We start from the raw sequence: 72089 nt of genomic DNA on the forward strand, positions 1-72089 counted from the left end.
CTCACACGTAAAGTTGAGTACTGCCATGTGAATTAATACCATCCAATGAAATCCTATTTGTATTACTAGGAAACACAAACACCCCAGTGTTCAATCTGCAGGTCCTTCTACTAGACAATAAAATCTAATCTTGTAGAAGATAGGGTTCCATATTATTAAGGTCTCCTTCACCTTTGGCTGGAGACCACAGAGAGGTTTACCTACCAGTAGTGGAGTTTTGCTTTCCTGGTCTTTAATAATATCTAAAAATAGAGAGAGCAAACTGTCTACCAGCCAAATAGAGCAAGCAGTTTTATTAAGCCCCTTTATTGTTTCACATGCTACACCTACTGGAATAAAAAGAAGACAGAGACAAATAAGGGCCTCCTAGGATACCTATAGAAAACTTTTTATTAAATTTTTGGAATGTGATAAGAGGCAAAGCAGAAGTGGAGGATATCATTGTAGATTTAAAGGATTAACTTTCTTAAAGTGAACCAGCCACCACCATGTGTCCAATGGAGCCTCTTCATGAATCACCGACTGCATCTGTCCCACCACGAGATGATTCTTACCTGGGAAAGCAGAAAGTAAAGCGATTGCTGCTTGTGGCTGGGGATAATATTAAGTATTCAAATCTCACCTATTCGTTCCCAGGTATTTGTGACTCAGCAGAGGAGGATATGCCTTGGATGCTCTTGCAGAATACTGGGCCTGTCCCAACACAAATAAACAGGTACATCAGGTTCATCAGAACACATGCTTGCACACTCACAGTAGTTCCAGGAGTGTCTATTCCCCAGGCTACTGACCAATCTCAGCCAGAGAAAGATGTGTTGGATGTTATACAGGAGATGATCTGAGGAGTCTGAGGAATAAAATCCCTGAAATCTGTCTGGTGACAGTACTGCTTACAGGAAGATGGGTTCCCTGGACTTCAGGATAAGCTGCTTGGACGTCTTGTACTGGTTGCTCTGTCTCCAGTTTTTCAGTATGGGGTTGGTGGCTCCTCAGACGTGTGAGTTAGTCACTGACTCTGGAGTGCTAAAATTTGATGAATTGGAAAATAATAATATTTCTATGGTGACGCAAGATTCTGGTGGACTGGCCCCACTCTATAGAATGCAAAAGTTATTTCTGAATGCAGTCCAGCCAAACCCCTTCCCAAAAGGTAGGACAAGAGAAAAGATGTTTGATTTATATAGATGGACAAAGTTTACAATACATGTACTGTATGTAGGGCCGATTTGAGGGTGTGGAAAACTGGGCAATTGCCCAAGGCCCCCTTTTCCTAGGGTACCCACAGTGGGCTGTAAAATTCTGTTCCACTGTCAGTTCCAACAGAAATGTGCTGCACAATACCAAGATCTAGACTGCTATAAAACGCTGTGTTCTCCCCTGCAGAGATCTGTATGATGGTGAGTGGGGGAGCACTATTTCTCGATGTTCAGGGCCCCACTTTTTAATAAAACCAGCAATCCATGTATGGGTAATCTTTTTTCTTTGATATGTTTCCCTACTATGGAAGATTAATAAAGTAGTATTTGGGGATGACATGCAATATCGTCCGTACCAAGAGGAAAATGTGTGTAGTGGGATATAGTGCTTGGCTGGCGGAAAATGAGGGACTCAAAGAAAGTGCGGTAATGTACAGTACTTGATGTGAGATCTATGCAGTGCAACGAAGTGTAAAACCTTGAGTAAAGTTGATTTTAATTGAATAGACAATGGAATAGACAACCTTGGGGATATTTTAGATCAGTTAGCATTACATTTTGAGAAAGTTGACTATAATGAGATGTAACATAACATTTTGATTAAAAATGTATGACATGGGATATGGAAGATGAGTACAATAAGATATTAAACCTTAAGGAAGCTTAGGAAATGGAAAAAGAATTGCCCACCTTCTATAAAACCAATAGTGCAGTGCTGTGGCTTGCTAGAATGGAGGTGCATACAGTGTAAAACAAGACCTCCGGCATACAGATGTATTCGAGATTTGTGTTGGACTAATCCATGATACGGAGCTGACAGCCGGCTATGGGCTCATACTGTACCGCCATGCTTTTAAGGTGAAATACGGTGCCTCAAGACCCACCATATGTCAAAACAATATAAGTCCCTTATACCAAGCTAAACACACTTCCATATGGTGCCTTGCTGACATATAGGCTATCAGAGTTTCGTATCACATAGGAATAAGGGTTAAAATATTATTGCAATCAGATTAATGTTAAGTCTTGGAATTTATACAGACCATTATTGAACATTTCTCGAGGTAAAAGAAAAATACTGAACTGTGAGCCTCTGGAGCACTGCAGATAGTATTTTATAGTGTCTTGCCTGGGGATAGATGAATGAAGTTAATTATACAATGCCCTGTGGGCTAGGATCATATACTCGTAATTATTGTATTAGACTTTTGTCAGTTTTAATGCAGATAAATAAAATTATGCACTATTTTTGCCTTCAGATTACATGAATGCAATGAGATAGACCATCGTCAAGTATTAGGATCCCCAATAAAACAAAAGATCAACCCTATAGGCAGAAAAGCTATCTTATTATATGTACTACTATCTTACTATACAAATCAATACTTTATTTCATTTTTATTTTTATTATCATCATTATTGTTTTTAACCCCAGTTTATATTTTTTCCTTTTCCTTTTTCCCTTCTTCCTTCCCTTTCCCTTTCCTTCGCTTTTTCCCACCATATAATGTACCATATAATGAATTGGAAAAAAAAAATCAAGTCTTTTTGTGGGGAGGAATGGAAAAAAAATAGCAATTTGTTGCGGTAAAAATTACAGATTAACTTTATTTTGTGGGTCATTATCGTTACGGCAATAAAACATTTATTTTTTAAGTTTTACTTTTTCATAATAAAACCAATTTTCTAAAAAAAAATTGTTTTGTGTCACCATATTCTGAGAACCATAATTTTTTTCATGTTTCTGTGGAATAGGGGCTTGTTTTTTGAGAGGCAAACTGTAGTTCTTAAATGGGTTTCCCTCTCAGGGATATTTACAGTATGGCATAGCCACAGAATATGCCATAAATGTCAGATAGATGCGGGTCCCAACTCTGGGACCCGAACCTATCTCTAGAACCGTTCCCTCTAAACCCCATTCTACCTCTCTGTGCTCCGTCTGATGTGTGTGGTTTCCAACCATGAAGAAAGAAAACAGCATAGCTCGCATGCTGCATTGTTTCCATAACTACCATTCACTACTATGGGAGTTACGGAAACAGTATAGCTCAGCAAGCTGCGCTGGTTTATTTTTCATGGTCAGAAATCACATGCTTCAGCCGCAATACAGAGTACTAGAACGGGGTTTAGGGGGCCCTGTTTTAGAAATAGGTGCGGATGGGTCCCAGAGGTGGGACCCGCATCTATCTGACATTTATGACATATCCCGTGGATATGTCATAAATGTCCCTGATGGTAAAACCCCTTTAAGTTTACATTTTTGGGTACATACGACATTTTAATCCATTTTTATTTAATGTTTATGGAAGGCAAGGTGACCAAAAATAAGAATTTTTGACTTTTTAAAATTTATTTATTTTACAGTATTTACCGAGCAGGATAAATAGCGTTGTATTTTAATAGTTCAGATCCTTATGGATGCGGCGATATCAATTATGTTTATGTTTTATTGTGTACATCATGTTATGGAAAAAATGAGAAAGGTTATATATATTCTTATTAAAATCTTTTTTCATTATTTTTTCAGTCCCACTAGGAAACTTGAAAATGCTATCGCTGGATCGCTTGTACTTATGTATTGCAGTGTAATGTGTATTTAGCATTCTAGGATAGCCAAGATGGCAGACCAAGGGGCCTTCATTAGGGCTCCCAGCTGCCATTGGCAACTCGCGATCGCATCGCAGGAGGTCAGATGGGATGACAGAGGGAGCGCCCCCTCTGTCCAATGGCTTAGATGCTGCGGTCACTATTCATTGCGGCGTCTGAGTGGTTAAACTGCCAAGATCCAAGTTTTCTACAATCCTGGGTGACACCCAATTCGTATAGAGCGGGTTCATCTCCTGAGCCCGCTCAATACTTCCGCTTCCGACTTTCGCCAAACAAGTATGGCTGATGTCAGCAAGGGGTTAAGCACTGTGGCTTTGGAGCTTTAATATACAATTCTAATTTCAAAAGAGGAATGATTGGTATACTATCGTGAGCTTTAAGGGAAAAAATAAAAGTGTAAAATTTGCACAAAATTGCATTAACCAATTCATAGGGGGATCGCACCTCGACCTCCCGCCGACACTCTCACCAGTGACTGACGGGCTGCAGTGTAGGTCGACTGTAATCCTTATTAGGTTTCGTAAGCCAAACAGAAAAATATATTTTTGTGCCGTTTGGGCTAATAGGAGAGGGGGCCTGTCCTCACACTATGCTGCTTTAAAACAACTAAAGACAAGTAGATTTACCTGCAATTCTATGGAAAACTTTGTATAAACACATCATGACAAACTCCGTTCTGCTATATACTGCGTATATATAAAATGTATTGCAATTTATTTGGAAAGTTATCATTTTAATTTATGTATTTGAATTATATTTGTTGTGTTTTATATTCTAGAATTACTGCGTTTACTTTTCCGAAATTCTTCAACTTTAGAAACTTCCCAGGTGAGTAAAATATTGTAAGGGGAAAAAAAACGTCTCCTTTCTCAGGATTAAAAGGCATTTATGAAGATTAGCGAACTACTCAGAACTAGTCAATCCTTTGATTGAATGTTTGATAAAACAAGGCCACGTACCATTACATATTAAAAAGTTGTTTGTGTCGGGAAAAGTGACGGGGGACCTTCATACATCTGTGCCATTGCTTTCAATGCGGTAATAAATTACCTTCATTGTTGAAAAAATGTATTAAAATTAGTGCAGGAAAAAAGTAAAGTAGTTGCCATAGCAACTAATCAAATTCACATAACAGTGAGCGTTACAGGGATATTTTGTGGGCGTTCCCAGGGTGGCTCAAGGACTGGGCTTAAAAGGGTCCCACAAATAGAGGTGCAAATGTGGGAGGTATGCTTTGCCTATGGGGGACACTTTGTTGTCACTTTTTACAGGGATCATTCTGTTGGCACTTTGGCTGTCAGTATACAGGTGTGTTATTTGTGTACTGTATAGCAGCATTATTTTTGCTTACTGTACAGTGGCATTAGTTAGGCTATGCTAACGGGAAACAATAGAATATAATGGGCTTGACGTGTGCCAAAAAAAGTGTCCTTTTGGCATACGTTTGGGTGGCATTTGTCAACATTCATTTTGTAACTCTGTTTTTAATTACAGGGGATCCCGCAAAAATAAAACCATATACAACACTCGTTTTTATAATGGGGTTTAATGGGAAATTTATACAACTTTATGACCTACATCAAGTGCCTGTGCACAGGGGCGTAACTAGGTAAGACTGGGCCCCATAGCAAACTTTTGACTGGGCCCCCCTCCCCTGGGTGCCACACACTGCCCCCCTTGTAGATAGTGCCTCCCTGTAGATTCTGCCACACAGCCCCCCTGTAGATTGTGCCATACAGCCCCCTCCTGTAGATAGCGCCATACGGCCGCCTCCTGTATATAGCGCCATATAGCCCCCCTGTAGATAGCGCCATACAGCCCCCGTCCTGTAGATAGTGCCATACAGCCCCCTCCTGTAGATAGCACCATACAGCCTCCTTCCTGTAGATAGAGCCATACAGCCAAACTCCCCCCCCCCCAAAAAAAAACGGCCTGTAGTCTATTTAAAGGGGTTGTCGCACAAAACACATGTAGCCTCTATCCACAGGATAGGGGATACATGTGTGATCGCTGGGCGTCAGACCGCTGGGACCCCCAGTGATTAGGAGAACGGGGAACTGAAAGTCCCCCGAAGTGCTCCATGAGAAGCATGGGACTTCCGGGCTCTGTGTCCGGCCTGTGTGTCCGGAAACTGCATAGAAATGAATCGAGCGCCAGCCACGCATGCGCACAAGCCCCCTATTGATGATTCCACACAGACCCCCTGTAGATGATGCCACACACACTCTCTGTAGAGGATGCAACAAACCCCCCTGTAGATTATGCCACACCCCCTGTAGATGATGCCACACACACACACCCTGTACATAGTGCCACAAAGCCCGCGGTAGATAGTGCCTCACACAGCCCCCTGTAGATAGCGCTACACACCTCCCTGTAGATAGTGCCACATACTCCCCCTGTATATAGTGCCATACTCCCTCTGTATATAGTGCCACATACTCCCCCTATATATAGTGCCCCATACTCCACCCTGTATATAGTGTTACATACTCCCCCTGTATATAGTGCCACATACTCCCCTTGTATATAGTGCCACACACCTCCCTGTAGATAGTGCCAAATACTCCCCTGTATATAGTGCCACATACTCCCCCTGTATATAGTGCCACATACTTCCCCTATAGATAGTGCCACATACTCCCTCTGTAGATAGCCCCCACCTCCCTCCCTGTCCCTGTAGATAGAGCCATTGCGGCTCCCTCTATGTGCGGAATCCCTGGCCAGGCGTCGGAAATATTCTGGCGATCCAGGAGGAGCCCCTGACTTCATTGTCCATACAGATGTAGCCCTCTTTACCTTGACTTTTAACGCATTAAATAAACAAAGACTAGATCCCTTATCTTGGCTTTTTCAATGACTTTTCAATGACTTTTGTTGTGTGATATCACGCTGCAGCAAGTTATCAGAATCAAGTTCAAGAGGATACATCCATATATGGACAGTGACGTCATCAGTGGCTCCCTCTTTGAGCGCAATCCCCGGCCAGGCATCAGCAATGCTCTAGCCGGTAAATCCGACGCAGGAGGTGCCCCAGACATCATTGCCCTTATATGGACAGTGAAGTCATGGGCTACTCCTGGAGCACCGGAATTCCCGGCCAAAGCGTTGCTGACGCCCTGACCGGGAATTCCGCTCATAGAGAGAGCCCTAACATCACTTTCCATATAAGGGCAGTGACGTCAGTGGCACTTCCTGCAGCGGAATCCTGTGGATAGGGGATACATGTGTTTTGTGGGACAACCCCTTTAATGGCTGCAGTAGGATGCAGATACTATTGAATGTTGCGTGCCTACCGCTGTAGTAGCTGTAGCGGTTGCTAGCGGCGCCACCGGGCATTGGGGGGCAGTGACTGAGGGTGGCTCGGGCCCCCTCATGCCGCGGGCCCCGTAGGAGCCGCTGTGGCTGCTTCAGCTGTAGTTACGCCACAGCCTGTGCATCTATTTGTATGTGTGTGTGTGTGTGTGTGTTGCATATGCATTACTATGCCCATGAATCCCCTTGACAATTCTTCTATGATCACTTAATGTCAAAATACCTGCCGCTACACCACTTCTAGTCCCTCCATAAGCTTCCCCTCTACACGTGAAGTTCTCAATGCAGGGCCTGCTGGCCACCCTATTATGTACCTGTAGTAGAGCCCGCCAGCTCCTGCAGATCCCCTCCCTTGCTCCTTTCATCACCTATTATGTAGATATATTGTATATACTGACAATAACAATCACGCTTCAATCAGTCACTTCCTGGAACTAGGAAGCAGCAATTGGTTACAGTGGGCTCATATCAACAAGTGCCATACCCTGGAACCTACTATATTATCAGACGATCAAACACAGACTCCAATTAGATCATTGATTTTTTTCTGTTAATCCATAATTAGCCCCACCTAAAGACTATATCTGCAAGACATCTACACCATGCCAACATGATGGTGATGCACAACTGCTGCCAATCGAATGTTAGTGCACCCATACTGTTCATAAGGATGTCCTGAAAGGACATTAGAGAATGAAAGGAAAATATTCATTTATAAATGGTAGAATCTGATCATCAATATTGTTTGGGGTAATCTATGTATCCAACTCCAAATGTCAGGAGAGGATTGTAGAAAGGATTACACAACCATGAGCAGCTTGTAATGTTGACACCCCACATGATGGCTGCATGGACTAATGTTTGCTTGTGTTCATTTCTAATCATTGCATCAACAGGGTGTTGAAAGAAACATAAATTATCCCAGCAGCTAACATTTATCCAGTCCTCAGCTAACCATATTATATATTTAATCTAATTTAGTCCAAAATTCTTATGCTGATTAATTTATCAGAGCTATATCTTTATAGTGGTCAGAGCTCTGTTTTTACGGTACAGAGCTCCAAACTTCCTGCTTTCCTTCACATAGCCATAGAGCTTAATGATAACATTTTAGCAGCCTGCCGTGACCACTAGGGGGAGTTTATTGAAGTCAGATTTATTATTAAAGGGGTTGTCCCAAGATTGAATGTTTCCCCTTTAACCACAGGATAGGTGATTATATGCTGATCAGTGGGAGTCCGACCACTGGGACCCCCACCGATCATGAGGACAGGGATTCCCGTTCCTCCGAATGAATGGAGCGGCAGGTCATGCATGCCCCCTGCTGCTCCATTCATTCTCTATGGCACTACTGGAGATAGCCGAGCGCTGTACTCGGCTATCTCTGGCAATCTTATAGACAGTGAATGGAGCAGCAGGACTCCGCTCTTCAGAGGAACTGCATTGTTAGAAGGTGAGGAATTGGCCAAAGGTTCATGGAAAAGGAAACAAACAGCAAACCCGTCTGTACTGGGTGGCAAATCCTAGCGCAATAAGGAGGGCCAATTAGAATTTTGCTTTTGAGCCCCCTCTCAACACTGAGCCCAGGTTACATACTAATACATTTTTTTTATTCCAGTATATAGCTTGTTGTGGGGTTTAGTTCTTCGATATCGCCAATATATTGATTTGTGAAACTTTTCTCATTGCAGGTTGTGAAGTATGAAGCGGGTTATGTGACCTGTGCTGTGATTATGATCCTTTTCTTCATTTTCATGCTGGCGTTTGGATTAACCTTCTGCATATTCCAGTATCAGACACGAACAGTCCTCCCGTGTGAAGGGGGTGTCTGCCAGCCAACCCCTATATTCGTACTCCTGCTGTGTACTTTCTGCTTTTTGTTGTAAGTTATTGTCATAGACAAGTGTACGGATACAGTATATACAGTATGTAGTGACATATGAGGAAAACCAGACCAACTTAAGATGCATGATATCATGATATCACAATGTTGTAGCTGTGGTTTTTCCTTAGGACTAGAGCTAAACATATTTATACACCACAAAATTGAAACAGTGAAAGGGGTTATAAAACTTCTGAAATAATAAATAAATAAAAATAATAACAGCAGCAAATGTTCTAAAAAACAAAACAAAAAACAATACATCTCCAAACTCCGCCAATCCGACGCAGACGGTCCTGCGGTCCCCCTTGTCTTTGGTAACAAGTGTCTGGCATGTGACCACTGTGGCCCATTGTTAGCAAAGACCGGGTGGACTGCCATTCGTGCTGGATCAGCAGGAGATTGAAGAAGTGAATTTTTTTTTTGTTATTTTTTAACATTTCCTGCTGTTATTAATTTATTTTCCTTTAGAAGTTGGATCACCCCTTTAAATTACTCATTCAGCTCTAATGCATCTGTAGATATGGCACCATCCAACTAAAATGTCCCCACAACAAACACTAGTTCCTTACAGTGACCATGCAGTAAATGTCACATATGTTGCCATAACATCCATATGAAAATAGCTGCGTTACCCCTCAAAGCTTCACCTGTATGACATCCCTTTTCTATATTGTCACCTAGAATCACCATCATGTATTCTGTCTGCCTGGAATCAATAAATCTAATCTAAAAAAGATTTTGGTGGAAAATCCATTAAGCCACAAAGGATGTAAAAAATATTTTACCAGTCCTCCTGTTCACAGACGAGCCATAGGGATCCTCAGTATGTGACATGCACCCACTGCTAGTGATGGCCCTACTATTATGCAATCAGGTCATCACTGCGGCATTAGATTGTAAACTCTGGGGAATTACAGACTTTATAATATTACAGTATTGACGCTGTATAACACTAGAACTCCTTACCACAATATTATTCAGCAAATCTCTAATTCTGTGTGGTGAGGACTAACTCATTGAGCTGCCTTGCAGTAAGACTCGCAAACATCAATTTACAATTTCCCTTGATGAATGTAAATAATACCCAGTAGTTTGCTACAGTATTACATTGACAGTTGCCATTTACCGCAGCAGATCTCCCACTCATTTTTCATCATCTCTTCCTCCTGGCGTTATACTCCACCTTGGCTGTTACCCTTCTTTAGATGTGTCCTCACAGAGTGCACATTCTGTACAGGGGGGCACCTAGGGGGCAGTTCCTAGTACCTGGAAAACACACTCTGATTAGTTCAGGGGGGAAAAAAAACTCTGCACTGAGCTCCGCATAGTGGTAGCAGCAGGAAGGCAGAATTTTAACATGTTCCACTATGAATGTGTGAAGGGATCCAGGGATTTTGAAGTCCCAACTTTCATACGAATTCTGGACCTATTTATTAAATACAATTAAATAAAAGGTACACTTTCCTGCCCCAGACCACCACTAACCCCTTCACATCCTAAAGAATATAATTAGGCCTCATGCACACATCCTTTTTCCGTCGTATGGCCGCCAATAACGGATCTGTGAAACACGGACCGCACATGGATGGCTTTCGTGTGCAGTCCGTTGTTTCAGCGGACCAAATGAACGAAAAGGCCGAGACTGTTCCGTCAAAAACGGACAGGAGTAGGACCTGTCCTATTTTTGTTAGAACAGCCACACGGTTCGGTTAAAACAATAGAAATAAATGTTTTAGGCTGCTATTAATTAAAAAAAACGGATAGCACCCTGAAGAAAAGCACTGAAGTGGGCATGAGGCCTTACTATAAATGGTAAACGGTAACCACTAAAGCACCATAGACCTCCAGGGATATAAAATAATATCCCCTAACCACCATGTATAATGTATATCAATATTAACCCCTTCTTCACAATAGACCACCAGAGATATTAGGTATTAACTGCAAAACCACCATGAGTAAGACAGGAATATGATCAATATCCCTTAGAATACCCCATGTAAAAGTGCATGATGCAATTAATGTATAAAGATGGCAAAGTCCATATAGTTGGGTAGTTGGGGGCATTTGTAAAAACCCTACTTTAAAATTCCTGGTTTGCCCCTGCTGTATTTGGGAGCATCCTCTAAATCAGTGATCCCCAACCACCGAGCCGTGGACCAATCCCGGGCCACGGATCATTTGGTATCAGGCCGCGGTATCTGGTATCCGCCCCAGTGGCCTCAGAGAACTTCGGGCGAAAACCCGCACCAAACCGTGGTGCAGTTTTTCGCCTGGAACATTCGCTGCGGAAAACTGCTAAGCAGTCCTCCTGGGATAACGTTTCATCCCAGGAGACCGCTGCAGCCTGTGATTGGCTGCAGCGGCAATCACATTGGATGAAACGTCATCCCAGGAGGCCTCCTTGGATAATGTTTTATCCGATGTGACCGCTGCTGGGCCCAGTTCCAACTGCATCTGCATCCTTAGGATGCATACAGTTGAATTGAATGCTGGAGCATAAAATTCTGCACCGCAGGTCCATTTCTGAGCGTTTTTTCTGCTCAGTATTTATGCAGCGTGTGGATGAGACTTGTTTTATCTCATCCACTTCGCTGCTACTATATTATGCTGCGTATTTTCTGCAGCATAATACAGGTATTATAATACAGGTATACGCCATATTTACGCAATGTGTGAACTAACTCTAACACCTGCAACCCACCACGCCGGTCCCTGTAAAAAAATGTTTGCATCAGACTGGTCCTCTGTGCAAAAAAGGTAAGTGACCACTGCTCTAAATTCTAGGCATTATATAAGTATTATAAAATATACCCGGCTGCTGTCACGCAGGCAGAGGCTGAAAGGCTAGACTCACATGAGCGTCCGCAAAAAATGCAGTTTTTCGTTCATTGCAGTTCCATGTGCCATCAGTGTTCTGTGTGACATCAGTTTTTTATGTCAGTGTTGGTGCAAATTTTTTAGTTATTTATCTTTTTCTCAGCCGTTCTTTAGCAACTGTTGCGTGAAACACAGACAGCACACGGGTGACGTCCATGTGCTGTCTGTGATATTCAGGCACCCATAGACTTCAATTGGCAGGTGGTCCGCAAATACGGACTAGAATAGGACATACAGTGAGTTTCACGCAGCGGAAATGCGCTGCGTGAAAAAACACGCATGTCTTAATAGCCCCATTAATTTCATAGGTCTGTATGCTATCCATTGTTTTGAAAAACAGCACACGGACGTATACAACGTTCGTCTGAATAAGGCCTGACATAAACATAAGCTTATGGTTACAACAGCACCCACTGATCGGTCCCTATAAATCTTGATAGGGGGGCTGTAGGCATGCTAAAATTAACGATTCCTTCTCTGATAGATCTACAGAGGGGTGGGATCCGGCTGGCCCGCCCTGATTCTCCCGAACCGGTTGTTAAAATTACAGCCGGTTCGCAGAACCGGGGTGAAATGGGAAGCCGGAACCGGTCCCCTGCACTCAATTGTATTCACGTCCTTAGGACGCGTATACAATTGAGTTGACTAGCGCTGCCCTGGCGAGGCAGATGATGCCTCGCCCTTTGGCACTTTAGTGATGATAGAGTCGGAGCAATGACGTCATCACACCGCTGCGTCGTTCCGCTGGAGGAGGACTAGCGTCTCTGGAGGATGGCGAAGCAATGGGACAGGTAAGCATATGTTTGTTTTTTTCCTTTTACTGTGGGCAGTGTTGGGGGCCCTAACTATAGGGGACAATAACTACAGGGAGGACTATATACTGGACAATAACTACAGGGAGGACTATGTAGGGGACAATAACTACAGGGGAGGACTATATAGTGGCGCTAACTACAGGAGAGGACTATATAGGGGGCACTAACTACAGGGGAGGACTATATAGAGGCACTAACTAAAGGGAGGACTATATAGGGGGCATTAACTACTGGGAGGACTATATAGGGGACAATAACTACAGGGGAGGAGTATATATGGGCACTAACTACAGGGGAGGACTATATAGGAGGCACTAACTAAAGGGAGGACTATATAGGGGGCATTAACTACTGGGAGGACTATATAGGGGACAATAACTACAGGGGAGGAGTATATATGGGCACTAACTACAGGGGAGGACTATATAGGAGGCACTAACTACAGGGGAGGACAATATAGAGGCCAATAACTACAGGGGAGGACTATATAGGGGGCACTAACTACAGGAGAGGACTATAAAGGGGGCACTAACTACAGAGGAGGACTACATAGTGTGCACTAACTACTGGGGAGGACTATATAGGGGGCACTAACTACTGGGGAGGGCTATATGGGGGCATTAACTACAGGGGATTACTAATATTACATATAACAGACTATAAAATAAATATAACGATATGACCAGCAAATGATCGAGTCTTTGCTGGTGCATCTGCTGGTCGTATCGTTTTAAAAAAGTAAAATATTATCATTGTCGGCACAACATCTCCCGGTGTAAACAGGAGCTCTATATATGTACTGAGCTTAGCTCTGGTCTATATTTATATGCTGAGCTTGGTTCTGGTGCTGTATCCATGTATGAGATTTGTTCTGGGGCTGTATATATGTACTTAGCTTGGTTTTGGGGCTGTATATATGTGCTAAGCTTGGTTCTGGTGCTGTATATATGTACTGAGCTTTGTTCTGGTGTTGTATATATGTACTGAGCTTGGTTCTGGGGCTGTATATATGTACTGAGCTTGGTTCTGGTGCAGTATATATGTACTAAACTTTGTTCTGGGGCTGTATTTATGTACTGAGCTTGGTTCTGGTGTTGTATATATTTATGAGCTTGGTTCTGGTGTTGTTTTTATGTACTGAACTTTGTTCTGGTGCTGTATATATGTAATGAGCTTTGTTCTGGTGCTGTATATATGTACTGAGCTTGGTTCTGGTGCTGTATTTATATTCTGAGCTTTGTTCTGGTGCACTTTATATGTACTGAGCTTGGTTCTGGTGTTGTATATATGTACTGCGCTTGGTTCTGGTGTTGTATATATATACTGAGCATGGTTCTGGTGTTGTATATATGTACTGAGCTTGGTTCTAGTGATTATATATGTACTGAGCTTGGTTCTGGTACTGTATTTATGTGCTGAGCTTGGTTCTGGTATTGTATGTATATACTGCGCTTTGTTGTGGTGCTGTATATATGTACTGAGCTTGGTTCTGGAGCTGTATATATGTACTGAGCTTTGTTCTGGTGCTGTATAGATGTACTGAGCTTTGTTCTGGTGTTGTATTTATGTACTGAGCTTTGTTCTTGTGCTGTATATATGTACTGAGCTTAGTTCTGGTCCTGTATTTATATGCTGAGCTTGGTTCCCGTACTGTATAGATCTACTGAGCTTGGTTCTGGGGCTGTATTTATGTACTGAGCTTTGTTCTGGTGTTGTATTTAAGTACTGAGCTATGTTCTAGTGCTGTATATATGTACTGAGCTTGGTTCTGGTGTTGTATTTATGTACTGAGCTTTGATCTGGTGCTGTATATAGGTACTGAGCTTGGTTCTGGAGCTGTATATATGTACTAACTTCGGTTCTGAAGCTTATATATGTACTAAGCTTGGTTCTGGTGCTGTGTATATGTACTGAGCTTGGTTCTGTGGTTGTATATATGTACAGAGCTTAGTTCTGGTGCTGTATATATTTACTGAGCTTGGTTCTGGTGTTGTATATATGTACTGAAAATTTGTTGTGGTGCTGTATATATGTACTGAGCTTAGTTCTGGTGCTGTATTTATATGCTGATCTTGTTTCTGGTACTGTATATATGTGCTGAGCTTGGTTCTGGGGCTGTATTTATATGCTGAGCTTGGTTCTGGTGCACTATATATGTACTGAGCTTGGTTCTGGTGTTGTATATATGTACTGAGCTTGGTTCTGGTGTTGTATATATGTACTGAGATTTGTTCTGGTGAGTATATATGTACTGAGCTTGGTTCTGGTGCTGTATTTATGTACTGAGCTTGGTTCTGGTGTTGCATTTATGTACTGAGCTTGGTTCTGGAACTGTATATGTGTACTGAGCTTTGTTCTGGTACTGTATTTATGTACTGAGCTTTGTTCTGGTGCTGCATATATGTACTGAGCTTTGTTATGTGCTATATTTATGTACTGAGCTTTGTTTTGGTGCAGTATATATGTATTGAGCTTTGTTCTGGTGTTGCATTTATGTACTTTGCTTTGTTCTGGTGCTGAATATATGTACTGAGCTTGGTTCTGGAACTGTATATGTGTACTGAGCTTGGTTCTGGTACTGTATTTATGTTCTGAGCTTGGTTCTGGTGCTGTATATATGTACTGAGCTTTGTTATGTGCTTTATTTATATACTGAGCTTGGTTTTGGTGCAGTATATATGTATTGAGCTTGGTTCTGGTGTTGCATTTATGTACTTTGCTTTGTTCTGGTGCTGAATATATGTACTGAGCTTGGTTCTGGAACTGTATATGTGTACTGAGCTTGGTTCTGGTACTGTATTTATGTTCTGAGCTTGGTTCTGGTGCTGTATATATGTACTGAGCTTTGTTATGTGCTTTATTTATATACTGAGCTTGGTTTTGGTGCAGTATATATGTATTGAGCTTGGTTCTGGTGTTGCATTTATGTACTTTGCTTTGTTCTGGTGCTGTATGTATGTATGTACTGAGCTTGCTCCTGGCACAGTATCTATGCATTAGGCGGGAGGGTTGTCGCGTCTTACTGCACTCGCGGCACTGTCCCCCACCCTTCTCACAGTCCACAGCCTAACTAAATGGGCTGAGCACGCTTAGGATATTGAATGTGAACATATAGGCCTATACGTAATGGGTGAGTTTAATATAATGAGTGTCGATAGGTAGGTAGATATGTATGCTTATGTAATTATATACATAGTGTGGTAGGTAGGTATGTATGCTTATGTAATTATATACATAGTGTGGAAATCCACACTAAAACATTCTGTTTTGTTGTTGTTTTTGTTGTTATTTGTTTTAAGGATTATGGTTGATAGGAGGGCATCTCTCTCCCCAGCAGGGGAACTGACGGTCGGCTCATTAAACATTAAAGGGTTGAATAGCCCGGGAAAAAAAAAAGATGCTCCCGAATTACTTATGGAGAAAAAAAATACAGGTAGCTTTTATTCAGGAAACACATTTTGTCAGGTCACCACAACATAGATTGTGGAACAGGCAATACCCTGATAGCTATCACAGTTTCTCGTTGGACTCTCGATCAAAGGGGACAAGCATTTTGATCTCAGGACATGTCCTATGGAACAATGTGGATCAGAGCATTGATGCAGAGGGAAGAGCAATATTTGTGAAAGGGAAGATCGGGGAGCAGATATATATGTTTGCTTCATTGTATCTCCCAAACCTAAAACAATTACAGACTCTGGAAACACAACTGGAAAGATTAGATAAGTTTAAAGAGGCTTTGTCACCACGTTATAAGTGGCCTATATTGTACATGATGTGATCGGCGCTGTAATGTAGATTACAGCAGTGATTTTTACTTAGAAAAACGATCATTTTTGAGGGAGTTATCACCTATATTAGCTTTATGCTAATGAGTTTCTCAATGGACAACTGGGCGTGTTTTACTTTTTGACCAAGTACTTGCCCAGAATTCTGTTTCTTGGTCTGGGCTGGCCTCCTAGGATGAGGTTTCACCCCATGTGACCGCTGCAGCCAATCACAGGCCAATCACAGACTGCAGCAGTTATATGGGATAAAATGACATCCCAGGGCTGCACTGTAGCGATGCTGTGTAGCACTATATACAAGGGGGGAGCGCTGTGTGGCACTATATATAAGGAAGGGAGCACTGTATGGCACTATATACAAGAGGGAGTGCTGTGTGGCTCTATCTATAGGGGGCTGTGTGGCTCTATCTATAGGGGGCTGTGTGGCTCTATCCATAGGGGGCTGTGTGATGCTGTGTGACGCTCTCTACAGGGGGTTGTGTGTGTGGCGCTATCTACAGGGTGTTGTGTGTGTGGCGCTATCTACAGGGGGGTGTGTGGTGCTATCTACAGGTGTGCGTGTAACGTTATCTACAGGGGGTTGTGTGTGTGGCGCTCTCTACAGGGGCTTGTATGTGTGGCGCTATCTACAGGGGGTTGTGTGTGTGACCCTATCTACAGGGGGTTGTGTGTGTGGCGCTATCTACAGGTGTGTGTGTGTGTGTGTGTGTGTGTGTGTGGCGCTATCTACAGGGGGGTGTGTGGTGCTATCTACAGGTGTGTGTGTGTGGCGCTATCTACAGGTAGGTGGGTGTGTGTGTGTGGTGCTATCTACAGGGGGTGTGAGTGTGGCGCTATCTACAGGGGGTGCGTGTGTGGCACTATCTATAGGGGGAGTGTGTGGCGCTATCTACAGGGGGCACTGTGTATGTGGTGCTTTACTTTACTGTGTGTGACACAATTATATTCAGGGGCGCAGTGCATGGTGATATTATATTTAAGGGCTGCAGAAATGGGTCATGGCCAGGAGAAGTCATCATGAGCTCTGGACCGGATGGAGAAGAAAAGAGGAAAAAAAACTACTAGCATCTGAGACGTCGTCACCTGTGAGTCACTGGATTTGTAGAGAATCTGTCCCCTCTCCTGACATGTTTATTATAGGAAATCCTTGTATTCCACATAACGTCTTTGTGCAGTCCAGAACTGATAGAAAAATTGATGTTACCAATCCCCTTGTCAGGAGGATGTGTCCCTGCACAGTGTGATACTGTTAGTATGTAGGGACACAGCCCTGTGAAAGGGGAATCGTAACACCCATTTGTTAATGCTTGCACAAAAAGGTAGTGTTAACAATAGTTACGCGCGGCAGGGCGGCGGTGGAGAAGGGGGGCCCAAGTTTGAGTAACAGCCCAGGGCCCATGGTCTTCTTAATCCGCCACTGGATGGGAGGGGTTGCTGCCGAGATCGCAGAACTATTCCCTGCTGAAGAAGCACCCACAGGAGTTGTTAAAACGTATTTTTCTAATGTATGCTTTATTACAGATGCTACACATGGAATTTGTTCTGAAATGTCTCTCTAGCCCAGGGTTCACCAACCTTCGGCACTCCAGCTATTGTGAAACTACAATTCCCAGCATGCCCTGCATGCCTTTGGCTGGAATAAGAAAGCATTTGTCTATTAAGGCATGCTGGGAGTTGTATTTTGACAACAGCGTGAGTGTTTAATGTTGCTGACCCCTGCTCTAGCCCCTGTATAGATGTTATAGAGGTTCAGGGTCATGAAATGTGATGACAGGTTCCCTTTAAAAAGATTTTCCAATCATAGACATTTATGATATATAAATAAGATATGCCATAAATTCCTGATTGTTGGGGGTCCAACTGCTGTAAGCCCTATTGATCCTGAGAACAGGGGTGCTCGGGTCTCCTTTTACTAATGGGGAGCTAGCAGTAGGGGTGTGCATTATATAGTCACCTTGAAGTTCATGACTAAAAGTCTCTGAGTTCTTGCACTTTATTTTCCCACAGAACTCCTAGTTGATTTCCAATATTCATATAATATAATGTACAGTAGAGAGTCCATTATATTTCGCGGCATGAAAAGTCAAATCTGGAGGAAAAAAGTATTTACAGGGACATGGGCACTACAGGTGTCATCATCAACGTGCCAGTTTCTAGTAGTGGAATAATAATGTACAAAACGTGTGTAGCAAGCAGAGGAGAGAGGGCCTTCACTTATAATTATCCCCTCATAAAGGTTCTGATGAAGTGAGTGTGGCAGGCAGGGCTGTCATTTCACTGTCACTTGACCCCATTTCAGAACTGCTGTCATTTCACTTTACCTCTAAAGAGCCTGGGAGCCGCTTAGAGAGCTTGTTAATGCACCTGAAACACAGAAGAGCCAGCGGTGCCTCCGGATGGCTGGTAGCTTAACCCCCCTCATGCAGGCTGCCAGCATTGCAGGAGTTAAATATAAATTTCACATTGTGGGTACCAACAGTCTCTGTTGTCACATGGAGATGACAATAGATATGACGTCTATGTCAGATCAGTGAGGGTCCGACTGATGGAATTCCCTACTGATGCTTAGTACAATGGGACCATAGCTCTTAGTAAAGCAGTGATTCCTTCAGCTTTTAAAAAAAATTAAAAATAAAAAACAGCACCACACGCTACCTGGTGCTGTTTTGGACTTGTCTGCCCCCTCCCATGCCTGCTGATTATGTGGCTCCCGCTGGGATCTGTATAATCAGATAATTGACAGGGGGCCTTCCATACAGGTAGACGTTGTCAAGTTTGAGCGCCTCATCTGACGAGAGCAGGTTATAGACATAAGAAAGCTGTCTGCCCGTTCTCTTGACTCCACCATAAGCATGCTTCTTCAGCTCAGTCGAAATCCAACGTGCCTAATCTCTCCCAGTTGGGAGCTACCCATACACATGAAATCGCCTGCCGAAATTAGCAGGTTCAGACAACTTTTATCTTATGTGTGACCAGTTTTTAGGCCCCTTAACCACCACCATGTCGTTATAATTGGTGGTAATAGTATTACAAAGATGCCCCGCTATAATCTGAGGCATAAAATGAACTTATAACATTGTGCACGCTTCATGTAAATGATCATAGTCATCTGGGCGGTGCCGCTGTCCTGAAGAGTCATGCAGTCTGGTCGACTAAACACACCGTCCCTGGTTGATTCATGTCCCAAGGACTATGATATGTATTTACAAGCCATCTCATGTGGAAGGAAGGGTATGTTTACGGACCGGACTGCATGACTCTTTAGCAAAATGGCACCGCCCAGATGACTCTTGAACAGTAATTTATAGTCAGTGTGCGTAATTTTATAATTTAATTTTCTACATCATGCAGCATTGGTAAGATTATACAGGAGCATCTTAATAATATTATTATCGTTCAGTATAAATGCATGGTGGCAGTTTAGGGGCCTAAAAACTTGTGACACTAGACATAATCATTCAGGGAATGCCTGCCCACCCTTCAGTCTACCTGTATAGCATGTACAGGGATATCAAATAACATAGTTTGGCTAAATTTTTTGTCTCAGTCTGACCCTGTATTACAGATTATTACAAATGCTTGAGTGATGTCTCCACATTACATATTTTATTAATGCCTCTATAGTCTTTGATGCTTTTATATGGAAATACCAAACCAACAACATTGACCCAGTGGCAAATATCAAAGACGATGCCTGTATAGAATCCCTGATACATATGGACAGCAGATGGTTATGACGCATGATAAACGTGATCTCTTCTCACGTCCTGTAAATCTAAATAGCTAAAATAGCTCTTGAGTTTCACCTGTATTATTCTGGTACGTTCTCATTTGGCAATATACAAAGAAAAGTAATTTGATTAGTCTCGGCAACGAGGTGTGTTATGTGATCTACCAGAGTATGCAAATGGATGGTCTAATTCACACGGCTTACATTCCTGTTATTGTGTCATCTTTCACCTAGCACAGCTCCGGGGGCCCCAATGCAAAATCGGTAACAAGTTCCCCACGTACCACATGCCATTTAATATACTGGTGTCTTCAGATGTGACGGAGGAGCCTTGGAGCCTTCTAAGTACTGCATCCCCTATAGCTACTCCCCTGCAGATAAAGACAAAAAGGAATTCTGCTAAATAGCAAAAATTTTTTTGATTTGTTTTGTTTCAATTAATTTCATTAATTGTAGGGACATCTGTCGATAAAGCTTTTATAAGATGCCCTACTAGAGAGTAGTTGGCGCTATCTTCACATAATGCACTGCATCTTATTGAGTGGGGTCACCTAGACCTATTTGAAGTACTGTATTTACTGTAATCCCTGGGGGTGAGAGCAAAAAAGGTATTTTTTTCCAGAAACAGCGCCACATTTGTCAATGGGCTGTGTTTGGTATTGCAATTCAGTCCCATTTATTAGAATACCTGAAATAATTTTCAAAGTTCTCCATGTGTTGTACATCATCCTTGGTTTTAGCGCATCTTTGAGTTTGTATCTTTAAAAAGTAAGTTGAGCTACAATATATTAAAATGAGAAACTTAAACTGAAATGTTGGTGTTTACAAATTCTCTCTCTTTTCCTTTATTCCAGTGCTGGAATAGTCTGTACTTTCTACTTGAACCAGAAGACACATGAAAAGGTTGGCACTGGAGTGCAGGACTTGACTAGGACCTTACAGAACTTTCGTTCTTCTGTAAGCAGCATTCCACAGGTACGAGAAACAGAAATATCTGTACTTTTATAGGCTCTTTCATTAAAGGAGCACTCCCACAACATTTTTTTTATTCTCTAACCCATTGGAAAGGCACATTAAGTAAATTGTGATGAAGGTAATCTTCTTATCGGTGGCTGTATTTGCAAGTTAGGGTCTGTTCACATGACCGTTCGCTTTCCGTTCCGTCAGAGGTTTCCGTCGGGTGTACCTCGCAACGGAAAGTGATACCACAGCGTCCGTTTCAGTCACCATTGATATCAATGGTGACGGTAACATCGCTAATGGTTTCCGTTCGTCACCATTCCGGCAGGTTTCTGGTTTTCCGACGGAATCAATAGCGTAGTCGACTCCGCTATTGATTCCGTCGGAAAAGCGGAAACCTTCCAGAATGGTGACAAATGGAAACCATTAGCGATGTTTCCGTCACCATTCCGGCAGGTTTCCGCTTTAATGACGGAATCAATAGCGCAGTCGACTATAAAATAAAGGGATGTTCAAAAAACGATGCAAACATAAAGTAGACATATGGAAAATGTTAACTAGTAACTATATTGTGTGGTATTACTATTTGTTTTACAAGCAGATACATGTAAATTTATAAAAATGCAAATTTGTGCAAATTTTCTCCAAATGTTGGTGTTTTTCACAAATAAACACTGAATGTATCGACCAAATGTAACCACTATCTTAAAGTCCAATGTGTTACGAGAAAATAATCTCAAAATCACTTGAAAAAATAAAAGCATTCCAGAGTTATTACCAGTTAAATTCACCCATGTCAGATTTGAAAAAATGGCCTGGTCCATGAGGCCAAAACAGGCTCAGTCATTAAAGGGTTAAGGCCGAAAATAGTCTGGTCACTACAGGGTTAAATATAGCACTCCACCCTAAAAGATCTGCATTATTTCCCATTAACATAAGCTTTATACATGATAACTGACACTTTTTAAATGATCCTTTTCTTCTGTGTGTTAATTCATAACTCAAGGAGGGGCTGTGCTTGTGCGGCCTTCAACCCTTAACTTTATCCGATTCTCCCTGATGAGATCAAAAAGAGATGATCGTAAAGAACTCAAATGATTGACAGGTATTTCCGGATGCCAATATCAGCTCCCGTTTCCTAATGTTTCCTGGCAACATTATAATTAATGTTGAAAGGAAGCAACGTCTTAGCAGTAGATTGTAAGTCATCACTAAAACATCTAAGTAGCATCTTTTTTTTACCCTAAAAACCACGACGACTATATTTATTTAATAGAGATAAGATTTGAAGCACATTAAATATCAGCAAGGATAAGAGCATTGTAAGTGGGGAACATTGCTCCAGATTCGAGAACTGGCTTCATATGCTCCATTGATAATAGGGTGAGACAGCTGAAAACCCATGGGAAAAAGGTAAGAAATCAGAGCATGGACTATCTGCAAATAGGAAAAGTAGAGAGAGAAGGAGGTCAGAGCCGTGTCACAGTATGACAGAGGGTCACAGAAAATGTGGGGCATGCCAGTGGGCCACATCGATCCTGAGGCTTTACTGTAGGCCACGGCTGCAAAATCTCTCTGACCCTTTTATTCCTACAGTTTGCTGTGCCCACTACCCCTCAAGTATAACCTCGGGATCAGTGTGACTTTGAGGGTGTCAATGTCGTAGGAGCCAGCAGAGAGCCTTAATAAGACCAATGCATGACATGATAATTTATAGAAATAATAGTCACCGCATGGGAAAAATAAAAATATACAGTAAACGGCAATCATATTTCATATTGAAGCCATTAAAATATTATGTTGTCTGCTTTGGAAAACCCATTTATAAATATCCTATCAGGCAACTATGAATTAATACGGGGAAAGGGGAAGGGGAGGTCCTCCATTTGGGTTCTTCATGTATTAGACAGAGCAGAGAACAGCTACAAAGAGTGTCTCTCGCTCTGGAAGACCCAGCATGTCTGTGTATTACATGGACAGCTCTTTAATTTCAATTAAAACTGCATAATGCATAATTTCCCCTGTGGTGGCGCTGCAGGGAAATTGAACACTTGCAATCTGGTATATCTAGATTATACAGCAGATTGCTGGGGAAACCAGCAGTAGAGCAACCTGTGATTGGCTTATTGTTAGGAAAGCCTTCTAAAGGGGGTTTACACTGGGCGATTATCGTGTAGACGATCTGCGCTGACGACAACGATAATATTTTCATCTGCTGATCGTATCGTCTTAAAAAATTAAAAGATTATTGTTGTCGGAAGCACATCTTCCTGTGTAAACAGGGAGACGCGCTGCCGACACGATAATAATGTATGGGCACGAGCGATCGGAGTAACGACCGCTCGTCCCCATCCATAGCTCCGTGTGCTAGAAGCAAACGAGCGCTGATCGACGATGTCTCGTTGATCGACGCTCGCTGCAGCGGCCGAATGTTGCCCTGTGTAAAAGGGCCTTAACAAACAAAGATTGGCCAAAGTGGACACCCCTTTAAATTAAATTTAAAAAGGCTAAATGTCCTAGTCATGCTTGAATTTACTCAAATCCGGTGTACTCCTCTAGGGAACCATTGCTACATCGAAGCTCTTATTTTTCTTTATGTCTGATTTTTCCCATATGTCTTATCCGTACATGCTGTCTGTGGAGAGGATATGCACGTTGCATGTATGTACAATATGTTTATATCCAGCCTCTATGGATAATGCTAAGTAAGCAAACAATGCCCTTCTGCAGACACATTTCCCAAAAGAAACCCAATTCTGTCAGTCTGGATAAGACTATGTTCACACCTGTATCGTGCGTTTCCGTTGTTCTACTCCGTCAGAGGAGCAGAAAAAGGGAAAACCGGAGGTGACGGTTCCGTTGCACCATGGAGGCCGACAGAACTTTAATGGATTCGAGGTGTCCGTGGTTTTACCGGAAACAATATCGCAGCTAATCTCAGGCAGGATCTGTGATAGAGCCTCCAAAACAAATGTGAACCAGGCCTTAGAATGTGTAATAACTACATTGATTCTTTTCTTTTAGCCTTTTTTTTGCAGATATAGCAGAGCTGAATTTGTCATTTGACTCCATGGGACAATTTACCAACAGTGCTATGTAAAAGCACTAAAAAGACAGATTGATGCATTATAACTCCACACTCAGCTCTGCTACATGTGATAAACTCAAAACTAATCTAGCTGTATTCATTCCCACAGAATAATTTACTGTTTATCGTGTACTAGTATATTGCCATATATGACTGATATAAGGGAAGAACTTATCTCTAACTAGTTATATATAATGTACACTGTTGAGCTTATTTCTCTGCTAAAGATAACGTTTTTCTCTAGGTTACATTATTTAGAGGCAATGGATTGTGGGTGGAAAATGCTTCAAATGCAGGATTATGTTGGCTTCTGTATTCATATGTATGAGTATGGCCTTTATATTACTGGATATGCATCTTTAACAAAAACCTCTTTCTGAGCACTGATAAATTGAGGTCACTCTCCTTTAAACACTAAAATGTGGTTTCTGCTGCCTATGAAAGAATGTAGAGATAATACTTTAATTATGACAAATCTGTCTGGGAATGACGGGCGAAACGACTGAACAATAGAAGATGGTCATGAACACAACCATTTTTACATTTACAGATTAACCTCATAAGATTAAGGAAACACAGTGATTCTTATCCAATATTATATAGGACTGCACTCGCCCCAATGTCAAAAGCATTGCATCACTTGTTACACCCTTCATTGTCCGCTGGTTAAAAAGAGACACAGGTGTTTGGAGTACAACCTTCAATGTTAACAAATTCCGGGAGAGTTAGGTTCTATGCACACGACCTCGCCCGTAATTACGACCTCTAACTACGGGCAAGAATGGCCGCGGGCAGCGGGCTGTTTTTACTGGCCGTGTTCTCATTATAAAGTATAGGAGCACGGTCCGTAAAATAAGAAATTAGGACATGTCCTATTTTTTTCCGCCGGTTTCTACGGCACGGACACCCTCCCGTAGACATACGGGAAGGTGTCCGTCGGCCATAGAAATGAATGGGCCAGTAATTACAGGTGATTTTATGGTCGTGTGCATGGGGCCTTATCCTGAATGTTCTATTTCTGAAGTCAAATACCCAAATTTTTGGTGCATAGGTCATCAGTTGTCCGGTAGTAGAAAACCTTTTGATCCCCCTTAGGCTCCACACCCCGTGTGCAACTGCTACCCCTGAACTCCTTACAGCTAAGCCCCTGTCTTGTGGAATTCATTATCAGATCATTTCTAGATATTAATAGTCCCCAATGGGAAACATTACTAGTCTCCTGTATGAAATGTAATAAATCAGATCAGGAGTGGTCAATCTTTTTCAATATGGGATCTATTGTTTTGTGGAGCAGCATTGGGTGATCTACCAGGGGACCAGGGACAAGTACAGTATACGTGGCGCATGGAGGATGCTGCTGTAATTTTTTACGAATGACCCTTGGTCCACATCAATGTCTTCTTCTCATTCTTCTTCTCTGCCCAGCTCTGGGCTAGAGCATATATCAGCTGTCACAGAGTGTGGGACCCAACAGCAGCTTATAGTACTAGTTGAGGTTCATCTATGAGCATATCACTAGAAAAGGCTGGATGTAGACACACTGAAACGCAACCCCATAAGGAGTTCATTTTCCCCTTTGTGTGTTGAAACCAGTAGGAAAATAGCCTGGAGGCCTAAGGACTACTACCTAACTACTGCTCCCCGCTGTAAGGTCTACTGGTGGATCACAAACTACTATTTGGCCACCACTGAACTTGATGTTTTTGCTTTTACTTTTTTTGTTTGTTAGTGTAGACATCTATAATATGTCTCAAGTATTATGAGGAGTTATTAAACATTCCTAAGAAATACTACTTTGCTAAAACGTTAAATAAGTAAAACGAATGGGCTTCTTTGTCTTCACTCATGTCAGATGCAGTGAGTATTATTACGTTTCCACAGTGAAGATAAAAAAATGCTCTATTAAGGACCATAAAAAAACTTATTGGCACATTAGATGTTGTTTTGTGGTTTATTGTATTAGTAAGTGTGCATCATCCACACACCCTAGCTAATGGATTTCCAAGTTCTAATAAGCATGCCAGGCCATTCTTGTAAGGTGTATCAATTCAATTAGATCTGCCTGGCAACCTCAAGGTACCATTACCTGTATGACTGTCAGATGGCACGAGAAAGAAGGAAATTTGTTTCTTTCCAGGAAAGAGTGCTATTAAATGCTGTTGTGTATCATAATGGCGGTGGATTTTCCGTAGATTGAAGATAATACGAAGCATACAGTAGGCGGTGGATTTGCCGTAGATTGAAGATAATAGGAAGCATACAGTAGGCGGTGGATTTGCCGTAGATTGAAGATAATAGGAAGCATACAGTAGGCGGTGGATTTGCCGTGGATTGAAGATAATAGGAAGCATACAGTAGGCGGTGGATTTGCCATAGATTGAAGATAATAGGAAGTATACAGTAGGCGGTGGATTTGCCGTAGATTGAAGATAATAGGAAGTATACAGTAGGCGGTGGATTTGCCATAGATTGAAGATAATAGGAAGTATACAGTACGGTACGTATTAAAATAGGAAATTATAAACATCATGTAAATGTTTCTCTTTATTTCAGGCCATTGATAAACTGGTTTCAGAATATTCAATCCCAAAATCAAGAGTGTTTGCTGATTTAAAGAGTAAGTAAAAAAAAAATTATCTATAAAATACATGTAAACTAATAATAATGACCACTCCACACACACCAACACATACACGCCACCGCCACCGCCACCACCACCAAAATGTCATTATATCCGAAATGCAATTATATTCACAAACATACATAGAAGATAGAAGCCCACAGTAAAGTGAAAATGAGGCCCAACCACATGGAATTGGTTTGCTCACAAGATTCATGGTCTTGCGTTGTGTTACACAGCCTACCACAGTATTTGTGGCTCTGAGTTGGCCTGGTAATAAAACACCACATCTGAAGAGACAACAACACTTAGAAAAAGGGTAATCCAGCAGATAAGCCCCATTCCCCATGGGCCCCTTACCAGCTCTTTGGAAGCTTCCTTTGGTCATGCACCACCCCTTATGCCCTGCACTACACCTAACACAGTTTATCAGTTCTGCCCTGAATGTTCCTTTAAAGGGAATCTGTCAACACATTCATGCTGCCCTAATCTCTGCTTGATTGACAGTTTTTTCCCCGATATACAAATAGCTGAGCAGCAGCGCTTTGTAGTAAAACATGGTTTAGTATAATCAGGGGACCTGTCACTATATCATGCTGCTGCCTCAGGTTAGGGCAGCATGAACGCGCAGTCAGGTTCCTTTTATGTAATCGTACCACTAAGCATTGAAGTGCCCAGGGAATCAGCCTCTTTTTCTTGACCCTATCCCCTGCCTTTTTTTTTTCTTAAATTAGATAAACGTCGTGGGGTCCCCCCACATTTTCATAACTAGCCAGATACAACATAGCAGCAGCAGGCTAGCATTACCAGGGTGGGAAGGGCTACTGTTTTTGGCCTTTCCCAGCCTAAAAATACCTGCCTGCGACCGCCCTAGTACCCGGCCGTCATTACAGATGGTCGGGCACTGGATCATACTCGGCTCTTCCTGGTACCTCTGGTGACAGTGGGTATCGGGTTAACAATGGGGGTTAGTGTTAGCTTTTTCACTGGCTAACACCAAGCCTCGCCTTAGTAATGGGTGTTGTCAATCAGCCTGTGGTCATTACTAAGACGGTAGTAATAAAGTTTAAAAAATACAAGGACATAGACAAAATATTTTATTGAAATAAAAAACCCACACACAACCCTCATTAACCATTTTATTGAGAATAAAAAAGCAGTAATGGAAGTAGTCCTCGAATCCGACGTAGTCCAACGGCCGAACCTGTAAAAAAACACAAATACACCCAAAAAATTAGTAACACATACAAAAGCAAAGCAATTCTTATACTTACGTTTCCTGGATCCAGCGCTGGAGCCGCAATATCAGGGAGCTGGGCCCTATATCTAATCCTATCATGTGTGATACTGTCTACTGAGCCACTGTATCTAATCCTATCCATAGCTATAGGGTCGTAGTGCTATAAATATTCTGTCTCAAATATATATATATATATATATATATATATATATATACACACACACACACGCACATGCATACACGCACACACATATATATCTAAGTCTATCATGTGTGATACTGTCTGCTGGACCATGTATCTAAGCCTATCATGTGTGAGACTGTCTGCTGGGGCCATGTATCTAAGCCTATCATGTATGATACAGTCTGCTGAGACAAGGTGGGTATGTGGGACTACCTACAGGGGATTGCATGGCACTGTCTACAAGGGGGTTGTATGTCAAGGGGACTGTGTATGGAACCATATAGGGGGTGCGTGACACTATATACAGGGGGCATTGTGTGGGGAACCCTCTTCAGGTGTCTTTGATTAGAGCCCCGAGACATACCGGTAACTTTGCTTGGGGCCCCAGAAATCCAAAATTTGCCCCTGAGGGCTAGTACAAGGATACTTACTTCAGGGGTCCTGTGTCTAAGGCTACATTCACACGAGTGTGACAGATTTACGTGCGTAAATCTGCCTGTGTGCGTTGCGTTTTGCATCCGTGTGCTTTGCGCGTAGCATGTGTTTTTCACGGACTTGCAAGCACTTTTTGTTTTCAGTGTAATTGATGCGTGAAACACAGACAGCACTCGGATGTTGTCCGTGTGCTGTCCGTGGTATTCACGCACACATTGACTTCAGTGGCCGACTAGGTGCGTGAAATACACTAATATAGGACATGCAGTGAGTTTTAGGCAACGGACACTTGCTGCGTGAAAACTCACGCATGTGTGAATAGCCCCTTTGAAATTAATGGGTCCGTGTGCTGTGCGTTATTTCAACGCACAGCCCACGGACGAGATTCACACTCATCTGAATGATCCCTAAGTCTATCATGTGTGATACTGTCTGCTGGGGCCATGTATCTAAGCCTATCATGTGTGATACTGTCTGCTGGGGCCATGTATCTAAGCCTATCATGTGTGATACTGTCTGCTGGGGCCATGTATCTAAGCCTATCATGTGTGATACTGTCTGCTGGGGCCATGTATCTAAGCCTATCATGTGTGATACTGTCTGCTGGGGCCATGTATCTAAGCCTATCATGTGTGATACTGTCTGCTGAGACAATGCATCCAATTCTATTCAGCGGTGCAGTTATAGAAGACTTAGTCTTAGGGTATGTTCACACGGCTTAGCAAAATACGTCTAAAATTACGGAGCTGTTTTCGCCTGGAAAAAGCTCCTGATTTTCAGATGTTTTTTAACAACTCACGTTTTTCACGGCGCATTTTACGGACGTTATTGGAGCTGTTTTTCAATGGAGTCAATGAAAAACGCCTCCAAAAACGTCCCAAGTGTCCTGCACTTCTTTTGACGAGCTGTCATTTTATGCGCCGTATTTTGACAGCGACGAGTAAACTTAAGGCTTGTGGGGACAGAACACCGTAAAACCCATTGAAAGCAATAGGCAGGTGTTTGTAGGCGTATTAGGGGCGATTTTTTCAGGCGTAATTTGAGGCGTAAAACGTCCGAATTACGTCTGAAAACACTGCGTGTGAACATACCCTTATAGATATGCTATCTCCGATATATAAGTAAAAAAATATATATTTTTCCGGGGGGGGGGGGGGGGGGTAAATACATGTCTCAGAGCTTGTGCCCCTGATCTTTTAAGACCCTAGCAACGCCCCTGGATACAACATCATTCAATTCAGCGAGCACATGAGACTTGTGACACATCCAAGGAAAATAAATATAAAAAATACTCACACATCACATAATGAAGCCAAAAGAGAACAATCAAAGTATTTAGGAGAAGCAGTAAGTAAAAGTTGCAGAGCAGGATACATATGTCAGTATATTAAAGAGCATTTCCATCTAAAATATAAATCACAATATCTGCAAGCCCTTGGGTCGTCCTCTACTGTCAAGTTGTTAAAATTCTATTCAGCCTTTTATTTTAGTTATGTGTTTCTTCCCGTGTTGGCTGAAAGAAGCCATTAACGTTCCCATAGGGGTTGTCAACCATCTTTCTGAGACTCCTCAAGGGCATATCTGCCTAGGTACGCAGTGCTACATCCCCTGACCCCTCATTTTTGGGATTACAGCAGCCTGTATTCTGTTGACAAGTTCTACAGGGCAAGTTTCTTGAATTCGAATTCCTCGCAATCCTGAGGGTTATTAAAAGATCGCTCCTGATTAGAATGTGAGCAATTCCAATTACAATACTGTGTTAGGGAATTGCTCATTGTTTTAAACGTCACTGCTATTAAAGAACTGATATACACATACAGGGCAGGCCTTAGGTTGAATGGTGTCCTGTGCAGTCATTTTTATTGAAGCTCAGTCTTCTGGTGCATCATGTAGCGTCCGTAACATACAATTATACCAGTGGCGTAACTTAAATGGATTCGGTCCGCCATTTTGTTCCCCCAAACTGCTGACAGAGCTAGATAGGTGATGTGTAAACTAGTCTAAACATATCTACAATATATTGATGTTCATAGTAGAAGTAAAACCAAGAAAAATAAGGTATTAGTCTGTCACGCACTGTGATGCCAAGTGTCTGCTGGGTGTTCCTTAACCAGTTTAATGCCCTGAGCTATCTGCAGTCAACCCTCCCAAGCCTCTACCCTCTGCTCTTGAGTGCCGGCTGTAGTGGTCCCCTGAATAGCAACTCATATGACGCTGGGGACTAGCACAGCCGTCGCTCAAGGCCCAGGACACTTCATTGGTTAAGGAATGCCCAGGGGACACTTGACATCACGGCGCGTTTGTTATAAAAACTTATTTTTCTCGGTTATGCTACTACTATGTAAATCTACATACTGTAGCTGTAGGTATGCTTAAACTGGTTTCTACGTCACCTATCTAGCACTGTTAACAGTTTGGGGGTAGGGGTTCAAAACTGCTGACAGACTCCCTTTAAGGATCCTGGATCCCAATGCAAAATATCTAATAGGGCCTCCCAAATACCATTTATAATAGTAGTGTGGCAGGGGGACTTAAGCATCCGTTTAACGTATTTATCACCCATAGACTACAATGGTATCCGTTTAAAGTATACGTTATGAATTCTATTAAAAAGCCCATGACGTATACGTTAAACATATGCCTGTGACATATGCCATACAGTGGTATACGACGCGGTATATGTTTTTTTTTACGGGATTTCATTGTATTCAATAGTGTAGTCTACTACGCCATTTAATTCCTTTAAAAAAACCGGGAGCTTTCCTGACCGTACACGCTACACGTAGGGTAAGAACGTGTAAAAAAAATGAATAAACCAGTCAATAAACTAGGGACTGCAGCCGCATACTGTGCAGTGGCCTTTCAGTGGGTTTGGGTATGAAGTGTGGAATTGGGAGCGAGAGCATAAGGGCCAGCGGGACCAATGATGCGCTGGACGCACACACCTAAGGCTGACCCTGAATACATCAATCCCATGCACTAGGAGATTGCAGGTAGTTGTTAGCACACTCTTTATACAACGGACTAGACTGGCATTGTTGAGTTGCATGCACCTTAGAGGTTGTCCAGAATTAGAAAAAAAAGGTCTGCTTCTTTTCTAGAAACAGCGCCACCCTTGTCTATAGACTTTGTCTGATATTGCAGCTCATCCTTATTCAAGTGAATTGTGCTGATCTGCAGTACCAGACAAAGACCATGGACAAGAGTGGTGCTGTTTCTGAAAAAAATAAGGAGTTGATCCATTTTACTTCATTGTGGGAACACCTTTATTTGCCCAATTGGCTAGTTGGTTGATATGACATACGCTACACGGCTTTTTTTTACATGCCTAATTCATTTTCAGGTAAGCCAATATTAGTAAGTAAGCTACTTATTGATGTTCGTAATTTATTTTAGTGCAGCTTTTTCATTCTTCGGAGGTTCCTTGCTCCAGTGTTCATTTGAAGCAAGCTATTGAATGAAGTGTTCAGTATTTTGTGAGCTTCTAACAGCTCTGCGCTTTGTAAAGAACAATTGTTCCAATAAATGGAATCACCCGCTATAAATGTTTTACTTATCTCTAGTTCTGATGCAGCAATTACCCACTTGTAAGCGGGATCACAGACGCTGATCTGTATGGTTTTCAAGTCTCCAACTCATGATATATGTTAGACCAGAACGGGTGAGATCTGAATATGTTCTTCTCTTACATTGTGTCTTCATAGGCTTCAGTCCAGCTGTGAATAACACTGTGAATGCCAAGCTGAATAATGAGATTCGCCCTCTCCTTGAAGAGGCGTTTAAGACGGCAAGAGGTAAATGCACCATGCACCCACCATTCATCACTTCATAGTAATGGTATGTACTACGTACATGCCAGAGGTAGGCAAATAATTGGTCATATTGAGACTGTGGCACATCATGGGTGTAAGAGACCCACTAAATCTAGAAGATATATAGACAATAAAGGGATTGTACAGGATTTAAAAAAATGGACTCCTTTTTTTTTATATAGAAACAGCACCACTCCTGTTCTGAGCTGCGACACCGGACTCAGCCCATGAACAAGAGTGGCGCTGTTTTGGGAATAAAAAGCAGAGACGTTTTTCCATTAATGTCTAAGTTTAAATCTATGAAAATGTTACAGATTTTTTTCAAATGTGAGGCATTTTACAAAATAAGGCCTAGATAGAAATGTGGACACGTGTAGATAAAGACATGGTACCGCACAGTCTCCTTTACTCTTCACCCCCCAGCTCAGGGCCGATGCCTTTTACTGGTGGCCTGAGTAACCTAAGACAGACTGGTTACTATGGAACTGCTCCCTGACAGCCCTATATAAAAGCTTGTTAACCGGTAGTGTCCTTAAAAAACGTACAGATGTAGCACATCTAGTCCAGATCTAACAGAGAAGAATATTAATTGTATCACAGGAAAGTGTGTTTTTTACAAGATTTGTTTACTTTACATGCTGGGACAGATTTCACCAGGGGTGTTACCGGGTTGGCATGTGGATGTTACGAAATGTAAATTATAAGAATAGGAACAGTGAGTATTAAATAACTTGACTGGGTTGTCAGAATGATCAGGCACTATACCTGAGACTTGCCCAAATATTTGCCTGCTTACTTTTAGCACCAAGACTTGGATCGACATTGTGACTTGAATGCTCAGTCATGTTTATGGATATCTAAAACATTACTAAGGCTCATAGCCATGGAGAAAGCAATTTGTTTCCAACATTACAGTTGCTGCTATAGAGTATGAATATTGTATCAGATATATCTAACAATTCTAATACAGTCCTTAAATTCAAGGTAATCCGTTTAATAACAGACATGTTTAAAGTTTTTGCTCTCGTGTATTCTACTCAGACCTGGAAATGGCAGCTCAAATAGTGGTGGATGTCAACGTGACTCTGATGGACCTGCAGAGAAAAGAAGTGGATCTTATAGCGGCACTCAGTAGTCACAGAGATACTCTACTCAAAGTGTTATCGGACCCAAACTGTGAAAACTGCAAAGATGCTGCCGATATTGTACAAAGTGTGCAGCTGGACCCGAACCAAAGCCAGGTGTGAACATCTTGTTATCTAGAAGCTTCTGTCAGATAGAAGATAGATAGATAGATAGATAGATAGATAGATAGATAGATAGATAGATAGATAGATAGATAGATAGATAGATAGATAGATAGATAGATAGATAGATAGATAGATAGATAGATTTTATTTCTACTGATATGTGTTTTATATTTTAGATTCCTTCTATCGGCGAATTTGTGGATAAATTAGTCAATGTGAGAAAAATAAACCTAACTGGGATTTTCCAGAAGGTAATTCTATTTTTTTTAACATACCATAGTAACATTCTAAATTCCAGATCATTACAGGGGTTGTCTAATTTGGACAATCCCTGTTTGCTAGAAGGGTCACCTGACCATAATCAATCAACTGAAAATTGTGGGGGATCTCGGCAACAAGATTTCAGTTAGCCTGCAGCGCCATCACAGAGGAAATTAAGCATTACACAGTGTCCATTGAAATCAATGGGCTGTCCATTTAATGTGCAGATGTGTTGGGTCCTCCAGAGCAGGAGGCTCTTTGTAGTCGCTTCCACGCTAACTAATAGATGAGAGTGCAGAATCGGGGATCTCTTTCTATGAAACTCAATGTTCCCCAATATTGTTTTTGAAAATTAGTTTTCAGACAACCCCTTCAGGACATATTAGCTGTGTAATTTGTGGGCAATGGGTCCATAAGTTAATCAGGCTATGTTCACACTTGCGTCGGAGCCTTCATCACTAATTCCGGCATGTATGCAGCACTTTTCTTACCATCAAAACAGACACCAAATACAGAACCGATTCTAAGTCAATGTGGTCCATCAAGCACTATTGGTATCTGTCAGATAATGGATCCGGCACTGCGTGGTGGCTTGCTTTATACAGTAAATGGAAGTCCTGACGCAGATGTGAACAGAGTCTTACTAGTACATACAATAGATCCTTTTTTAATGTAAAAGTTCTTGCCACCTTGTGGACTTTACTAGACCTTAGTAAATACCTTGCTAATGCTTTTACCACATATTGAGCTGGTTTTCATCTATATTCACTTACAACCTTCTCATTGGATTTTATACTTCATTATTGGTTGAGTAGTAAGATTTCCAATGTGTTAATGGATTAAACTCCCATACTGCTGGCATCTACATTAACCAAGAAGTGTTCTTCTATGTCTAATTGCATTTCTTAAAATAAGCGACTTGTGTATTTTGTGTTCTTCATAAAACAAACCCATCCAGGCCCGTAACAGCAAATGATTTCTTCAAAATGTGTGTATTCAATATTTTTTCGCTTTTTATTTTATCCCTGTGGTGTCTTCCTATGAAGTTGTGCCTCTACTGTTCTTCACATTGCAGTCTTATGAGCCTTCTATTTTCGTTCTTCTTGCTGCTTGTGTCATTTTGTCATTCCAGTTCTTTCATCTTCCTCCCAGGCCCTGACTGCTTTCCTCATCCCTCCTCCTCACTGACTTTGTCATTAGTTCCTATTCTTTTATCCTCTCAGGCACTTCAAGCACTCAATGATCTGCCAAAACTCGTGAGCAAGCAGACTTCCAAAAGTATTAGTGGTGAGTTGTAAACCCAAAGGGCTTAAAGGAGCCTCGTGTTTTTATGTATAGTATAATGTCCTAAACACCCCATTGCTGCTTCTTCTCTAATTCCAGATATTACATTTGCCTTGAATAAGACAGAACAAGAAATTATATCCTATGCAGGCAAAATTCCCATTCTCCAATATATCAAACCTATAGATAAAGCAGTTCTTAACTTTGAAGAAAAGACCAGCGTCTATGGTCATGAAGTGGAACGCTATGAGTATTACAGGTAAATATAAATGGTACATAGATGTAAAGACCAGTCACCTACATTGAGGGGGTTACATTATTCATAAGATGACATAACTGCTGGGGTCCCCACCCCACCAATTCAACGAAGGGTTATGACATGTGTGATCACTCTCCATTGAAGTGACTTGGTGAGTTATAGTACATTTCAGAGCCCTCATTTTAATGGGATGTGAAGGCCCCTGTATATCCACTTCTCCATATATACCTAAAATGGCGAAAAGAACATTTGCATTTTTTAAGATTACTGTGGGGAGCCAGCTGCTGTACCTTATTCAGATGTCTTAAAAGTATTTTTTTGAGTTTACTCCAGGTACTCTTGTCTCACACCAAAAACAAAAACAAAAACATCCCAATTGGTCTGTTGAATTCCTATGAAATGCGCCCCTAGACCCTCCAACTTGCCAATTACCATAAATACTGCAGAGAAAAGAACTTTTACTATTTATCAAATAGATGTAGGATGGAATAATGTAAGTAGGAGAGAGAAAGGTAAATATACTCAAATGTAACCCTCTTTTATGGTAGATCAGATTGCCCGCTGTATAGCTATAGGGGGCACAAAGGCCTCTCTGCCGCATAAGAGCACATACTGTAGTGCTGTACATGGTGACTTCATAGTTAGGGGGAGACCCTGGCATTTTCTGACAAACTAATTTTCCCATGAGCGTCAATTGTTCTAATTTGATACCTGAATTTTGGGGATTTAAATTGAACCCTCAGCAAATATAGTAATAACTTGTTGGAAGCCTAATCAGATTGGGACATCATAAAATTATCCTTGTTTGACATTAATTTATGTCTACCTGGAAGCAAGAGAATAAAAACGTTTTGCCTTCAGTAAACTTGAAATAGTTTTTATAAATTAGCCCCTAATATCCAACGACCGATACCATATCCTGTCCATGTATTGAACTAACATCTTAAAAGAACAGTTTGTGTGAAAATACTACACTGTGTTATACATAGTGCAGGACTTGAGGGGGCGGTGCATGACACAGGGATTCTCTCAGGGCTGTTCTTAAAATCTGTGTCATTCACCGCCCCTCATTGATTTAATATATAAAACACGAAATGTGCAAATCTAATGTGTGGAAGTTTTCTGCTGACATAACTTGAAATGTATCGTAACCTCCATCAGTTCACCGCTGGGTGTATGATTCCACCATATTATACATTTCCACCATTTCTGAATCTACAGGTGGGTAGTAGGAGTTGTTCTGTGCTGCGTCCTTCTCCTGATATGTCTCTCCACTGTGCTGGGGCTACTTTTTGGAGTTTGGGGCCTCTACCTATTGCGAGATCCTGTGAACAGCAGACAGAGGAGAAGGGATGGAGTTGGATTCCTCTTAATGTAAGTCATTTAGGATGGTAGATTATAAAACTGAAGCTGCAAATGTCATTCACACAAATGTATGTAAATCTTCCTGGAGTTTCAGAAGATGGAGATATATGACTTAAAGTAATGGTCCTGGGGACAGACATATTTTTGGTCTTCTGATCAGTAATGACTTTGAAGAACACTACAGAGTACCACTCCACAGCCTTTGATGACTATTGACAGGGAACAATAGACAACGTTGATTTATAGGGGTCTCCACCACTCTGAATACCTACCCTGATGTCACTGCACAAACTTTGGTATTAGTTGGGCACGGTGTGGCACTCTTACGTGTTCACTGTATTGTGGTAAATTTAGGTACATAGTTATTGTTTTATTTGGCCAGTATTACTATCTAATGGGAGGGGGGCATAAACATATTTGCCCAGGAGTGTCTACAGGACTTGATCTAAAGGTCCTATTACACCGGCTGATAATCGGCCGATGCAGTGATCGCTGATCAACGAGACATCGTTGATCGGCGCTCGTTTGCTCCTGTCACACGGAGCTATGGATGGGTATGAGCAGTCGTTACTCCGATCGCTCATCCCCATACGTTATTATCATGTCGGCAGCACACCCTGATTACACAGGGAAATGTGCTGCCGACAACGATAATATCTAACTTTTTTAAATGATACGATCAGCAGATGATCGAGCGTTTGCTCGTTCATCTGCTGATCTCTGCCCTATTTACACAAGGCAATTATTGGCAACGAGCGTTCTATGAATGCTTGTCTGCCTGATAATCACCCAGTGTAAACCCCCCTTAACGCTGAACATTGCCAAGGAGATATTTATATATACAGTATGGCATTGAGGGTTATAATTACCTAGTAATGAATGATGTGTAATTGAGAAAGGTTGAACTTCATGAACCTGTGTCTACTTTCAACCTACGTATCTATGTAACTGAGATAACTCTATGCACTGTGTACTGATCTGGGGCAATAATGTGGAAATGGGTATAAGAACAAGAGCATATGTACAAATAACATGTCATATTGTAAAGATGGGTGCGATAGCTAACTATGCAAGTCAATGAGTTTAGATATTATGGCCTTCTTAACCCACAATGTTACATTCATTTATATTACTGTGCTATGATTGCTTTCAAAGTATAGAAAAACAGTTCATACATATATATATATATATATATATATATATATATATATAATACTCAAAACTAAACAATTATCCTGAAAAGCTGGCAATCTAATACACGTTTCTATTGCAGTGAGATATATCTCTCCCTTCTATTTTCTTGGTTGCTCATCCTTTTTGTGTTCATCACCTTCCTGATTGGAGGAAATATACAGACCCTTGTGTGCAATCACTGGACCAATGGGGATATTTATAAGGTGAGTAAACAGAAGGAAAAAAAAAAACACTCCTAAATTTAAAGTGAGAACATGATCATTTTTTTTTTTTAATATTATGCCATTTTGTTTCATTATATTCAGTTCCTGGATGACCCAAACAATCTACCTCAGAACATCAACTTGAAAAGACAACTTGGGCTCAGAGAAAATTCCAACATTACTGACATGTATAAGTGAGTATCATGCACTCATTTTGTTAAGGATTTGCCAGGCACAGCTTCTGTATCTACGCCCATAGGTAATCAGTCTGCACCTGCTTCTATGTCGGTGAGATTGACTCCATCTTCCACCACTCAGGATGGCAGGCTTGGTAGTGGGAGAGCCTATCACAGCCTGGCCAGACGGAGCTAACTCCAGCCCTCTGTCTATTTATACCTGCCTTTCCTTTTCCTCCTTGCTTGTGATTCTTCTCTTGTGGTTTCCTGGCCCTGCTGCAGCTTCTTGATCTATTTGACCCTGCTTCATATTGACCCTGGCTTACTGACTACTCTCCTGCTCTGTGTTTGGTACCTCGTACACTCCTGGTTTGACTCGGCTTGTTCACTACTCTCCTGCTCTGCGTTTGGTACTTCGTACACTCCTGGTTTGACTCGGCTCGTTCACCACTCTTGTTGCTCACGGTGTTGCCATGGGCAACTGCCCCTTTTCCCTTGCTTCTGTGTACCCTTGTCTGTTTGTCTGTCGTGCACTTATTGAGCGTAGGGACCGTCGCCCAGTTGTACCCCGTCGCCTAGGGCGGGTCGTTGCAAGTAGGCATTGACTGAGTGGCGGGTAGATTAGGGCTCACTTGTCTGTTTCCTTACCCCCATCATTACACATTTGTTTCCTAGTTATTTATTATCTGGTTTTGGATTGTTCATAGATATTCACATATGCTTTGGACAATCCACTTTTTTAGAATCTTTCAATTATATTAAGCTGATCACAGAGTGTACCGTTGCTGGGATTCTCAGCGATTAGCTGTAATCTGTGAGGGAACACAGCAGCACGTGTTCGATATCCCTGCAGCACTTCCACAGGAGAAATTAAGCATTGCATGCAATGGGCTAGCTGTGTACAGCATGAATTTGCTGAGTCCTTCAGAGTAATAGATGTTCTTTGTAGTCACTCTTCACTCTAGCTAATAGATTTGGGTCCTGAATGAGGGGATAGAGTCTTAAATTTCTCTAAATTTAGAGTCTTAAAAGACTTAAAATTCCCTAATAAGGTATTTCATAATTGGTTACCTAAACAAGACAACCTCCTAAAAGCTTTATTTACACAGACAGAGTGTATAGATTCCACCCCATAGGTTTAGCACTTTGCTGACCTATTGCTTACTTGGCCCATCACATTAGCAACCATATAAGTAGCAGTTCCACTTCAGTACAGTTTGAGAGTAATACCTAGTCCAATAGGACTCTGAAACATCAAGTTTTTCAATTGATTTTACAGATCAAGAGCATAGCAATGTATTGTCCAATACTTGTTTTATTGGTTTTTTTTCTATTATATTGGTACTTGGCCTTCATCCAAATCACACCCTACAATATTGTAAAGGGTAGATCTATTGATTGTCCATTTCCACATGGAAACACGTCTTTTCAGAAATTCCCAGTGACTTCCTGACTAATTTAAATAGGAATTATTTAATTTGTGTATACAAAATAGAAGGCTAGAGATAGAGAAAGCACAGCTGCCACAGTGGGATGGTTGTAGTCCTCACATAGTGACTGCTATTAGATTTAGTCTAACAAATAGTGATCGTTATCTTATTTCCATGTAAGAAAAGTCTAAACAAGCTTGTTATCTTGTACTTTGTTCATCCCTTCCAGACAGTGCAAGCGTGGTGCTCCAATATGGAATGTTCTTGCATTTAATCCTATTGACTTGGATTCTGCCTTCAACATTTCTCAGGTAAGAAACCCATGCCCATGTGATTAATTTGTGGTACTATACCTCAGGGGGTGCTATGCCACAACAGAAACAGACCTTGTATATGTATATCTTATATAGTATGAGAATACCATATAAGACTAAAATGTAACATTGACTGCTAAGAAAACCCTAGGATGTGTTTGTCTTATATAGCGTGAATACATAATAACAATGTACAGTATAGACATATAATTCTGGACTATAATTTGAGTTATTTTAGTTTCAGCTTTAGGCTAGTATTGTGTTAAGGGCTGATGCGGAAAAGTACAAATAAGAGGTGAATCATCCTGGGCTACCTGTATTAAGATCTAATGAGTAATGGTGATGACATGGAAGAAGCTCTACTCTAATTCCAGTGTAAAGTTGTATTGTCATAAACCTGTTTTCTTCTTACTTTCCTATAACTTCCTCCCAGTACACAGGACCACTGAAGAAGCAGATTGACAACTTTACTGTAAATGTGGCTGGACTCGACATGGTCTCCAATATTGCAGTGATGGTTCTACGAGATTATAACAACAGTGGATTGGACCAAGTGCCTTTCAGTAGCATCCTGACCCAGGTGCGACTATTGGGATCTTGACTACTGCATAGGTGGCTCAAGAGTGAGGCAACTTGTAGGAGGGTCAGTTTTTAAATTGTGTGGCCCTAGACCCTGATCCCCCTAACCTTCCACCCCTAAGAATGACGCAGAAATGGAGGCGGGTACAGTTCAATATTACAGGACTTTTCTCCGGTTGAGGTACAAAACATAGTGGTTCCAAACAGTGGAACTTTCCGGAGCAGCTACATCTCCAAACCAAATGTGGGGAAATGTAGTTCTGAGGTGATGTCATTAAGGAGGAAGGTCCAGGTTGTCTGGGCCATGGGGCAGTTTTTCATACTAATGACCTATTTTATATATATAAAACACACCTGCCAGATGTTACACGTGCTTTAGTCTTCTGTCTTTTTCTACTGTTTAGTTCATATTTCTGCTGTATTTGGATGCTGTATTTGTGAAGGCACCCATGTTTCCCATTTTCATTTCTGACGTTTTCCACCAGATACAAGTACCTCGTGTGATTCTGGATGTTAGCCAATTTATCCCAGACCTGGAAAATCTTGCCTCCACCCAGGTAAACCACAAATCATGATTATATTTCTATACATTTAGAGTTGAGTGCATATATTCATAGGACTATCTTTGGGCCAAGCCGTCAATACAGCTGAAATGACAGACTCGGCTTAGACAGAACGATGCAACTTCTATGCATACAGCTATATTTTAATAACTAAAGAAATTATTAAGTCAATTTAAAAGTTCTTTAAAAACACATAAAACATTAAAGCCATTTAACAATATATATTTTTCTTTTAAAGGTGTACATAGCCTTTAAATGATCAGAAATTTAAATCACAGGCCACATATGGCTCCCCAAAACTGCTCCTTTTCCAGTTATGCTCCTGACCTCTTCTTCCTCTTGTACCTGGGTTAAGGATATAAATTAATAACAGCACACATTTTATTCACAAAATCACCCAGGCTTCATATAAATGCATAGCCCCTGCTCCCTCCTCACCTATTTGTGGTTCTTCCTGTATTTTCTCTGATTTTCAACGGAGTGGAGAGCACTTTTGTTGTTCTGCCTTTATGCAGTCAAGGGACTACGGCGGATTCTAATGCTCATATAATGTACTATAAGTGGATATTATTTTCTATTCCGTACTGATGTATATTCACCGTTGTAAATGTATTGTGATTTTACGCATATAGTTCCTTTAAAACCATGTGCTAATAACCCTTGTTACTGGATGTCCACTGTATGACCTCTTGAATTCAGGTTTACAGGACAGATTTTCTAGAACACATGTTGCATCTTGGAATTCTGTACTGAATGATTACAGCTGAATCGAATGCATCTACTCTTAATCATAATCAGGCTTCCAAAGCCCAAATGAATCTTTAGGATTGAATTTTGTAATTACATCGGGATTAAACAAAGTGGCTGTATCCCCGCCAAGGTCTTTCCCAGCTCATTCTTAGCACTCATTTACCTTTAGGATTATTTTATCCTTATTTAGAGTAATGCTTCCATAAGAAATCAGCTGGAGAATGAGGCAGCCGCACTGAGAGATATACAAAATACCACCGTACAAGATCAAGAGTCTGTCATGGTAGGTATATACAATGAACAGTATATAACACTGATTTTGCCAATTTCTATGTGAATCGTACTTTACCATATATCTTTACATTGGCCGGTTTAGGGATTGGTGACAGTATTTCTGGTAATATACACAGTGGTCTAAAATTGTTTAGGGGGTTAAAAACGAATATCTCTGGTGGACAATGCTGGAGAAGGGGGTTGACAGTAATAGTCATGGATACTACCTAGTACCCTTGGAGGACTTGGGTGGGTTAGAGGTTACCATATAATATTCTTGGTGGTTTAGCTGGTAAAGAATTTAATTATACTACCAGTCTAGGGATAAAATGTACCTATAATTTTATTTTATTTTTATTTAAATTGTTCCAGTGTTCTGTGTTGTGCTTAATTTAATAATATAAATTTATAGGGGTCAGAGCTTTGTTTGCAGTGCACCAAATTCCCTGCTTCCTCTGACACAGCCATAGTTACATGATGAAATGGCAGCAGACGCCACTAGGGGGAGGAAAAAACATTTACAACCCATATGTAAGGAGCTCCCCCTAGAGGTGGCTACAGGCAGATCTAATGTTATCCTACAAGAGATGTGTTGATGCTTCTCCTGCAGAGGATTCTTATGGGAACTAGGAAACCCCGTCTCTAAGTGGGTGCCTGAGATTAGTCATTTGAATACCATATAGGAAAATAAAAATTTATCTGTTATTTATTAATCTTGTGCAATTAATTCTAAATTAGAACTTTATCATACATAGCTTAATGTTGACACACTGTAACTTGTTTCTATTTATTGCATGTGTAGATTATTCTACTTACAGAACAGGCTTAACTAAATATCTCTTATTTGGATGAAGCATATAAATTATGAATGATACTATGTGTAATTGCTTATCCTGCATGAGTCAAGAATTTATATTATTAACATCTATTGTGGCAACGCTGGCATGGTGCCAGGGTCTCAACTATAGGAGCCCTATAGGTCCACTGGGCACCTACAGAGGAGTCCTCTTTGAGTTTTGCTGCAGGGTAGCTACAAGGCTAAAGCTAAACAGAAACAGGTCCCTGAAATACAGTGAGTTGTATCTTGGATTGAATGTATCTATGACATGGCAACCAAAGTAAAAAGTTGCCCTTCAGTCATGGGACTGGAATATCATATCAGGTCTAATCTAAACTTCCTCTGACTATTATTATTATTATTAGTATTATTATCTTTTTTTTTATTTTTATTATTATTATTATTATTATTATGTTTCTTTCAGGGGAAGTTGAACAAGAGTGTCCAAACATTGGCTGTGTTGGCTCCTAATCTTAATGTGAGTTCAGATCACAATGTTAAAATTTGTTAATTAAATAAGTAGAGGGATTATATAAGGTTAGAAAAAAAAATGCTTTTTTTTTCCCGCCCAGAAACGGTGCACTTTTTGTACATGGGCTGAGTCTGGTACCAGACACAGTTAATGAAAACGTAATTAATACAGACCCTTTTTTCTAATACTGCACAACCGATTTAAATGCGCAACACCGTGTTGTAAATTATTTTTTTAATCGGTTATGTCAACTTTTCATATTTTCATTTAATTGATGGGACTATTCAAGTGACTACATTGGTGTGAGGAACATCCATTTAGGTGTACCTTGCTTTGGGCTGATGGACAGACTCTAATCCATTATGAAAAGTGTAATGACCAGCGGGATGTAGACCCACAGGTCTGCTCCACCAGTGAGAGTAGCGGCTGGCAGCGGATAACAAGACAGACAGGTAGCTGGACACAGGTGGACAGCAGGCAACTGGATACAGGCTGATAGTGGATGGCAATAGCAGACAGGATACAGGCTGATAACTGGTAGCAATAGCAGACAGGATACAGGTTGATAACTGGTAACAATAGCAGACAGGATCAGATGCATACAGGAACATTTGCTGGATAACGCTAGGTTGTTTCAATGTTGTCAGGAAAGGTGTGTCCAGTGAAGCAGACTAATATACCTGGTGATTGACAGGGTTAGGCTGGGGATGGATTTGGGTGTGCACACTGGCCCTATAAGATGCAGGAACTAAGCGCACACCAGCCCTATAGTCAGACCCAGCAACACAAGGAAGTGCACGTGCAAGGCAGTGTGGAGATCGAGGGACCGTACACCGTGTATCAAAGGTGACCTGGCTGTTGTGCTTGATGGGAGTTGTAGTACGTCAACGAACGCGGAGCGCCAGCATTACAAAAATTTCAATTTAGTTATCTGTGTTACACACTTAAAGGGGTTGCTAGAATATGGCACTAATTCCTGATCAACAACTGTGACCCCCACCGATTGCCAGAATAAAGTAGTAGCAGCAGCTCTAGGAAAGCAACGTGCCACTTTGTCTGCTGTGAGCTCTGCTTGGCTTTTTCCAGGCAGTTGGTCATTGACTATAAATACTGTCCATGTGGCTGCCTGGAAAGAGCTGAGGGGAGTTGCTGATAAAAGACAATCTTTCCTAGTGCCACTTCATTCAAGCAATTGGTGCAGGTCACAGTGGTCGAAGCCTAGAGATATGCCACCAATGTCTGAGATGAGATGGCCCCTTCAAATCTAGAAGCCAATTTTCGGCTATCCATCCAAAAGTCACAAAAATCCTTCATTTTTTATGGTCAAGAGGCTGAAATCCCAGTAAAGAAGGGACAGATCTTTGAGGGAATATAAAGATAATAGTGATCAAAAATAATAATCATCTAGAATATTGTCAATGTGCACTAAATTCCCAATTTTTATTTATTTTTTTACTCCTCTGATGTCATGTGGGCTAGAGGATTGAAGACACTGAAGACACGAGACACCCCTTATCACTAAATAGCAAGGAAACAATCATATCCTGTCCCTAGTCAAAGTCAGTGGAGTCAGCTAGAATTAATTGTCACTTGGATCAATTTTTCCTTTTACACCACAGGTAATTCCAGTCCTGTATGATATACTCCTTTAATAGCTTTTATCAAATACAATGAATATTTTTATCCTTTTAGGTTGGGATACAACTTACAGTACAAAATATCTTCAAGCTGAAAGGACCTTTGATACAGGGAACAATTGACCAACTGAAGAATGTAAGTCACCCACATGGCAGTATATTTAAGAACATGGCATGTGCCTACTAGTGCGGCATAGTTCAGATGGAAGAACAGAATTATTTTTATTCTACTCATTGTATCATTTTTATTACTTGATCTTACTAACTGCATACATTCGTACAGGCTTATCCTAGGTTTGTGTGTGTGTATATACGTATACCCAGAACAGGGTGTAGGAGCAGCGTAGGGACCCACCTTATAAGTGAGGTCGCCTTGTCGTGGCAGGTGGGCTCACAGAGTTTGATCAAAAGGTGCGCTAAGAACCTCACTATTGTATGTAGATACAGCAGCAATGCATATTTATTTATATATAGTGTTTTAGGTGTTCGCCCTTTTCTTGTGTGTTGTTTTGTAGTCACAGGCGTACTTGCACCTGTATACAGGTTGTTTTCCTTTTGCTGGAATGTGCTGATTAAACTTTCTTGTGAATCATATTTATATATAATGATGGGGTGAAGGAAGCCCCCGGGTCATGTATATACACAAATAAAATATAATTGAGTTACGCATAGACTTTTGTTGCGAAACAGCGTTGTGTGATATATTTTTTTCCTTAGCGCTCTCTTATTGATATACAGTTTAATGAATAGTTTTTAATTTCTGGTTATTTCAATAGGCGAGCAAGTGTCTGCTGGATCAAGCTATAGGATACTTTTCCCAATATATTGACTGGGTGAAGCAAACCGTAAGTTGATTATAACCTGACAGGGAACCATTAAAGGGGCTGTTTTTTTCACCAAATTCTGCCACTCTTGTTCATGGGTTGTGTCTGGTATTGCAGCTATGACTTGTGACATGTTAGTTTAAAGCCTCATTCACACGAGTGTATCCGATTCACGCGCGTGAATCGTGTCCGTGTGTGTTGCATTATGCATCAGTGTGCTTTGCGAGGGGCATGCGTTATTCACGCACTCGCAAAGCACATCTTTTTTTTTAAATCATTTTCAACTGAATTGATGCGCTAATCACGCACCGCACACGCATGTGCGGTGTGTGGTTTTCACACACCCATTGACATCAATGGGCGTGTACATGCGTGATAACGCACCAATATAGGACATGCAGTGAGTTTCACGCAGCGGACTCTCGCTGCGTGAAAAATCACGCATGTGTGAATGGCCCCATTGAAATCAATGGGTCCGTGTGCTGTGCGTTGTTTCAACGCACAGCACACGGACCTGATTCACGCTCGTTTGAATGGGGCCTTAGAGATATATAATCCAAATCATACGATTTTATTGACGTTAGCCTATCAGTAATCGTCTGGATTCATTGCAATTATCATGGGTAGCACTTGTTCAATTTCAATCTCTTTTTCAAGCTTCTTGGGTGTGTATGACGTTCACTTTATTACTCACTGTATATGTAACCTCCATAGATTATTACTGGTAGAACCTGTTTAAAGACTGGTTATTATAGGAGCATTGTCATTAACTGACTTATTAAAGCTAAGTTATTAAAACTCATTTCACTTTATGCAGTACATCATGCTCCATAAACTACAGATTTAGGGCTTATTTAGACGAACGTGTCTCACGGACCTATGTTAGTCTATGGGGCGTGCAGACTGCCGTGAGTTTCACGCAGCGTGTGTCCGCTGCGTAAAACTCACGACATGTCCTATATTTGTGCGTTGTTCGCGCATCACGCACCCATTCAAGTCAATGGGTGCGTGAAAATCACGCGCACCACACGGAAGCACTTCCGTGTGATGCGCGTGATTCACGCAACAGCAGTAAAAAGTATGAATGAAAACAGAAAAGCACCACGTGCTTTTCTGTTTACAAACATACAGAGTGTCATAATGATGGCGGCTGCGCGAAAATCACGCAGCCACGCATCATATGCTGCTGACACACGGAGCTGTTAAGTACCTTTTGCGCGCCCAAAACACCACGTCTTTTGTTAGCGCAAAACGTACACACTCGTGTAAATCCGGCCTTATTGTGGTTTGTAGTCAGAGCCCCATTAGCAGACTACAAGCTGCTGCTTACAGTCCGTAGTACAGTTCAACATTTCAGTCAATGTGTTGGCAACTAGCTAATTTATAGTGACTTAAAGAGGACCTGTCATGTCTATTTTAATTTAAAAAAATATTCTGGAGCATCTTTTCTTACAGCTTTGTATTGTGCTATTTCTCTGTTATTCCTCCTAGAAAGTTGTCGATTTATTCATAACTAAGTGTTATTTTTCCCCTTATCGAAGGGGCGTATCCCTACACACTGGCACTGTCAGCACTGATTGGATATTGTCAGTCTGTGTAGGGACACGCCCCCAGTTAGTGACACCCAATGTTCAAACATTGTCACTCAATTGAGATGGTCCAGAAATTTTATTTAATCGGAAATACAATTGTTTACTAAAACAAACATGTCAGAAGAGGTGACCGGTCCTCTTTAGCTTTATGGCAAAATGCGACATAACTGTACGTCACATCTGCCAAGGGGGAGTATGGAGCTCCATACTCGGCTGGTGTCAGCTGTATCTTACAACTGATGCCTCACTACAACGCCCAGGATCGGAGACAACTTTAAGCCTCTAAGCCGTCAGAAAGAGAAGGGCAGCCCCCTCGGAAAGCTCACCCCCCGCTACGATGTGATCGCAAGGTGCCAATGGTTGTCATGGCATCTTGGGGACCTAATGAAAGCCCCCAGGTCTGCCATCTTTCTGCTTCTTTTAGTGGCAGGACTTAATGTCAGCCAGGAAAAGTACCATACACTGCAATAGATAAGTATTGCAGTGTATCGTACCAGCAATCAAATGACCGCTTGTTCAAGTCCCCTTGGTGGACTAAAGAAAAAAAGTAACGAAGATTTAATTAACGTTTTTAGTAAAGTATAAAAAAAAATTTAAACGATCAAGAAACCCCCCTTTTCCCATTTTCCCCCTAAAGTAATGTAAAAAAAAAATGTACATAATTGGTATCATCTCGTTCGTAAAAGTCCAAACTATTCTAATATAATATTATTTAACCCACACAATGAATGCAATAATAAAAAAGTGATCAAAAAACCCTCACACCGCTCCATCGACAGAAAAATGTTAACGTTTTGGCTCTCAGAATATGGCGACACAAAACAGATATTTTTTTTAACAAATTGTTTTTTCTTTGCAAAAGTAGAACAAAATAAAAAAAAATTTAACTTTTCGATCGCTGTATGAGGACTTGATTTTTGCGGGATTAGTTGTACTTTTTAATTGCACCATTTTGGAGTACATATAATTTTTTTATTAACTTTTATTAACTTTTTTTGGGGGGGAATAGAAAAAAACCCTGAAATTCCACCATTGTTCTATGGGTTTTAAATAGGCGCCGTTCACTGTGCGACGTAAATAACACATTACCTTTTTTCCTATGGGTTGGTACGATTACGACGAAACCACATATGTAGAGGTTTTTTTATGTTTTACGACTTTTGCACAATAAAAACACTTTTGAACTAAAATTATTTGTTTTTGCATCGTCGCTTTCCAAGAGCTGTAATTTTTTTATTTTTCCATCAATGTAGTGATTTTTTTGGGCTTGTCTTTTGTTGGACGAGACGTAGTTTTGATTGGTACTGTTTTGGGGTGCATGAGACTTATTGATTAACTTTCATTATGACTTTTTTGGGGGGTAATGGAAAAAAATAGCAATTCCACCATTGTTTTTTGCGGGTTTTTTTTTACGGTGTTCACCTTGCGGTTTAAATTACATATTAACTTTATTGTTTGAGTCATTACGGTCGCGGCGATACCATATATGTGTACTTTTTTTTATTTTTTACACTTTTACTAAATAAAACCACTTTTTATGGAAAAATAAATGTATTTATTTTTTAACCGTAATTTTCATTAATCATTTTTATTTCACATTTATTACTTCTTTTTTTAGTCCCACCAGGGGACTTTACTATGCGATCTTTAGATTGCTGCTATAAAGTTTTGGTATACTTAGTATACCAGAGCATTATTGCCTGTCGCGTCCTAATAGGCATATGCCCAGGGCAGACCTGGGGGCTTTTATCAGGCCCCCGGCTGCCATGAGACCCCATCGGAGACCCACGATTGCATTTGGGGGCCGCCGATGGGTGAGAGAGGGAGCTCCCTCACTCTGTAAACAAGTTAAATGCCGCGGTCGCTATTGATCGCAGCATTTAACGGGTTAAACGGCCGCGATCTAAGTAAACTTCGAACGCGGGCGTTGGAGCAGGTGCCCGGCTGTCATCAGACATCCAAGCCCCGGCTCCAGCCTGCACGGGATACCCGTGCAGGACTTTAGCTAGGCCGCCCTTAAAAGTCAGCGGCCTAGCCTAAGGCCCCATAGTTAGCGCCGTGAAAAGGCGTATTGGTGGTCACTAAGGGGGTAATTATAAACCCAAAAAACAATGGTGAAATTGCTATTTTCGTTCCCATTTAATCCCATAAATAATTTTTTTTTCCGTTTCCCAGAATATTATATGTTACATTAAATACTGCCATCAAAAACTACAACTTGTCCCCAAAAAAAACTAATAACGAAAGGAAAAACTAAAATGGAAAATGGCACCAAGAGGTTAATGTGACATAAAAATGCACATGATTTATGACTGGTTAAACTTGCTTGATCTTTGTCTTAGGGCTGGGCAATTATGACCTAAATCAAAATCACGATTAATTGAACATGTAGCCTCTATTATGATTAATGAATTATTATTTAGGACACACCCCATATTTGCATGATATGCCATTGAATTAATATATATTCCCTGAGCCTGCTGTATACTTCTGTATATAATATATCACCTGACACTGCCCCCACACTGCATATTGCCCCCATAGTGCTCCCCATACAGTAGAATGCCCCCCATAGCTGCCCCCACACATAATACCCCCATAGCTGCCCCCACTCAATATAATGCCCATATAACTGCCCTCTATACAGTATAATTCCCCCCATAGCTACCTCTTTATAGTATAATGCCCCGAAAACTGACCTTCACAGTATAATGCCCCCATAGCTACCTCCACACAGTATAATGCCCCATAGCTACCTCCACACAGTATAATGCCCCATAGCTACCTCCACACAGTATAATGCCCCATAGCTACCTCCACACAGTATAATGCCCCTATAACTGCCCTCCACACAGTATAATACCCCTTATAGCTGCCCTCACACAGTATAATAACCCGCATAACTGCCCTCCACAGAGTATAAAGTCCCCCATAGCTGCCCCCCTCACAGTATAATGCCCCTGATCTACCATTGGATTCAACTGTATCTGCGTCCTAAAGATGTAGATACAGTTTAATCCGGGGGAAAAAGTAATCGAAAAAACCTAAATGTGCAAGATGATGTTGATTAATTGCGCTGAATTTCGATTTCAGGTTTTTTTCGATTAATTGCCCAGCTCTACTTTCTTTTTGAAGATTTGCTAACAATGGTAACAACATAATTTTCGATAAACAGGGGTAAAACGGTGGTGCGGAATCGATTAATATATAATGAATAGGCCTATCCTTCCTTCATGTTGTAACTCTTGTTTTTCTGTGGATGACTAGGGTGCACGGTTGACAGCTCAGCCTCACTTAGTCACTAAAAAGATTTGATATATTGTTGTATTGAGAACCTGTGGTAGGGCAGTGTATATCAGGAAAAGCAATAACACATGAACTGAATGGATAATCTGGAGAGATGAATACACGAGGATGGACATGACGCCATCTTAATAAAGTTGCCCAAATGTAAGACCAGATGAGTGTGCGCGCTGAGGACAGAATAATGGGACCCTGTCATAACTGGGCACATGAGGTCCAGCAGATATGACTTGTGCAGAAAAGGGTCTACCAACTCTTCTCCTACAGTTTACGTATCAACAAATGTATTAGCCAGAGTGGAGAGAGACTACAAAGAGTATCTTTCCCTCTGGAGGACCGGGCATGGCGACGCATTAAACTTACAGGAATTTTTTAATGGGTACTAGGTAATGCTTTGTTTCACCTGTGGTGGTGCTATAGAGGAATTTAATTCTTGCTGCAAGGTTTCTGAGCAGATTATAACTGATCACTGTGGGTCCCAGCAGCAAGACAACCTGGCAACACCTTATTTTTGAGGGACCCTTCTAACGAAAAGAGATTGTCAGAAGTGGACAAGCCCTTTAAATTGTGTACAAAATGTTAAAACAAATGAGTTGCTGATGTCGTAATTTCTTCAGTATTGTCATGCAAATGATGCTATTAATACATGAACTCTACTGTAATCTATCGCACCAGTTATTTACTAGAGGTAGAGATAGTATTCCTCTGGTGTCTCAGATAAAAATGGCATTTGGTAAACTTTTATTACCTAAACTCTACTGGCAAAATAAAAAAGCCCCCATTTTCAGTAAATTAACCCCTTCATGACCAGGCCATTTTGTGCGTTAATGACCAAGGATTATTTTTTGTTTTTTCACTGTTGCATTCTAAGGGCTTGTTTTTTGCGGGACGAGTTGTATTTTTCAACTGCATCATTTTTGGGTGCATATAATATATTGATTAACTATTATTAATTTTAATTTAGGAAAGAATTTAAAATAAACGGCTATTCCAGCATTGTTTTTCACGTTATAAATTTTCGCCGTTCACTATGGGGCATAAATAACATGTTATCCTTTATTCTATGGGTCAGCACGATTATGGAGATACCAAATACGTAGAGGTTTTATGTTTTCCTACGTTTGCAAAATGAAAACCCTTTTAAAAAAAAAAATTACTTGTTTTTGTATCGCCGCATTTCAAGAGATGCCGCATTTACACTTTTACTAAATAAAACTAATTTTTGGGGAAAAAAAGTGGTTTTATTTTATTTTTACTATAATCTTTTTTTTTTTCAGAAACTTTATTTAACTGTTTTACATTTTTTTTTAATTTTTTTTAGTCCCACCAGGGGACTTCACCATGCGATCTGCTGATCACTTATATAATGCTTTGGTATACTTAGTATACCAAAGCATTATTGCCTGGCAGTGTAAAACTGACAGGCAATCTATTAGGCCATACCTCCGGCATGGGCTAATAGGCAGATGCTGAAGGCAGACTTGGGGGCCTTTGTTAGGCCCCCGGCTGCCATGGAAACCAAACGGCGCACCGCGATTTCATTGCGGGGGCGCCGATGGGGTGACAGAGGGAGCTCCCTCCCTCTGTCAAACACATTAGATGCCGCTGTCGCTTTTGAGAGCTGCGTCTAATGGGTTAAACTGCCGGAATCGGAGCACGCTTCGATTCCGGCAGGAGCCAGGCTGTGTATAACAGCCGTGCTCCTGCCGCTGATCGCGTGGGTACGCTGGCAGTACCCACCTGATCAGAGCAACAGATATATCAGTCGCTATGCGGGAACTAACACCTGCTGGTGACGGATATATCTGTTGCTCGTCGTTAAGGGGTTAATGTTATTTTTTCTATAAATAAAAGTTAAACAATTTTCCAATATAATTTCTGTATTAATTCCTCACCATTTTTAAGACCTCTGCTTGTTGTTTTTCAGTAGGAACATTCATTTGTTACTTCCAGTGGATGAAATTCTGTGCATGGTCATAGGATGGACACACAAGTGCTGGGATCGTTACAGTATGTGTATCCGAGCTGTGACTTCTAATAATCCCAGCACCTGTGTGTCCATCACATGACCATGGACAGAATTTTTCCACTGGAAGTAAACAATGAAAGTTACTACTGAATAACAAAACAAGCAGAGATCTTGAAAACCGTGAGGAATTACTACAGAAATTATATTGGAAAATTGTTTAACTTTTAATTACGGTATACAAAAGCAAAACATTAATTTGCTAAAACCGGACAACCCCTTTAAGAGCACCAGAAACTGCATCCATTACAGTAGATACATTGGGCTGGAGTATTTCTTCTAGGATAGATTCTACAGTGTAGCCTGGAGAGAACCTGTCTGTAATACCATGAATGACATTTACAGCAGCTCATGGAAGTGACTTCAGTCCATTGTGTATCTGCTAAACTGACGGTGTGTATTGTTATTTCAGATCACAAATAATATCGCCTCCTGCCGTTCAGTATCCACAACACTTGACAATGCTCGGGCTGTGGTCTGCGATCATGTGACGGACCCCTGGGTGAGTGGAAGAGCAAGAAAGAGGTCGAGATAGTTATAGCGCACATATCACATAGATATAACCTGAATATTGCTTTGGTTTATTAGAACATCAACTCTCAGTGCAGAGCAGGTTACTCTAGACTTATAAATAGAGCTGCTTATATCTCATATCCATGTAAAAATTACTGAAGGTTCTTGGAACTAGAGATATGTGGGATAATGGATTACATAACGGAGGTCATACAGGATCAATGAGAAAAAAAATCATGGCATGCTGTATTACGGTGATACGTTGGCACACAGAATGCCTCGGGGTCCGTAAAACGAGCCCCTAGATTAGGGTAAGCCATAAAGTGTCCGTGCATATGGCTTTGCTGTTTGCATCGCCCTTAATAATCAACACACACAAGTCTTAAGATAGCGCCTCTCCAGCCTGTAATGGCTGATAACAGGGGGCAATAGAGTGCACTGGACTGTACAGCTAGGAAATATTTTGTATTTAATGGTAAATCATGGAGTAAAAAAGGCTTTAGAGAAATGTGAAAAAGATTAAATGGGTGTCGAGTTATTTAGGACGGGTGATAGATTGACTTCATTCCTGCTTTCTGGTTCCTGCTTGAGCCAACTGTCTGCATTTATTTTCTACAAGGAATGGTAACGCTTTTTCACAAATTAGCTGGTGGCCGAACATCCATGATGCCCGAAGATTATTTGTTCAGTTGAACTCTACATAAACATGCATGTCTGGATTGCCCAAGATTTCACGTTTAGATTTAAGCAGATTGGAAGCGTATGACAAAGATATTGTTCTGGTATATTTTAGGGGCAACAATAGCCTTAGGCCTGGTTCACACGAGCGTGTGCTTTTTGCGCACGCAAAAAACGTGGTGTTTTTCCTGCGCAAAAGGCACTTAACAGCTCCGTGTGGCCTCAGCATATGATGCGCGGCTGCGTGATTTTCGAGCAGCCGCCATCATTATGACACTCCGTTTGGATGTTTGTAAACAGAAAAGTACGTGGTGCTTTTCTGTTTTCATTCATCCTTTTCACAGCTGTTGCGCGAATCACGCTGGTCGCACGGAAGTGCTTCCGTGTGGCATGCGTGGTTTTCACGCACCCATTGACTTCAATGGGTGCGTGATGCGCAAAAAACGCCCAAAGAACGGACTTTTTTTCAGCGGACTCACGCTGAGTAAAAATCACGCACATGTCTGCACGGCCCCATAGACTAATATAGGTCCGTGCGACGCGCGTGAAATCACACGCGTTGCACGGACGTACATCCCGTTCGTCTGAATAAGCCCTTAGTTACAATCAACTAAAAGGGATTTTTTTTTAATGTTATTTTCCTCAAGGTCATGCAGCAAGGGTTAACTTTAATTTGGTAATAATAACCCTTTTTTTCTAGAATGGCTTCTGGTTTTGCCTTGGTTGGTGCACCTTTCTCCTGATTCCGAATATATTATTGAGTATTAAATCTGCACAGTATATAGCACCCAAGTCTCGGTGAGTATATTCCTTGCCTGACACATCAATTTAGTCCTACTATAATAACAATAACCAAAAATCAAACAAACAATGCCTATAGTGTCAGCATCAACATGTCCAATACAAGAGTTGTATGCATGGGTTCTTCTTTTACATAAAGTGCATTGACTACGATAATGGATTGCTTAAATGCTATTTAAACCTTTGAAGGGCAATTTTTTTTTAATAAAAAGGTTAGTCAGTGTGCAACTTTCTAAATAGTTTTTATTAAAAACTAATTTTACTTTTTGAGACACAGCTGTTCTGTATTCTCCATACAGAGCAGCTGTATTGTTTGCTATGACCTATGTCCGTCAGTCCCGCGGACCTAGCAGGTTCAGTGTCAGCTTGTCCAGCGTGTCTCTGACATACAGTATCCACCTGTAATTTATTACATCTAAGTTCATAAGAATCTGTCACTGAACCAGTCAGTCCCGCAGACCTGACGGGAACAGGATTAAGCGAATAATGCAGCTGCTATGTATAGAGAATACAGAGCAGCTGTATCTCAAAAAGTAAAAACAATAATAAAAACTATTTATAAAGTTGCACTAATCACACTGACTGACCTTTTTATGAAAAAAAAAATTGCCTTTCAAAGGTTTACACAGCCTTTAATAATGATGTTTTCCAGGTTCAGAAAAACATGGCTGCTTTCCTCAAAAAACAGCGCCACACCTGTCCACTGTCTGGTATTGCCGCTCAGCTCTATTGAAGTGAATGAGGTGGAGCTGCAATACCACATAGGTGTGGCGCTATGTTTGGAAGAAAGCAGACATGTATTTCCAGCCCTGGACAACCGATTTAACAACCGCAGTGATGTTATGAATGTGCTTACTAGATGTGCCCTGCAGGTAGATGCCAGTAGGAGTTAGCTGTTGGGACCAGGTATGGATATGGGGCCAAGGAGCTTAAACGCATCTGTATAGAATATGTAATATATTATACATATACATAAGGAAACATGTAATATTTTGTCATAATCTGAGGGTATGTGAACCCATTAGGCCGCTCCGCCGTAGCGGAGAGGCAACTGGCCAAGTCAGTCTATGCAAAGTCTATACAAGTTCGTAGCACAAGGGTACCTGAGATAGTCCAGACGGTGGCAGGGGCTCTGGCATGGATGGGGCTAGATGTGACAGGTTGCACCAGACGTGGCAGATGGAACCAGGAGTGGCATGTATAACCAGACTTGGTGTATAGCAGCAGGCGTGGCAGTTTGCACCAGACGTGGCGGATGATACCAAGAGTGGCAGATGACACCAGATATGGCGCATAACCGCAGGCGGCACAACACAACTCCAATACTAAACAGGCACAGGAACAAAACACAGCACGGGATACAGGATACAGGTAGCAGGGCACAGGAACACTGGGAGCAGGATAACACTAAGGGACCATTTGCAATACGAACATGGGAAAATTACAATAATGCTCAGGCAAGGAGGGGAAAGGCGGAGCCCCTTTTATAGTTCAAGGTGATTTTGGCTAATTACCATATTTTGCATGTGCGCACACTGGCCCTTAAGATTGGGCACGAGCTTGCGTGTGTATACTACAGGAAACTGCAGAGCAGAGCGGAAGTGAGTGCTGGTGTCTCCTAGGAAGGAGATGCCAGCCAGCACTCACAAGTCCATGGCTGCGGCCGTCGAGGGGGAGTAGGAACGACGGTCTGCGGCAGTGGACATTACAGATTTCTACCACTTTCACTGCATAAATTGCTATTTACATTACATGATACAATGGTTCTTGTTGAGAATAGTGTGAACGTAACCCTGGTATCTATAACTGGTATTGTAATGCAGAGATATAACAAATTTTATAAATAAGTTTTAAAGGTTTTTCTAGGAAAACACATTGATGGACGGTTTATCCTTAGAAATGGTCATTAATGTGTGACGACCGGAAGAACACTCGATCAGCAGAATCTGATTTGTACAGAATCTGACAGAAAAAACCTCTGTATGCCTCCTTATGAAATCAGAGGCATACAGTAGAGACCTCATGGACTTCTATGGCAGGGCTATTATGGCTCCGCACAAAACGAAGCCCTATAATGGCCACGTGCATGAGCCGAGGGTTATCTTATAATGATTTCATTATAATGATCATTTACTACTTATCCAAAGGATAGGTGATAAATGTCTGATTGATGGGGCTCCTGAAAATGGGGCCTCCCCGAGTGCCCTATGTGAGTAGAGCGGTACTGCGCATGCTCAGCCACCGCTCAATTCACTTTCTATGGGGCTGCTGGAGATAGCCGAGCGCTATCTCCGACAGACCAATAGAAAGTGCATGGTGCTGTGGCCAAGCATTCGCAGTACCGCTCTATTTGCATAGGGCACTCGGGGACTCCGTTCTTGGAATCTGTTCAGGATCCCAACAGTCAGACTCCCACCAATCAGACATTTATCACCTATTCTTTGCATAGGTAATAAATGATCATTATTCTTTTTTGTTTGTTTTTTTTTATAAAAAAGGACAATCCGTGTGATTGGTGCGACTTTATACATAGTTTTTATAAATAAAAAAAAAATGTGAGATACAGCTGCTCTGTATTATCTATACAGAGCAGCTGTATCGTTCCTTATGACTTGAATGCTCGACCGGCAAGAGTTAAGCTCCTACTTGTCATAACCTAGGGAAAATAAAAGTGACGAGAGGATGGGGACCATGGAGAAATTTTAATTTCTTTCAATTGTTGAGTTTTTAAAAATTGGCATTAGGACAACATTAAATACTTGTGCTGTGACTGGAATACCCCTCAAGTCACTGATTGGTGCTTGATTTTCTGCTGGGACTTACTGCTGGGAGAGGGTGAGAGAGAACTGTTTAATTTACAGTATTTCAAACTGTAAAATACTAGTAAAATAAAGTTTATGTTTATATATTGGGCTGATAGTATTTACTATACACATAAACATATCTTTCTTTTTTTCATTTTTTTGGGTGACATTTTATAACTTTTTTTTTTGCATTTGTTAAGTTGTTTCATTAGTTGATTCTTGGAACCTGCTATCACTACATGGATCATTTATTTTCTTATCTGTTCTTTATACTTGTGTTCTATCTTGTCTTAAAAGTTGCTTATTAATACATGTTATTCCTGTTCATATATTCCTAAAGTCCAATACTAACAACATCGCTATCTGTTTTCTGTCTCTTGGGTTTGTTATACAGAATATCTCTGACTCTCTAGTCCGCCATCTTTGCCTCTTAATTTCTCTGCTCTACCTGCAGAGGTCCCACCCCTGAAGAGGAGAATCTGTTCCCACTAACTCCAATCTCAGATGTTGGGAGAAGCTGATCCTGATCTCTAGAGGGATAGTTCATAACTGTATGTGAAGTCGAAGAATCACTGTACTCCATGGCAAACCTTTGATGGAGTCTGCATCATCACAGTTGGATCACAGAACTAAGAAATTTGTTTACAAGAGATGAACTTTGTGCAATAGTTAATTTAAAAGGAACAGTAATGAGTAAATAATATGTTGAAGAGTCAAGAAAAAAAATGATACAGACTTTGAATGACAATTTTATTAGGTACCAGTGCCCTTTAAATGTGATTGAATATTCAGCATTTTATTTGTGTTCATTGCTACTTGAAGCAAAAGGAAGTAAAAGTTGTCTTCATTTCTGAGGTCCATTTGTCAAGAAGGGCACATATGCCAATATGAATGGCTCAGAAACAAAAATTCAGGATTTTTCATAAAGTCCCTGGCCACATGACAAATCGCAGACAGACATCAATAGTCTGTAACGGTCATGTGATTCAAAATTATGCTGAAAGGGGTTGTACACTTTGAAATATCTATTAGAAGGGCTCCTCAACAAAAAGCTGATTACAGGGTGTCCAACTGCTTAGATTCCTGATAATCAACTGTAATCTGTGGATGAACCCAGCAGAATGTGTTCAACTCCTTCTGCAGCAACCCCGCAGGGGAAAGGCACAATTACACAGTTGCTATTGAAATAAATGGGTTGTTATTTAATATTTGAAAGTGAGATTTCTAAACCAGACAATCAGTTTAAGGAATTCATTAACCTCTTCCCGACATCTCCCATATATATATATATATATATATATATATATACGGCGGAGGTCGGGTGAGCAAGTATGGAGCGGGCTCACAGGCTGAGTCTGCTTCATTTAAACTCATCCCAGGAGGCCGGGCTACAGGACGTCAGTGGCATTCGTCACCAAGGCTCAGGGTAAGTATAGACTTTTTCTTTTACATGCTGTTTCCCGGAGCGGACATTCCGGCTGAAACTGCACCACAATTTTGTGCGTTTTTTCAGCAAGAATTCCCTGCGGCATCCAGGGCAAATTCGCTGTGTACTTTTACACAGGGCATCCGCCCCGTATGAACATGCCCTAACACTGGAGTGCTGGGCCTCATAGCATGTGGCATGCCTACTACTCTTTTTGTTACGCCCATGATTTAACTTGCTAAATTCTTATGCTCCATCATAATTAATAAAAATAAAGCAGCCTCCAAGTTTTATATATTTTGATTATTTTACCGGTGCCAAATTACTCTGAACTAGGAGATATAGCCAGAAAGCTGCTCATATGATTTGGACCAAATCCTCAGCTCTAGATAAGTGAAGACGCTTTGAAGCCGCCGCCATGTACCTAAGCTGCCTCTCAGAGATAATTAGTTGTTCTAAGTGCATTGTGCATATGCCGTATGTAAATAGTCATGTTTTTTGTTGGGCAGAATTGTGTGACATATTGATTCTATTTCAAGTTGCCGTTGACAACAGCTAATTAGCATTAACCCTATAAGCACTCTGCAACTTTGCTCTCCATACAGTTACAGCTCATCTTAGCACCCTCGCTAGAAGATCAGAAACACATGGTTTATGCAAATGACTTTAAAATGTCATGAAATATAGCTATAGCGAAAAACCTGTTACTGCAATTATGAGCTTTTAATTTAATAGGCCCCAAAATCCAAATTAATGGAACATTAATTAATAAGTTCATGCATGTTCAGAGATGGGAGATAGGATTCATTTGCAGCCTGACTCATTATAAGCGCTCGCTAGGGGCAGATTTATTCGTTTTAGACGTATCTGTCTCCGCAGGTCCTTTTATCTGTGACATATCAGGATGTAAATGAATAATCCCAGATTTGTGTGGTCTTGGTATAGCTAATTTAGTTAAAGCAACAGGATGACTGGCGAGGTGCATTAATTATACTGTACCGAATTAAAGGAACAACTGACTAGTTTCAAGTAGACACTAAGATTACCACTTCTAGTCTACCAGGGCCGGCCCATAGATGGAGGCAAAAGTGGCAATTGCACCAGTGCCTCTGACCTATAGGGCATGTCTACAGCGTAAACACAGCACAATCTCTATCTACGTCTGCGTTGTTTTCCACAACATGCAAGATGATATTTGTTTAAATCTTATACACTTTACTGCTACTGTAATACGTTGGGAAATTCCCACACTGAAAAAACGGATGGAAATACAGCAGTGTTTACACTGCGTGTGGACATTCCCTTAAGCCATTCCCTACCTTATTGCTATTGGGAACACCCTGAACAACTTTTCTACTTTTGGGTAACTCCTGCTCCCATTAATACCCTGGTTGGAAAACACTCCTTTAAGAGCTGCCACCACCCTATTAACACTACACAGGACAGGGGCCCCAGAAGGTCCAAAAGCAGACCTCTGAAGTTACCAGCAATACAAATCACTTTCTGCTGAATTTCAAGGTCTGGCTGCTCTATACACTTAAAAAAATCAGCGCCTTCAAAGTCCAATGATTAGATGCAACATCTCAACCAAATTGTGGGACAAACTACTAGTCTTATTCTCGTTAGAGGATGGGCAAGATAAGAACAGCTCTAGTGTATTACTGAAAGCCTAGATAAGGTAGGCATAGTTGGCAACATTTACATTTTTTTTCCAGGGACACTTAGGCTGTGGCTTCTTTGGTGGGTGTGTCTTATGGGGCATGGCTTATCTGGTGGGCATGGCTAATGGGGCATGGCTTTCTTTCCAGAATTTCTGCACTAGTTTAGCTGACAACTAGTATGGTGGCCAGTATCTCTCTGGTTATTTGGTTCTATACAGGCAGGTAATGTCTCACTTTATCACTAGTGCTAGGCAATATTTACTGACCACCTATGGTAGCGTAAAAAACCAGCGTAGATAGTGCCACACTCAGTGCCCCTTGTAGATGGTGCCCCACACTGCTCCCTATAGATATTGCTACACACTGCTTCCTGTGGATAATGCCAAATGGCCCCCCTGTAGATAGTGCCACATGACCCCACTATAGATGGTGCCACATGCACTTACTCGTAAAAACCAGCATAGATAGTGCCCCTTGAATATAGTGCCCCCTGTAAATAATGCCACAGTGCCCTCTGTAGCTAATGCCAATGTGCCCTCTGTAGATAGAGCCACAGTGCCCCCTGTAGATAGTGCCACTGGCACTCCCTCTAGGAGTGGACTCACCAGCCAGAGCGTTGCCGATGCTCTGGCCGTGGATTCCACTCCTGGAGGACCACCTGTCGATATATGGATAGTGACAACAGGGGCTCCTCCAGAATCTCTGGTCAGAGCGGACCATATATGGATAGTGATGCCAGGGGATTCCTCTAGGAGATAGCGCCATTGGGACTCCCTCTAGGAGAGGAATCCCCAGCCAGACCATAGGCCGGTTATTCCGCTCCTGGAGGAGCCTGTCCATATATGGATAGTGACACCAGGGGCTCAACCAGGAGCAGAATCTCCGGCCAGAGAATCGGATTCCGCTCTATAAGGAGCCCTTCACGTCACTGTCCATATATGGACAGTGACGTCTGGCTCCTCCAGGTGTGGAATCCCTGAGTAGAGCGTCGGCAACGCTCTGGCAGGGAATTCCGCTCCAGGAGGAGTAAATGGCAGAGCAGGGAGCAGATAGTTTCCTGCTCTGCCATAACATTCAATTGTATCTGCACCTTGAGAACGCAGATACAATTGAATATGACATTTGCCCGGACACGTGCAGGACAGTAATTCGCCAGGACTGTCTTTGTAAATTCTGGACAGTCCCGGCAAATTCAGGACTGTTGGCAACTATGAGGTAGGATAGCAACACTATACACTACGCACAGATAAAGCTCTGTATCCATCTTTCCTGTCACTTCTCGTCTCTGGCAGAGAGGCTGTACTCCATCACATTGTGGAGACTGTAATAATATATGACATTTTGCTGTCAATTGACTTCTATTCATTTCAGGTGCCATAAAGTGCAACACACCCTGTTGTTCTGACTACACAGGAAGTACAGGAAGGGTGTGTCTTCAATATGGCCTCCCCAGAAAATGTTTTACAAATAAAAAAATATATGGTTACACCTGGGAAGGCTCCTGACACCCCAGCCAATTTTAAGCCTATCTCTTTGTTGAATTCAGATGTGAAAATTTTTGCTAAGGTGTTATCTGAAAGGTTGCTCCACATCATTCCAGACCTTATCTCTTCTGATCAAGTGGGCTTTGTCGCTGGGAGACAGGCACCTGATGGTACCAGACATTTCATTGATTTAATTCAATGGGTTGAGCATAATAAAAGCCCCTCCTTATTATTAGCTTTGGATGCAGAAAAAGCATTTGATTGACTGAGCTGGGCGTATCTTTCTAACACCTTGGAGAAATTTGGTATCTCGGGTTATATCAAATCTGCCATTCTAGCGTTATACTCCAAACATTCAGCTAAAGTGTTAGGTTCTGGCTTCCTCTCTGAGCCCTTCCAGATCACGAATGGTACTCGTCAGGGGTGTCCACTCTCTTCACTTATCTTTGCCTTAGTGATGGAACCTCTTGCTGCTAAATTAGAGAGAATAGGGAAAATCATGGTATACAGGTGGGAGGGCTTACTCACAAAATCGGTTTATACGCTGACGATGTTCTTCTAGCATTATCAAATCCTGAGTCCTCTCTGGCAGCAGTGCAGGCCACTTTGGAGTAGTTTGGTCGAGTGTCTTACTATAAGGTTAATCCAAGTAAATCTCAAGTTTTGAATATGGGAATACGTACCTCCTTACAGTCGAGGCTAGCTGTCAAATATCCGTATAAGTGGAACACTGATAACATACAGTATTTGGGTATTAAACTTGCATATCCAAGTTCCTTGCTGTTTGGTCATAACTATTCTTCGTTAGTCTCAAGCGTGTCGAATCTGTTGGGGAAACTGTCTACTTCATTTATTTCCTAGGCCAGTAGAATAACGCTAATTAAAATGATGGTTCTTCCAATCATTCTATATACCGTTACCGGCCCCTTTTATTCCAAGACAGGGCCGCCATCAGGGGGGTATTAGGGGTACACAACAGGGAAGGAGTAGGATCCAGCGCTACGTCAAGTTTTAAAATGGATTTTCTGTTCCAAGTTTAATGGCAAAGATGTTTAAAAGGAAGTCCAGTTGTGGAGAGTCCTGGGTTGGTAAGAAGTGAAGGTAATGTCCTCGGGGCCTACGCGTTTCGGACGACTGCCGCGTCCTTAAACTTGGCTGTAGTCAGTGAAGGTAATGTCCTCGGGGCCTACGCGTTTCGGACGACTGCCGCGTCCTTAAACTTGGCTGTAGGCGGTATTAGGGGTAGTAGTGTAGGGGGCCCGGCCAAACTTAATTGAAAGGGGGGCCCGGCAACTGCCGCGACTTGCCTTTGGTAGAAAAAAACAGGCCCCTGCAATGGGGCCTGTTTTTTTCACCAAAACAATGTCGTGAGCTGTGGGCCCCCCTCTCGTGAAACACCGCCGTGAGCTGCGGGCCCCCCTCTTATCACCGCCGCGAAATACCGTCCGCTTGCGCGCGTACGCGACCGCGCTCGAACGACCGCAGGCGCGCGCTCCCACGCGCGAACGACCAGGCGCGCCGCCGAGAGGGAGGCGGTGCGCCCGCAACACAAGATCTAGGGGGAAGGACAGCCACACTGGACAGCGGCGCAGTCTACTTACCTGCTGGCCCGCCTCCGACTCGTCCTCCTCGTCCGACTCCGCCTCCTTGTCCTCCTCGTCCGACTCCGCCTCCTCGTCCGACTCCACCTCCTCGTCCTTCAGAGCGTGGCTGCGTAAGGAAAGGGGGAGGAGTCTAGTTGTTGCGCGGCGGCAGTTCTACGATCCCCGCCATTTTCTGGAGCCTGGAGGCTGGAGGTGAAGGACGACATCTGGACCGAAGACATCGCCTGAAGAGGACTGGAGTGGGAGCAGCTCTTCTGACACAGTGAGTAAAGTGTCTCAAAGTGCTATTTATGTATGGCCCTGTTCACACAGAGTATTTTGCAGGCCGAAAAAATCTGCCTCAAAATTCCTTAAAGAATTTTGAGGCAGATTTTGACCTGCCCATACTATCTTGGCGCGTTTTTTGCAGCGTTTTTTGCCCGCTGCGATTGAGGACAGCAGACAAAAAACGCAGCGAAAAATGCATTTTCTGCCTCCCATTGATTTCGATGGGAGGTCAGAGGCGGAACCGCGGCAAGAAAGGACGTGCTGCTTTTTCTTTTTTCCGCGACTGGCTCCCATTGATTTCAGATTAAATCAATGGGAGGCGGTTTTGGAAGTTGTTTGGTGCTGATTCTGACGCAGTGTCCGAGTCAATATCAAGGCCCAAAAACTCTGTGAACTGGGCCTTATTGTTAGGGCTTATTCAGACGAACGTGTAATACGTCCGTGCAACGTGTGTGATATTCACGCGCCTCGCACGGACCTATGTTACTCTATGGGGCCGTGCAGACTGTCAGTGATTTTCACGCAGCGTGTGTCCGCTGCGTAAAACTCACGACATGTCCGATATTTGTGCATTGTTCGTGCATCACGCACCCATTGAAGTCAATGGGTGGGTGAAAATCACGCCCAGCACTTCCACAGCAGTATAAACTATGAATGAAAACAGAAAAGCACCACGTGCTACAAACATACAAACAGAGTGTCATAATGATGGCGGCTGCGCGAAAATCACGTAGCCGCGCATCATACGCTGCTGACACACGGAGCGGTTATGACCTTTTGCATGCGCAAAACGCCACGTTTTTGCGCACGCAAAAAGCACACGCTTGTGTAAATCCGGCCTTAGGGTAGGAACACACTAGGCGTGAACACTGCGGATTTTATGCAACACATTTTATTGTGGAAAATCCGCAGCGTATTACAGTCGCAGCAGAGTGGATGAGATTTGAACAAATCTCATCCACACGCTGCAAAAAAAATGGACCTGCAGTGTGACTTTTTAAGCCGCAGCATGTCAATGTATTCTGTGGAATCGCCGCTCCTCTGTTACGGAAATGCTGCGGTTCTGCCGCAAAAATCACACATGAGAAAAAAAAAAGGTACTTTTTTACATTTATAAAAAAGTTTAGACTTGCCCCGGCCGTAGTCCTGGTGACGCGATCCTCTATTCTTAGCGCAGCCCGGCCTCCTGTCATGGCGTTTCATCCCATGTGACTGCTGCAGCGGTCACATGGTCTACAGCGTCATCCCAGGAGGCGGGGCTACGTTCATAAGAGAGAGATGCGTCATCTAAACTACGGCCGGGGCAAGTCTAAACTTTTTTTTCCCTGCAGGATTCCCGCAGCGGACACGCCTTACGAAACCTGCGCAACTATTTGGTGCGGTTTTGCTGGCGGAATTCCCTGTGGCTACCGGGGCGGATAAGCTGTGGAGTTTTACTCAGCATATCCGCCTAGTGTGTTCCTTATGATGTCGCTCCTGGAGCTGCTGCCGGTCTCTAAATAGGCAGTTGGTCCAGTAGAATTTGGAATTATTTTTTTTTGTGAACCAGCTTAAAAAAACACAAAACTTTTGTGTTAGGGCCTGTTCACATCACCGTACGCTTCCGCTCCGGGGTTCCGTCTGAGGTTTCTGTCGGGTGAACCCCGCAACGGAAAGTGAAAGTGACAGCACAGCTTCCGTTTCAGTCACTATTGATCTCAATGGTGACGGAAACATCGCTAATGGTTTCCGTTCGTCACCATTCCGGCAGGTTTTCGGACGGAATCAATAGCGTAGTCGACTGCGCTAATGGTGACGGAAACGGAAGCTGTCACTTTCACTTTCCGTTGCGGGGTTCACCCGACGGAAACCACAGACGGAACGGAAGCGAACGGTGATGTGAACAGGCCTAACACAAGAGTTTTGTATTTTTTTAAGCTGGTTCACAAAAAAAAATAATTCCAAATTCTACTGAACCAACTGCTTATTTAGAGACCGGCAGCAGCTCCAGGAGCGACATCATAAGGGACACACTAGGCGGATATGCAGAGTAAAACTACACAGCTTATCCGCCCCCGGTAGCCGCAGGGAATTCCGCCAGCAAAACCGCACCAAATAGTGGCGCAGGTTTTGTGAGGCGTGTCCGCTGCGGGAATCCTGCAGGGAAAAAAAAGTTTAGACTTGCCCCGGCCGTAGTTTGTTTAGGTGACGCATCTCTCTCTTCTGAACGTAACCCCGCCTCCTGGGATGACGCTGTAGACCATGTGACCTGCAGCAGTCACATGGGATGAAACGTCATGACAGGAGGCCGAGCTGCGCTAAGAATAGAGGATCGCGTCACCAGGACTACGGCCGGGGTAAATCTAAACTTTTTTATAAATTTAAAAAAGTGCCTTTTTTTTTTCTCATGTGTGCTTTTTGTGGCAGAACCGCAGCATTTCCGCAACAGAGGAGCGGCGATTCCACAGAATACATTGACATGCTGCGGCTTAAAAAGCCACACTGCAGGTCCATTATTTTTGCAGCGTGTGGATGAGATTTGTTCAAATCTCATCCACTCTGCTGCGACTGTAATACGCTGCGGATTTTCCACAATAAAATGTGTTGCATAAAATCCGCAGTGTTCATGCCTAGTGTGTTCCTACCCTAAGGCCGGATTCACACAAGCGTGTGCTTTTTCTGTGCGCAAAAACGTGGCGTTTTGCGCATGCAAAAGGTCCATAACAGCTCCGTGTGTCAGCAGCGTATGATGCATGGCTGCGTGATTTTCGCGCAGCCGCTATCATTATGACACTCTGTTTGTATGTTTGTAGCACGTGGTTCTTTTCTGTTTTCATTCATAGTTTATACTGCTGCGGAAGTGCTGGGCGTGATTTTCACGCACCCATTGACTTCAATGGGTGCGTGATGCGCGAACAATGCACAAATATCGGACATGTCGTGAGTTTTACGCAGCGGACACACGGACACACGCTGCATGAAAATCACTGACAGTCTGAACGGCCCCATAAAGTAACATAGGTCCGTGCGAGGCGCGTGAAACAAAGTTCACAGAGTTTTTGGCCCTTGATATTGACTCGGACACTGCGTCAGAATCAGCACCAAACAACTTCCAAAACCGCCTCCCATTGATTTAATCTGAAATCAATGGGAGCCAGTCGCGGAAAAAAGAAAAAGCAGCACGTCCTTTCTTGCCGCGGTTCTGCCTCTGACCTGCCATCGAAATCAATGGGAGGCAGAAAATGCATTTTTCCCTGCGTTTTTTGTCTGCTGTCCTCAATCGCCGCGGGCAAAAAACGCGGCAAGATAGTGTGGGCAGGTCAAAATCTGCCTCAAAATTCGGTGCGCGGTTCCAGGCGGTCGCGGGTGCGCATGCGCGGGAGTTTGCGGGTGCGCGCGATCGGTCGCACGGGCGGCAGTATTTGACGGCCCCCATGACGACCCCCATGCTACCCAGGGCCGCCATCAGGGGGGGTATTATGGGTACTGATGTGAGAGGCCCGGCCAAACCTAATTGAAAGGGGGGCCCGCAGCTCACGACATTCTTTTGGTGAAAAAAACGGGCCCCATTGCAGGGGCCTGTTTTTTTTCTACCAAAGACAAGTCGCGGCAGTTGCCGGGCCCCCCTTTCAATTAGGTTTGGCCGGGCCTCTCACATCAGTACCCATAATACCCCCCCTGATGGCGGCCCTGGGTACCATGATATAGTGCTGGACGGAGTACCGTTAACAGGCGGTGCCACGGTAGGGGGGCCCAGAAAATTTAGCTGTAGGGGGCCCTGAAATTCCTGATGGTGGCCCTGTTCCAAGATTACAAAGGCAATTGTCCCAATTTATTTGCAGGAAAAAGCCGCCCAGAGTTAGGATGTCCATTTTGATCAGAACATGGCAGTCAGGGGGGATGGGAGTTCCTGACTTTTACAAGTATTATATGGCGACTATCCTAGATCAGGTTGGTAGCTGGTGGATGTTTAGTAGTGGGAAGCAATGCGTGGGCATAGAACGGTGTGCGGTGGGTTCATCTCTAATAGCGTGTTTGAAAAAAATCTTTTTTCTCTGGTGCCTCCTCGAGGATTAAGCTTTTGGGGAAACAGGCCTCAATTCAAGCATGGTCTTATTTGCTTCATTGCCATACAGTTGATGATGGTGGGTCACTGAAAGCTCTGCCCCTTAGATACCTGTATTCCATGTTAGAAAATGTTAATATTGACGCCTGGGAGTCTGCAGGTATGACGACCATTTCGTCTCTCTATAGCAACTCTACCTTTCGATCATTTGAGGATTTATCCTCTTGTTATGGTATTCCTAGAACAGATTTTTCTAAGTATCTCTGTATTAGACATGCGCTTTCCTTGGTGGATATTTTCAGCCAGCTTCTCCCACGTCAGGCTGTACTCTTTTATGCTAATAATCTCCCTAAGGTTAAAGGTATCTCTTTATTTTACGGCCTATTTACCACTCATACCCCTACTGCTAAACTCTCGTATATGTCCCCATGGGATATTGATCTGGGGTTGGATATTTCTCTTCAAGATTGGTTTAAAGCATTGGCATGGGTGAGAAGATCTTCCAAGATTTAGATACATTGGGAAATGTCTCGGAAAATTGTTTTCCGTTGGTATCTTACAACTGCACGTGTGGTTGAAATGTCAGGTTCGGCTTCAGAGTCATGTTGGAGGGGATGTGGAGCAAAGGGTACATACATGCATATGTGGTGGCAATGCCCACTTGTTTTCTCCCTCTGGTTGATTGTTTTCCGGCTCATCTCAAAAATTTTGAAATCTAATATAACGGCTTCTCCTGGATTGGCCTTATGCTTTTTAGGTGTGGATCTCCTCCCCTCCTTTGGGCATATAGTTCTGTCACATATTATTATGGCTGCGAGACTCATGATAGCTCGCCAATGGAAATTGGCAAACCCTCTGACTAAAGCGGAGTTAGTTAACCAAATTCAATTTTCCTATCAAATGGAGAAGTCGTGGGCCTCTAAAACCCACTCGAAACTCAAACTTGAAAGGGCTTGGAAACCTTGAAATGAATTTGCTTTAGACTGACCCAAACTCTCCCAAATATGTATTCTGATGATTGTTCGTATACGTTATATTGCCCTACCCTCTGTCTTACAGATGGCTATATGTAAATCAGTGCTGTTTTCTTTATTATTTGTATACTGTATTGGATTACTTACGAATTCCTGTGATGTTTTGTTTTGCTTTGTATGTGATATGCTATGTCTATGTGGGACGAGGAGATCCTCATGTCGAGTATCCTCCCCGTTCTGTTTTGTCCTTTTTTTAAAATTCAATAAAAACTTTATTGGCAAAAAATATATATATGGTTACAACATTTAAAAAAAAAATGTATCATCTATATACCTAAATCTAAATAATGAAACTAAAATTAAATACATGACTTATTTTCTCTAAAATTCACATGTCTGATATAGTTTGGTGTATTCCTACCAAGCACATACAAGAATTCAAATTAATTTTGCTCTAAAGTTCTTTGAGCCACATACAAAGAAATCTAAGACAGGCTTAATACTTCTCCCAGACAGTGAGCAGGCAACATCATTCTTTTGAGGATACAAAATTTCCAGCCCCTGGCAGTCTAAATGTGCAGTGATCCTCTTTTCTGTTAATAAATTGCAGGATGCATCTGAAAAATTAATGTTTCTGGTTTCAGAGAAAAACATCTGACGTAAGTCTGAGCAAGGTAAGGCGCTGACAGGCTGTGAAGCTATTTTCCAAATAATGCCTGTAGTCCAGATTGCTTTATTAAAAAGCGGAGCAGCTAAAAGTACAAGGGTGGCTAGTTCTTTTGTTTTCCCCAACAGAAAGGTAAAATTATCTCTTGCCTTGTGCATTAGCTATACAAGTAATGACGATGTCTGGTCCTGCAGAGACAGCAAAGCATGACAGGGTATTAATAAAAATCAATGTGCATTTATGACAATCATGCACAGCAATCCTGCGTTCCACCATTGCCGAGACTTGTAATCCCAAGCGGACTCTCTTTGCCCTAATAGGGTATATGAAAGTCAGCAAAAAAAAAGGTCACAAGATTCCTTTAATTTTACTAAGTTTGCATTTAGCTCTATCTATCTATCTATCTATCTATCTATCTATCTATCTATCTATCTATCTATCTATCTATCTATCTATCTATCTATCTATCTATCAATCATCTATCTATCTATCTATCTATCTATCTATCTATATCTATATCTATATACACATATAGTGGCAAAAAAGGAATTGGATATCATCAGAACAAAGTTTTCTTTTTGGGAAAGGTTTCCTTGCTTTGTTCTGATGGGATCCAATTTAGTGGCATACAATATTTTACTATTTAATCACCATTTCATCTCATCCCCTGAGATCTCACACATTTACATATCTCTAATCCGGAGCAAGTATCTGCACAGCATGGTGCCAAAGAGGCATAATTTTGTGGATGGCACCAAACTCCGCAGGACAGCATTGCCCTTTGCAGTTACCATTTAGGGGGTGAGTGGGGGCCGTTAATTCATAAAGACGTGTGAATTGAAGTAATGAAGAATGGTGTAAAACAATTATTTAATTAAGAAGTCCCAGAGGTCCAGACATTCCTGCTTAGGTAATTAATTACTGTATAATAAGAAAGACATAATATGTTAATAAAAAGTATGTCAGCGTGCTAAGCTGGGGGAGCAGGTATCTGTACGGTTTTCAGTTTAAGGCAGGGTGGTGGTTGCTCTATTGCTTGAAGTATCCCAATTGCCCCATTACAGATTTTGCATTGGGGCCCTGGAACTTCAAGTTACACCTCTGAAAGTTTTGATTTCTGGATCTTTTTAATTAGGCAGGGCACAAATAATTGATCCTGACTTTTTATGTAGAAGAATGACAAGCTTTAATGTATAATAAGAGTTTCTATTGTTTTATATGAATAGCTGATAAATAAAAGAACATCAGAAGTGCTTTAAATTACTGATATACTGTCACTTACTAGGTGGGGTTCAAGTCAATCTCCTCATACCACCTAGGATTGGTGCTAGCCAGAACCAAGGCATGGAATCTTCATCGCAAGCAGGTATCGGAGGTCGCAGCCCTCAGAAAGGCCTGAAGGCTTGTTACTTGCAGCGGTTTCTACAGGAGCAACACAAGAGTTAACAAGCCCAAATTAGGAACCAGGAGTCATAGTGTCATGCAACAGGGAAAAGAGTAGTTGGTTTGGGTCATAGACAAGGTAATGGAGTCAGGCTGAGGTCAAGACACGTAGGAGCAAGAAGAAAGCGCAATAGGTATGCTAGAGGATAGATGAGCCAACCAGAATGCATAATAAGGGCCTTCCATATGCCAGCAAGAAACCACTAGGGAAAGCACGCTTCAGCAGGTAAAGACATAGAGGCAAAGAGAAGCCCGAGAAAGGCCTGTTTGAAACCTGCAACCAGACACCTAGCATCGATTATCCCACTGGAAATAATGGATGGGTTGAAACCCAACTTGTAGACATCATGGTGTGGTTTGCTGGTCACCACTGAAACAAATCTCATGTTTCTGAAAGAGACGTACATGTACGAGACCGCATATCGAAACACTAATCCTCAATTCACTGCAGTATAAAAGAACTTCCTGTCCCTCATCACTTCATTACAAATAAACTCAGAATTTCACAACAATTCCAGATATTCGAAAAGGTCCCAATTCCGAGGAGCAGTGGCAATTGTGTTGGGAAGGTGAA

At 41.9% G+C, this 72089-nt stretch overlaps 1 protein-coding gene across 1 annotated transcript; it reads left to right on the top strand.

The window, feature by feature from the left end:
- Nucleotides 1-900: 900 nt before the first annotated feature.
- Nucleotides 901-58735, top strand: PROM2 (prominin 2). The gene is made up of 23 exons (XM_075855345.1): nt 901-1150; nt 4582-4631; nt 8810-9000; nt 21071-21191; nt 26818-26881; nt 32448-32537; nt 33597-33796; nt 33982-34056; nt 35290-35353; nt 35450-35609; nt 36831-36983; nt 38248-38371; nt 38474-38565; nt 40207-40288; nt 40725-40871; nt 41356-41427; nt 42374-42466; nt 43719-43772; nt 45459-45539; nt 46180-46248; nt 53561-53650; nt 55040-55137; nt 58399-58735. Exons 1-23 carry the CDS (start codon nt 901-903, stop codon nt 58463-58465), a joined length of 2487 nt encoding a protein of 828 aa, XP_075711460.1. The 3' UTR covers nt 58466-58735.
- The last annotated feature ends 13354 nt before the right edge of the window (nt 58736-72089 follow it).

Source organism: Rhinoderma darwinii, chromosome 3 (assembly GCF_050947455.1).
Source record: "Rhinoderma darwinii isolate aRhiDar2 chromosome 3, aRhiDar2.hap1, whole genome shotgun sequence".
Lineage (NCBI taxonomy): Eukaryota > Metazoa > Chordata > Amphibia > Anura > Rhinodermatidae > Rhinoderma > Rhinoderma darwinii.

Coding starts and splice junctions, on each gene's coding strand:
- PROM2 (XM_075855345.1), top strand. CDS start 901: ATGGGTTCCCTGGACTTCAGGATAAGCTGCTTGGACGTCTTGTACTGG. Junction 1,151..4,581: donor GCCAAACCCCTTCCCAAAAG/GTAGGACAAGAG, acceptor TTTATATTCTAG/AATTACTGCGTTTACTTTTC. Junction 43,773..45,458: donor TGTTGGCTCCTAATCTTAAT/GTGAGTTCAGAT, acceptor TTATCCTTTTAG/GTTGGGATACAACTTACAGT.